The 72089-nt window shown below is 37.9% G+C and overlaps 1 protein-coding gene across 1 annotated transcript; it reads left to right on the top strand.

Annotated features, from left to right (window-relative positions):
• The first annotated feature begins 47385 nt into the window (after positions 1-47385).
• LOC127940715 (neuronal pentraxin-2-like) lies at positions 47386-59299 on the top strand. The gene is made up of 5 exons (XM_052536158.1): positions 47386-48296; positions 49450-49663; positions 51233-51477; positions 55340-55519; positions 57875-59299. Exons 1-5 carry the CDS (start codon positions 47862-47864, stop codon positions 58100-58102), a joined length of 1302 nt encoding a protein of 433 aa, XP_052392118.1. The 5' UTR covers positions 47386-47861; the 3' UTR covers positions 58103-59299.
• The last annotated feature ends 12790 nt before the right edge of the window (positions 59300-72089 follow it).

Below are 72089 nucleotides of genomic sequence, written 5' to 3'. Positions count from 1 at the left end.
TCTTTCAATAATCAAAGATGGAACTTTAATTTCTTTACAATGAAAGTTTATGCTACAAATTTTTTTGGATTAGGATATTTGTCTGATTTGTATATATAAATATCCTAGTATGTCTAACTGCATCAGTACATTGTGCAATAATTATAGGTCTATAAGTATAGCTCTTGACTTGAGACACCTATAAAAAACCCTACAACTCCATAGAAATCATCTCTGCACCATAACATCATGGATGTATAGATAAGCTGTTTTGACTTGGGCTAGTATACAAATACAAACTCCATATGCGCTCAGCATGTTTAGCACCACCAAGCTCCACTGACTTGTTCTTCAAAAAATGTCAACGTCTAGTTTCTAATGTATAATAAAACACGATAACTGTTTTCAGTCACTTCCATGTCATTTTTGTTTTTCTATTCGATCAGGACCGGGTTTCCTGATAACAACTGATCTTAGCGCTTAAGAACCTTTTCTACGAGTAATTTTATGTTTGTTCGTTATTGTTTCACGTGCATTTCCCAACAATGCACGTAAAGCAATCGCACGTATCTGTGCTTTAAATGCTACTCATGGAGTCGCTGTCCGTTTGTCAAGTGCTGAAATGTTGCCTTATAGAATGGCTCTTGATTGTAGTACACGATCGTTTATTGATGTTAACATTGTTGCTTTCCAGACAGACAACTTGGATATAATAACTATAATACAATACAATATTATATTATAGTGTACAATATTATAATTTACATAATAATATATAATATACATTATATACTTTATATACTTATATATAATGTTAGGTAAAACATGTTAGCGTGAATGCACTGTAAGTCACTTTGGATAAAAGCGTCTGGTAAATGCATACATTTATTTAAATTAATTTATTCATATTCAGTATAGAGAGAGAGAGAGTGAGACGTTATTTCTGGGTCCAGCACATATGGTTTTCGTGCACTTCAGCAAATCATTGACACATATTCCTCCCAGTCTTTGAAGCATTTCCTACATCTTCTATTCTTTTTTTTGTTCTTTTTGTTGTTGTTGTTGTTGTTTTCAGCCTTTTAATTCAAATGTGTATTTCCAATTTTTCCTGCCCTTTTTAATTTATTAAAAAATAAAAAATAAAGAAATAAAGAAAACAAGTTATAAAGTGTACAATAAAGCACAATCAAATCCTTATATTATAATCACATTGCACTTGAATCGAGTTAAAGGTGTAATCTGCCGATTGTCCTGCAGGTGACCGCATAAATCTGTCTTCTTACGATGCACTTAGGGCTTTACGATTACTCCAAAGCACCTGTAGATCTAAGATGATTTTCAAGTTACGATGCTTTTTGAGAAACAGACCATAATTTTAAGATCAGTCATACGATCATTTTTACGAACTTCTTAGGCTTACGAAGCTTTTGGGAAACTCAGCCCAGTAAGTTTTTGTAGGTCCATTTGGTTCTCACTCCAGCTTTCATACTTCATCAGTCTAACATACAGCAGCAGTCTGTTCTTGCACAAGCATTCTTCTGATAATCGCTCAAGCCCGTGGCGGCTCGCTGTGAACCACGTGTTTTCTGTATTTCTTCATGGGCAACTGCTACATGCATGTTTTCAAAAATGTTGTGCTGGTTCATCTCATGCCCTTCTTCATGGCTTCTCCACACTCTGACAATGGCCCTAACAGCTTGTAGTTATACAGTGTTGGTGGAGATATTGAGTAACACGGGGTCTGAACCCACACAACACATGTCTGGGCGTTAAGTGTTGGCGGTGCTACAGGCTGGAGGCGTGAGCGTGTGGTCATTATCATATAATCAAATTCATGTGCGGTGTGATATCACTATTTAACGCCACAGACTCACTGCTGCTGTGTAGTAAGTCTTTTCAGTGCCCACATTATATGTAATATACGTTTGAATGCTAGATTATAATGCCACCCACAGTCCATTGACCTACTCATCAATTCAATATGTACTTTTAATGAGCTCTTGCATTAGGAAGCATGAGTGACAATTTTTAATACTCCTAATCTCCCTTTTAAATGAGGAACCACCAAACTTGCTTTGCTTGAATATCTTTTGGAATAATTATGTCACGTCATTGATGATACAAATAAATGTTTATCTCAGGTCTAGACATTGCATTGTACATATGCATATAAGCAGTCAGTGCATTAGATTTGATTTAGTCAAGGTCAAATTTGACAAAACATATTTTTTGTCTTGCACATGACCTTATAAACACATACGTTGATCTAAACATTCATGGTCTGATGCATATTGGACCTGTAAGCACAATGGCATTGCTTAACAAAAATGAACTGTGGTTGGACGCTCTACACGTAGAAGTGGCCAATTCTTGCACAAAATAAACAGCAAAGCGATCCAGAATTTATGCTGATATGCTTTTATGTTGCAGATGCTCATATTTTCTGTCCCTCAGCATTTATATGCAAATCAAACAATACTGGCGATGCACATATATTTATGAAATGAGAATCACATCCAGAAAACAATCCTGTAATGAGAATCCAGTCATGTTTATTGACTCATATTTTACGAGCAGTTAAGCAGAAGGTAAGCACCGAATATCATAATAGAGCAACATGTGATGTGGTTAAATCAAAACATTATGCATTATTAAACATGTATAAACAAGGGCATAATAGTTTGTTTAAGCTGATACGCATTTCAGTTTGTCGACAGACTGATAAAGCAGAGATTTTATAAACTACCCAGGATTATTCAGAGTGGAGCCTCATGTCTGAAGAACAGATTTACAAATCATATTTTTATGAAGGCAAATGGAGCTGATGTTTCCGTTGAAGTGTCTCTTAACATTAACCAGTGAGGCCATCGATTGAAACAAATAGGCTGAGCCACTGTTTCACTTCATTGTTGTGAAAGTGTGCAGTGATTTATGTGTTTATGAGAGGCTGAGCGAAGTAAACTAGAGCTGCCATCAGATCTAAGGCTGTTCTGCGTCTTCACAGATCACGTTGCAAATTTATAATGTTTTCCAAGTAGAAAAATCGAAAAATGCATAGAAGAAGTTCAATTCAGTTTAAAATAAAATAGGATAACAACAGTACTTTTCATAGGATACAAGCCATTTTTGTCAAAATTCTTTTTTTTTCCACCAAATGTAAAAAAAAAAGAAAGAAAAGAAATGTACAAAATAAGACAATAAGACAAAACACCTTCATACTTTCAAGCTACTGTATATTTTGTCTTATTTTCCATAATTTTCAACAAAAGCCCTAACCATGAATATCCAAAGATTAACACTCAAATACTGTGACACTGAAAACGACTCAACGACTCATCAGCAGCTGATTACTACATGGCAAGTTCATACTATTGATCCAATGAGCCCTATTCAGAAGGTAATTGTTTCTCACAGGGACATCTTTACAAATAAATCAGCATTTCTCACATGGTCGGTCGAATGTTCAGTCACATTGCATGGACAATTAATAAATTAATGTTTAATGTGGTCATATGACGCTGCTAAAAAGAACATTATTTTGTGTATTTGGTTTAATGAAATGTGTTTATATGGTTTAAGGTTTAAAAAACACACTATTTTCCACATAATGTACATTACTGTTCCTCCTCTATGCCCTGCCTTCTGAATCACTTCGATTTAAAAAAAGCTCATTGTTCTGAAAAGCGAGGTGTGCTCTGATTGGCCAGCTATCCAGTGCGATGTGATAGGCCAAATACCTCAAGCATGTGATGGAAATGTTATGCCCCTTTCTATACTGTCATGCCTTGTCTCCTGGAGTGCTATGACAAAAACATTAAAACCCATTACAAACTAGGCATTTGTTGCATCCAGTGTGGACATAATTACTGATTATAATGACTTACAGTATACTGTCTTTTTACGCGTTGTGTTGCTTATTGCACCGTGTAAACATAGTACCATGTCTGTATTTGTGATTGGAGAACTGACAAACAACAAGAGCTATTCTACACTCTCAGACTGTCCTTGCAAACTTGGAACTGCCCCCACTTTACAGAAACAGACACTGGCATTGTAGGCTACTGGTTCAGGAAACAGTCCTCATCCTCCATAAAATGGACTTTTGGACTTAGAGATGTGGATTCGGACATGACCATAGTGTTTGTTCAAAAACAGTAGGTAACTGGGCAGATCATTTTTACAGGGGTGGTGGAAGAAAAACACCAACATTCTTGATTCAGATAGATCCTGCAAATGCTGAATTATGTCCCCATGAGAAACAATTCCCAAGAGCTACGGTGGTCAATATAGCATGAACACTATAGATTTTCTGTTCACATATTCCAGTGATAGTCCTTTTTCTCCTTTCACCTATTAAAGGGAAAATTTCCCATAATACTGAAAATACTTTCATCATTTACCCATCCTCCACTTTTTCCAAACCTGTATTAAGTTATTTTGTTGTTTTGAAGAATGTTGGTAACCAAAAAGTTGACAGTAGCCAAATATATATCTATATCTATATTTTTTTTCTTTACTATGGAAAGTCATTGGCTACTGTTTGGTTACAAACATTCTTCTTTTGTGTTCAACAGAAGAAAGACAATTGGAACAGGTCAGGGATGAGTAAATTATGAAAGTATTTATATTTAGGGCGAAATGCCTCTTTAGCTTTTTAAAAGCTATATCTTGTTATTTATTTATTTTTCTGAATATGTTATTATTATTTCATCAATCGAAATACATTTTCCATTTCTTTCAAAGACTGTTCATAAAGAAACTAAAAAATAATAATAATTTATTTGTGTTATTTTTTTAGCTATTATTATTTAGAAAATACCAATGCTTTTTTTAAATGCTTTCAAACCAGTTATTAACTGTGAGATTTTCAATGAGACCAATGAAAACAATAATCACTTAATGAGATGAAATGAATCCCTGCTCTTTAATATAAGATACTATCTGGATTAAATGTGTAAAAAAGCCGTTGGGTTAAATTATCAAACCAGCCTGCCAGCTTAGATTAAACCTGCATTTGTTCTGTCCTACATTTACTCAGCAGTGTGTCTACAAACTATGCAAATCGAAGTGAAAATAAATGATGAAAAAAATGTTGGATGTAATTTCTATTCAGTTTAAATTACCTGAGGTGTGATAACAGGCAGATATGTGCAAGCATAAAGAGCATTAGTTTTGTGACTATTACAATTCGATTACCATAGGTTAAGTTAAGCAAGCACATTTATATTCGTATTAAACATTTTAAAGACCATTTTTTTATATTCATTTAGAGCTTTTACGTAGTATCATGAATTATAAATGTTATAATCCATGAAATATGTTTTTATATAACACATCCGGCTTTTTATTCTATTTATACATACGAAAAAACTGTTGTTTATATTTATATACAGGAGTAGATTATGTAATCCTACTAAAAACCCTTAATCTGTGCGATTTAGACTTGTCCGTGGCTGATGACGAGGCAGGGTAGGCCACATGAACCAGTTTTTCAAACAAGGCTTTTAAATAACCCCTGCTCAGTGTTTAGAGAGCAGTGAACACTTAATAGGGCCCCCTGTGAACCAGAACGCAGCTTGCAGAACGTTGAAAGAAATTATATTAAGTACATGTAATATGTTCCAACATTTTCTCTCATGAACCTACCTTTTATTTTTGATTTAGATATTGACTACCACTCATTAAAAGAGTCTTTTACAATATAACTGTCATGGTGTTGAAAGGCACAGCAAGAGAGATTAAATGTTTAATTTGTTGATTAACAGATGATGAGAAAAAGAGAGAAAAAAATAACAATGGATAGAAAGTTGCCTTATGAATAGAGTTGCCAAATGTTGTCATATAATTCACACGAACACCAACTTCGGAAGATTTCTGGCCTCTTTTAGAAAGCTCAGTTTGATATATTTGTTGTGTAACTAAGCACAGCTCTGAGTCATAAGGCTCCCAAAAAACATGTTGAGTCAAACAATGCCACTCTGAAGTTATTCAACTGGATCATGTTAAATTCCCTGCCCTTGTGAAAAAGAAGTGCACTTAATTATTTTGAATGTCCTAAAAAGTATAACTGTACTAACAAACAGTGTTGGGCAAAGTTATTTTTTTATTTAATGCATATCAATATTGCGATACTCAACTAATTGCGTTACTTAGAGATGACATCACTGAATTAAATTATGAACAGCTGCATCATTGTCACACTGTTTTCCTAATGAATGTTGCTCAGTTGCTTTGACGCAATGTATTTTGTTTAAAGGGCTATATAAATAAAGGTGACTTGACTTAGTTACTTTTTATGGAAAGTAAAAAGTTATGTTACTATTAGAGCGCATCTCAAACAAAATTTTTGGGAAAACAAACTGCCGTTTCAAAAAGTAACTCAGATATTTTTTTGTTAAAAAGTAATGTGTTTCTTTACTAGTCACGTGTAAACACTGATTACATAAGATGCGTTACTTGTAATGTGTTATCCCCAACACTGCATGCAAATAATATAATATTAATTAAATGAAAAGAAAAGCTATTTAGGTGTACTTAAATACTTTCATGGCTATGTTTCTCAACACACTTAACACTTTTAAAAAGCACACTTTGTAATAATGTCAAATTAAAAGTGATCGACTTTAAATCATTATGTTTTAAAAATATATTTATATATTGTCATGCTTTCAATAAATACCCAAGTGTTTGTCCAAAAACAGTAGGGTAACTTTGCTGATCATTTTTATATGGGTGGTGGGAGAAAACACCAACATTCTTGGTTCAGACTGCATATTGAGTCAAGCATGCATCAACTGATTCTCAGCTGATCACATCTACCTATAGGAATACGACACCTATCATGGCATTCCTATATAAGCTCAATTCGGTAGTATTCAGCAGCTTTTCAGCTTGCTCAGGAGCAAATTACTGTCTTCCATCCCCAGCTCCTCCTTTCGCCCCAGTCAGGAGTTGGCTTTCTGATATTCCTTGCAAATCAGACTCCTTTATCTTAAATAGAGAGTTACACTTAAATATCATTAAGTATATTAATGATATCTGCCTTGAACCAACGTATCTATCATTTTGACGATAGTGGTTGTCACAGAATTACATTTAGGTTAATATATTTGAAGTGTACTAAATTATAACCTAATATTGTTACAAATGTGTACTTACAAATATCCTTAAACACATGAAATTTCATTAAAATAGATTTTATTTTATTAAGAATTCGTGTCATTCAGCAGTACACTTTAAACATATTGCAAAGACACCAGAATTAATCATGAAATGACATATAAAGATGCACTTTAGTACTTTAGAGTAAAACAGCACTCTAAAGATCAACTAATTGAATTTCATGTCATATATTTTACCATTACATGTCTAAAGCATTACATTAATTTAATGTCATTTTGTGGAAACTTGAGTATCAAATAGTTGGTGCAGAAAAAAAACACCTTAAGTACTGGTGTCCTGTTTGTGAAAAACTTCAGAAAGGAATTGTGGCAGCCGCCTGGGAAGACTTTAGCACAGAGGAATGACAACCATAGAGCATCAGCACTCCTGTCCCACTGTGTTGCTCTGCAGATTGACTATGACAGATTGGCCGCCCCCGAGGTTGCTGCTGCAATGATGACTATAAAGCACTTTTCGGTTTGATGTGGCACTCACAGCTACATGTAAACAGCACCTGCCAGGCTCCGCAGGAGAAGTAGAACTGATTATGTAATCTGATCATTTGTTTAACAAAAACACAAAGCCTGTCCTTTGGTGGTCACATGAAAAATAAAATAAAAATGCAATGGTTATAGAGAGACAGATTCAGCTTCCGCCCCTGCAGAGTCACACATGGGATGGGCACCTGTGCCACTTTACATCTGCCACTGGCAAATCCATCAGTGCATTATTAGATCCGCTTTAGGGTCTTGTAATACTCTAGCACAGTGTTACTGCATTTGTCTTCAAACTCACCATCAGTAAACTTTTTCGGTACATAAGGTGCACACTGACATTGCGCAAATATATTACAGGATTGTACATATATATATATATGTACGTGCGTGTGTGTGTGTGTGTGTGTGCGCGCGTGTGCGTGCGTGCGTGCGTGCGTGTGTGTGCTGGTCATATAATTAGAATATCATCAAAATGTTGATTTATTTCACTAATTCCATTCAAAAAGTGAAACTTGTATATTATTTTTATTCATTACACACAGACTGATATACGTTAAATGTTTATTTCTTTTAATTTTGATGAACTAGGGAAAATCCCAAATTCAGTATATCAGAAAATTAGAATATTGTGAAAAGGTTCAATATTGAAGACACCTGGTGCCACACTCTAATCAGTTAATTAACTCAAAACACCTGCAAAGCCTTTTAATGGTCTCTCAGTCTAGTTCTGTAGGCTACACAATCATGGGGAAGACTGCTGTCTTGACAGTTGTCCAAAAGACGACCATTGACACCTTTCACAAAGAGGGCAAGACACAAAAGGTCATTGCAAAAGAGGCTGGCTGTTCACAGAGCTCTGTGTCCAAGCACATTAATAGAGAAGCGAAGTTTGTCTGGTCTGAGGAGAACTGGCCCCCCAACTGAGCCTGGTTTCTCCCACAACATGCAAGACATGGGTTTCAGGTGCCACATTCATTGTGTCTATCCACTATTGAACAACGGATAGTGTCAGAAGCATCTCGCATCAAAAAGGACTGGACTGCTGCTGAGTGGTCCAAAGTTCTATTCTCTGATGAAAGTAAATTTAGCATTTCCTTTGGAAATCAGGGTCCCAGAGTCTGGAGGAAGAGAGGAGAGGCACACAGTCCTTGCTTGTCCAGTGTAAAGTTTCCACAGTCAGTGATGGTTTGGGGTGCCATGTCATCTGCTGGTGTTGGTCCACTGTGTTTTCTGAGGTCCAAGGTCAACACAGTTGTATACCAGGAAGTTTTAGAGCCCTTCATGCTTCCTGCTGCTGACCAACTTTATGGAGATGCAGATTTCATTTTCCAGCAGGACTTGGCACCTACACACAGTGCCAAAGCTAAAGACCATGGTATCACTGTTCTTAATTGGCCAGCAAACTCGCCTGATCTTAACCCCATAGTCTATGGGGTATTGTGAAGAGGAAGATGCGACATGTCAGACCCAACAATGCAGAAGAGCTGAAGACCACTGTCAGAGAAACCTGGGTTCACATAACACCTGAGCAGTGCCACAGACTGATCGACTCCATGCCACGCCGCATTGCTGCAGTCATTCAGGCAAAAGAAGCCCTAACTAAGTATTGAGTGCTGTACATGCTCATACTTTTTATTTTCATACATTTTAGTTGGCCAAGATTTCTAAAAATTCTTTCTTTGTATTGGTCTTAAGTTATATTCTAATTTTCTGAGATATTGAAATTTGGGATTTTTCTTAGTTGTCAGTTATAATAGTATGTATATATTATAATAGTGTTACTGTAGCTCAATTGGTAGAGCATTGCGCTATCAAGCTCAAGGTTGGGGGTTCGATTTCCCGGGAACACATGATAAGTAAAAATTGATGCCCTGAGTTCACTGTTAAGTCGCTATGGATAAAAGCTTCTGCTAAATGCATACATTAAATTAAATTAAATTTTAATTTAATTTATAATCATCATAATTAAAAGAAATAAACATTTGAAATGCATCAGTCTGTGTGTAATGAATAAATATAATATACAAGTTTCACTTTTTGAATGGACTTAATGAAATAAATCAACTTTTTGATGATATTCTAATTACTGTATATGACCAGCACCTGTGTGGTTCTGGAGAATTGCATTGCATGGCCAGCTGCTCAGGTTTAGTCCATCACCTGTGGGGACTCCATGGCATACCTACTTTGCTGGGTCCATCTCTGGCCAGATTATTCTGTCACAATAAAAGGACCCAAAAGCAAAGTCAAACAGAGGATTTATTGTCCACAAAGAACAAACTCAGGCAGTCTGCAGTTCACTGACCATATTCAGTGGTTGAAAATAATGTTTGACTTGACTTGACATACATACATATATATATATATGTAATTATGAAAGTAAATATTTCTTAAAATAAACAGATAACTTTTAGACGTTTTATAAAATAATAATAATAATAATAATAATAATAATAATAATAATAATAATAATAATAATAATAATACAATCCTGCATCAATCTTTTGTTTTGAGAAATTGTTTTGAGAATGTAATTTACATATCAGCATCTCAGAAAAAATCCCTCACGGATGATGACATGGCAATATGGTCACTGCCACATAACCATGAAAAAATCTGCATAATAATAAATATTCTCCTTTTGTACTTCTGAAACCATCATAAGGGTTTTAATGGCATGGACATCTGTAAATATTGACAGAATTGTCCTTTTTGACTGAACTATTCAAAGTTGTGAAGTGGCTGGTATGTGATTAAGAGTTTTGTGCTGAAATACAGCATGCTGAAGTACAACAACTGGCAAGTTAATTTACTCTTAGGTTTCATCACATATGAGACCAAAAAGAAGTGTCAAACTATGTTCACTGTGGTTCAGACTAAAAGGCACCAAAAATGGCCAAAGGCAACAACGCCTCCATTGTGGGTCGTCAGGCTTGTGAATATCGCCCCATCGGCGCAATCTGTTTGCCAAGAAACTTCAGAGTTATGCTGTACTGATTGGTTACTGTTTTCCAGTCCTGCTGTGGTGTTGTCAGTGCTCTCTAAATCTACTCATCGCCTTTCATCAGTCAGGCCCAGAGCCGCAGAATGCCTGCAGCGCTTTGCCTTGCAGACAGGGTTCAGACTCTCTCTTTTTTCTGCAGGATGTGTCACTCAAAGGCAGCCGGAATACAGATCCAGCAGCTCAGTGCTGAGGGAGTCTGACTCCAAGATCAATGAGAGGATGAATCTTCTCTACAGGCTCCAATACATTCAACATATTCTTACTGAGCCTAAATAGAATTAACAGTGTATCTGTAATGCCAAATTTGAGTTATAGGGTTCAATAAGGCCTAAACTAAATGGGGCAAATTCTAATGACAGTATAATTTTTACAAGGCTGGTTTACAAAACACAAAACACAAAAAAAAGCTAAAATAATAAAAATAATGTAAAATAAAAATTCAAGCAGCCGCAAAGCACACAATGGCGAATGCTGAAAGATAATAGAGTACTGAAGCTGTGACATCAAAACCCAGAAGATTAATTCTCCATGGGTTCTCTCAAGATTTTTTTCATTGATTTTTATAATGATGTTTTTCAATTCATGAGTAAAACAAGGTCTGTGGTAAACATAACTTAACAATACTTCTTGTTTTGTTGAAAAATGTAAAACTGCACACTCTCATAACCAGAAGTTACACACTTACATTTTTTTAAATAAACATAACTGCTTCAAAATTTTAATTTACAGTGTAGAGCACAATGTCTCATTGCAAATGTATTAGCAATTTGTATTTAACACAGGTCTAGTTTTACTCATTAATCGAAAAACCCCATTATAAAATCCCATCTAAAAAAAATCTTGAGGGAACCCGTGGCTTCTGAGTTTTGACATCACGACTGCAGCACTCTATAACTGAAAGGTTGCTAGTCCCCACCTCACAAGGAGCAAGCCATAACTATCATCAATAGTTTAAAAGGTATTGGTAGTTAAAGAACTGGGCCTGTAACTAAAACGTTGTAGATGAAAACCCAGAAGTTAATTTATTTCAGTAATTCAACTCAAGTTGTGAAACTCGAGTATTAAATTAATTCAATGCACACAGACTGACGTAGTTTAAGTCTTTGGTTCTTTTAATTGTGATGATTTTGGCTCACATTTAACAATAACCCACCAATTCAACAAATGAGAATATAGTGACATGCCAATCAGCTAATGAACTCAAAACATCTGCAAAGGTTTTCTGAGCCTTCAAAATGGTCTCTCAGTTTGGTTCACTAGGCTACACAATCATGGGGAAGACTGCTGATCTGACAGTTGTTCAGATGTTCAGAAGACAATTATTGACAGAAAAAAATGCACAACCAACTGAGAGAACCACAGTCTTATGATTGTCAAGCAAAATCGATTCAAGAATTTGAGTGAGCTTCACAAGGAATGGACTCAGGCTGGGGTCAAGGCATCAAGAGCCACTACAAACAGTTGTGGCAAGGAATTTGCTGAACCACAGATCATGTCAGAGGTGTCTTACCTGGGCTAAGAAGGAGAACTGGACCATTGCCCAGTGGTCAAAAGTCCACTTTTCAGATAAGAGCAAGTTTTGGAAGTTTGGAAACCAAGGTCCTAGAGTCTGGATGAAGGGTGGAGAAGCTCATGGCCCAAGTTGCATGAAGTCCAGTGTTAAGTTTCCACAGTCTGTGATTGATTTGGGGTGCAATGTCATCTGCTGGTGTTGGTCCATTGTGTTTTTCAAAGGCCAAAGTCACTGCACCCGTTTACCAATAAATTTTGCTTCCTTCTGTTGACCAGCTTTTTGAAGATGCTAAATTTGTCTTATGACGTATTCGGTTGGTTCATGGGTTTTTGTTAAATGTGAGCCAAAATCATCACAATTTGAACTACTTGAACTTGAACTACTTCAGTCGGTGTGCATTGAATTTATTAGGGCTCAAGCCTGGAGGGCGAGAGCCCTATTGTTTTCCTTAGGATTATTTTTTATTATTATTAGGGCTCAAGCCCAAAGGGCGAGAGGCCTATTGTTTTCCTTAGGATTATTTTTTATTATTATTATTATTATTTTTTTCCAACGTCTCGGGGGCTTTTGGGGCCCTTAACGTGCTTAAAAAGTCTTGAAAATTGGCACACAGATTGGAACCTGCGGCCATTAGGGCCGGGCAGAGACTGATACACGGGCGTGGCACAGGGGCTCTACAGCGCCCCCTGGAATATGGAGGGCCATATATCATACATTCTTGCTCGTAGACGTATGAAACTCGGTACACATATAAATCTCATCAATCCAAACAACTTTTGTATTGCATATCATGGGCTCCGCCCAACAGGAAGTTGGCTATTTAGGGTTTAGTATTCAAATTTTTCGTCAAAGTTGTGGGGGCTTTTGGGGTCCTTAACATACTCAAAAACTCTTGAAAATTTGCGCACACTTTGGAATCTGTGGCCTTTAGGAGCCTGCAGAGGCTGGGACCCGGGCGTGGCACAGGGGCTCTACGGCGCCCCCTGGAACACAGTCAGAAATGTTGATGTATAGCTCACACATACTTGCACATATTCATATGAAACTCAGTACACATATAGATCTCATCGTGCCGAACAACTTTCGTATTGCATGTCATAGGCTCCACCCAACAGGAAGTCAGCTATTTAGAGTTATGTAAAAAGCGCATGCTCTGGAATTTGAAATACTTGTCATAGGTTTTTTTCTCGATTGCCGCCAAACTCGGTCAACATGATCTCAAGACACTGGGGATGAAAAATTGCCAGGGGATTTTTGATATCTCGAACGGTTTGCTCGTGGCGAGGCGTTGAAATTATGGCGAGAAATTAGAAACAGGAAGTGTCTAATACCATCCACATACATTTCCTGATTTTAATCAAACTTCATCAGATTATTCGTTGTATGATGTCGATCGCATATATGTGACTATTAGGAGTCAAAGTTATAGCGCCACCAACTGGCAGAAGGAAGTGTGTCATTTTCAAAATGATTTGAATTCAGCATCTTATTATTACTCGATTTGCTTCAAACTTCATCAGAATAATGTTAAAACACAGCTGATATAAATCTGCAAGGGGGATATTGATATCTAAAAAATTGTTGCCGTGGCAACATGTCAAACTAGAATACTTCTCAGGTGATTTTGAGGCAAATAACATACTTAGAATTTCACAAAACTCTGAACACACATCAGTATTTCTGATAGGAACTTAAATTGTGAATGGATTTTGGATAGCTTGAATGGTTTTGCCGTGGTGATTTTTTTAAATGACCTTACAAAGGGAATCATTATTGTATTTTTAAATTGCAGCTTCCAAACACGTCAAAGAATTTTTTCATACAGATGAAAAAGTCATTCTGAGGAAATATGCATAGTTTCACGACTTTACAACACTGTATGGATAACAGAAAATTAAAAAAACTGTCAGACATCTCATCTCACTCTGTCCCTCTGTTTGAGTATATGTGCTTCAGACTTCCATTGTCTGAGAGAAATAGCGCCCCTACAGGTTCAATTCCCGAACTTTTACTTTCACTTTTAAATCGGTTAAAAATACAAACAAATACTTAGATTTAATTCACACTGACAAGCTAAACCAACATATCTGATTATTACCGGTTCAGGGCTCATGGATAAATTATTTCTGGCCAGAGATACGTGAGAAATAGGAGAGATGAATCACCGCTGTGATCACGAGCGTCTGGAGTAAAGAGCTCAGAGAAAACGAATTTATTCCTGTTTTAAAGCTTTTAAAAATAAATTATTACAGCGATATCACACAATCAACCAATTAGAACACACCAAGAGCTAAATTAAGATGTTTTTGAACTGTTTGTGTGAAAATGAAATATTTGCAGCTGCCTATCTGAAATCACGCCTCCGATCAGCGCGTACAGTGTCCAGCTCAAAACAAACGAATTTATTCTTGTTTAAGAGCTTTTTTAAATAAAATATTACCACAAATGCACACAATAAACCCATTGTAACACAACAAGAGCTAAATGCAGGTGTTTGTGACCTGTTTAAGTGTGCAAGACTATTTGAAAGCGCGACTGGCAGAATAACATGTATCTCTGGAGCTGCAGGATTCTGGCTTTCGTCGAACACATCACGGACAAGATTATTTCAAAACACATAATAGCTTGGCGACTATAAACGAAAACAGCCACGTGAACATAAACTGGATCTACTGGATTTGAATATTAAAGTGACCACATTTACCACTTGCTTCTGTCTTCAATTTTAATCTATATAAAAAAGGAAACTCATTCGACTTGGCTGCTTTTTTAATGTGTGCGTATTTATTTATTTATCTTTTTATACATTTTGTATAATTTCATAGTTTGTGTATTACAATTATAAAAACAAAAATAAAATTAGCCACTCACATAGAAATAGCTTAGGCCTTAACCTTTTTCTGACAGTTTTAGGGATTTTTAAAAATCCTAAAAAAACCTTATTTGTGCTGCAAATAATAATTTCAAACTCATTTGATACTGACCTATGACATCCTGTGACATTATATTTATTTTAATTTACATAATCTCATGGATGTAACAGTAAATCTGTTCAGCTCACAGATCAATACTAAGCTGTAATACAAGCAGAACTTTCACAAATGCTTATGAGTCATTTAAGGATTTGATAACACTGTAAAATAATGTCTAATTTGTTAACATTAGCAAATTCATTGATAACACTTTATAATAACTGCACTCATTATTAAATAGTCAGTTCATGCTTTATAAAGCCTTGTCCCAATATTAATAGTCAGTAGTAAGCAGTTTATAAATACAGCTATAAATAGCTTGTCCTTGGTTTATAAGCACATTTATTAAAAATGAGAGTAAGTTATCTTCCTATGAAAAATAAAAGATAAAAATAAACAAACAACAACACAGATTGATACAGAACTCAGAAATTTTATTGTGGATTTATGATAAAGCCTGCAAATGAATTCATACTCCTACTCATACTACTCCATACTCCTTTTTCAACATGATGCCAATATACTGAGATGTTAAATTGTGAATGGGTTTAGGATAGCTTAAATGGTGTTGCCATAGAGATTTATTAAAGTAACATAAAAAAATACAATAGTTATTTTACTATATCTTTACAATTTTTCATTCTAAATCTTCATAATTTTTTATATAAGTAGAAGTCCTCATTTGAAGGAAGCACAGTAAGTTTCATAGCTTTATCACTTTCAAGAGCCAGCATAAAATTTAAACTATCATAACTTATAAATCAAGCTTGCAATTCTTAGTACCTATAATGGCCACCAGAGGGAGCTATAGGATTACTTTTAAATAATTATTGTAGAAACGAGTATGATTTAAATCATTTATAGAAATCTTTAAAAAAAAATGAATTGTATATATTTTACTGATAAAATGACCCTCACTTAATTAGAATAACAAGCTGAAGTATTTTGAACTGTATATTAAGAATAATTATTTATAGGCTTTATGGACAGATACGTTTTGAGTGACTCTTGAAGGATCAGCACCACATCCTCTTTTACCACTGTTTAAAGAATTAATCTTACAGAATAGGTGTGAATGAATTTTGGATAGCTTGAATGGTTTTGCCGTGATGTTTTTTGAAATAATAGTAAAAAAGGAACCAGTAAATGTCTTTTTATTTTTTTAAAGTGCAGCTTCTAAACACTTTAAAAAAAAAAAAAATGTACACATAGAAGACCAGTCATTCTGAGGCATATTTCCTCAGAATGACTGGTCTCATGACCATAGTTTCATGACTATACAACACTATATGGATGATAGAAAATTAAAAAAAAACTATCATACATCTGATGTCACTCAGTCCCACTGTCACTGTGGGTAATGTGTGTGTGTGTGTGTGTTAAGTGAATTAGGTGTGAAACTATCAGGGTGCATTTAGTCTCCAGCGCCAACATTTTACAGAACTGCCACTTTCCTGGAGTCTCCAGAATTACTCGGTGTCGGACTCTGAGAGACTTAAGATTCCAAAAAATGATTTAATTAGAATACCATGAAGTATTGTGAAATACTATATATTAAGTCTTTATATATAGGCTTTATGCACAGATTAGAGTGACTCGTGAAGGACCAGCACCACCTCCTCTTGTTCGATGGTTTGAGGAATATATCTTCCAGAATCCAGGATTAAGATTTAGGAGCTCATTTTTATTCCACCTCCTTTCCTGAAAAGTCTGTCTTGCAGAAATGACTAAAAATTAATCTTCACATTAATTACTAATTATTTTGCAATTCTTTTTGTCAGTTCTTCTTGACCTGCTTTTTTCTTCTTCTTTTCTGACCTCATGACCCAGTCAGTATTTTTTGTACAATGGTCAAGTCTTAACTTATCCATTTCTGTATTGCATTTGTGTTTGATATTTCTCATGGGTATTTCATAATTTTCGACCTTACAGTTTGAGTTAAAAGTCTATTTTAGCGCATTTCATCTGTAAAAGAAAACATGCCTAATAATTCTGCACACATGAATATAAGGAGTTTTTCTCTTCCAGCTTTCCTGGACTATTGTATAGCACTCATAAATGATTAAATAAAAAATAATGGTAGTTATTAAGATTTATATGGTTTGGAATTGGTAAAATGTACTTGGAAAAAAATCACAATAAAACAATGTTTTCATGTTTAAGTTTGGAATATTAACTGACATGAATGAATGCTATATAAATATTGTTCATGTTAACATAATGTTTATAAATGAAATCTTATTGTACAGTGTTACTAATATATATATTGTTCTGTGAATGTGATTTTAAAGTCTAGATGATTCGGATTAACCCTTTAACTGCCGTATCCTTTAAAACCTCACTGCCAGAGGGATATTGTGAATGCATGTGCCCGCTGGGCACAGTTTACCTGATGCCACCGGGGTGGCGATGGCATTGGTGGCTTGAGCCCGCCATCGCTGCTTGCAGCTATATTTATTATTATTATTATTATTATTTTTTTTTTCTAACGTTACGGGGGCTTTTGGGGCCCTTAACATGCTTAAAAAGTCTTGAAAATTGGCACACACATTGGACCCTGCGGCCATTAGGGCCGGGCAGAGACTGATACACGGGCGTGGCACAGGGGCTCTACAGCGCCCCCTGGAATATGGAGGGCCATATATCATACATACTTGTACGTAGACATACGAAACTCGGTACACATATAGAACTCATCAATACAAACAACTTTCGTATTGCATATCATAGGCTCCGCCCAACAGGAAGTTGGCTATTTAGGGTTTATTATTCATATTTGTCGTCAAAGTTGTGGGGGCTTTTGGAGTCCTTAACATACTCAAAAACTCTTGAAAATTTGCACACACCTTTGGATCTGTGGCCTTTAGGAGCCTGCAGAGGTTGGGACCCGGGCGTGGCACAGGGGCTCTACGGCGCCCCCTGGAACACAGTCATTAATATTGATGTATAGCTCACACATACTTACACTTATTAATATGAAACTCAGTACACATATAGATCTCATCGTGCCGAACAACTTGCGTATTGCATGTCATAGGCTCCGCCCAACAGGAAGTCAGCTATTTAGAGTTATGTAAAAATCGCATGCTCTGGAATTTGATATACTTGTCATAGGTTTTTTACTCGATTGCCACCAAACTCGGTCAACATGATCTCAAGACATTGGGGATGAAAAATTGCCAGGGGATTTTTGATATCTCGAACGGTTTGCTCGTAGCGAGGCGTTTAATTTATGGCGAGAATTGAGAAACAGGAAGTGTCTAATACCATCCACATACATTTCCTAATTTTAATCAAACTTCATCAGATTATTCATTGTATGATGTCGATCGCATATATGTGACTATTAGGAGTCAAAGTTATAGCGCCACCAACTGGCAGCAGGAAGTGTGTCATTTTCAAAATGCTTTGAATTCAGCATCTTATTTTTACTCGATTTGCTTCAAACTTCATCAGAATAATGTTAAAACACAGCCGATATAAATCTGCTGGGGGGATATTGATATCTAAAAATATTGTTGCCGTGGCAACATGTCAAACTGGAATACTTCTCAGGTGATTTTGAGGCATATAACATGCTTAGAATTTCATCAAACTCAGAACACATATCAGTATTAGTGACAGCTAGACACTGGCAAAAGTTCATAAGAGGGCGTGGAAGAGGCACTCTATAGCGCCACCTTTTGTCAAAAGTGAGGGGGTTAGTTTTAGCTACAGACACCAAACTCAGTACAAAAATTGTTCTTATCAAGACGGACAACTTTCTAATTCACAGTCATCAGCTACGACCAACAGGAAGTCGGCTATTTTGATTTGAATGTGGATTGTTTTTTACATTTAGCTGTGAATTAATGCATACTGCTCAGAGGAGAGTAACACTATACACACCAAACTTGGTGTACATGTTGAAAAAACATTGAGGAACTTAAATTGTGAATGGGTTTTGGATAGCTTGGATGGTTTTGTCATGGTGATTTTTTTAAATGACAATAAAGATGGAATTATTCATTTTCCTGCATTTTTAAATTCCAAACACTTCAAAACCTTTTTTCATACAGAAAAAAAGTTATTCTGAGTAAATATGCATAGTTTCATGACTTTACAACACTGTATGGATAACAGAAAATTTAAAAACTGTCAGACATCTCATATCACTCTGTCCCTCTGTTTGAGTGTGTGTGCTTAGACTTCCATTGTCTGAGAGAAAATGCGCCCCTACAGGTGCAGTTACCGGCAAAAAAAAGGGAGGAGACTGTCTTTTGGTTTCACTTTTAAATCGGTTAAAATACAAATAAATACTTGGATTTAATTCACACTGACAAGCTAAACCAACATATATGATTATTATCAGGTCAGGGCTCATTAATAATTTATGTGTGGTCAGTGATACGTGAGAAACACGAGAGATGAATCACCGCTCTGAGCACCAGCGTGTGGAATGATGAGCTCAGAAAAAAACGAGTTTATTCTTGTTTTATAGCTATTAAAAATAAAGTATTGCAGCGATATCACACAATTCACCAATTAGAGCACACCAAGAGCTAAATTAAGATGTTTTTGAACTGTTTGTGTGAAAATGAAATATTCGCGGCTGCCTATCTGAAATCACTGCCTCCGATCAGCGCGCACAGTGTCACAAGTTCAAAACTGACGAATTTATTCTTGTTTAAGAGCTTTTTAAAATAAATTATTGCCATAAATGCACACAATACACCCATTATAACACAACAAGAGCTAAATACAGGTGTCTGTGACCCGTTTATGTGCGCAAGACTATATGAAAGCGCGACTGGCAGAATAACATATATCTCTGCAGCTGCAGGATTCTGCCTTTCGTCGTAAGAACGAACACATCACGGACAAGATTATTTCAAAATACATAATAGCTTGGCTAATATAAACGAAAACAGCCACGTGAACATAAACTGTTGAGAAATAAATCTGAAGTGGATCTACTGGATTTTAATATTAAGTGACCGCATATACCAGCTGCTTCTGTCTTCAATTTTAATCTATATAAACAATTAAACTCATTCATCTTGGCTGCTTTTTTAATGTGTGTACGTATTTATTTATTAATTTGCTCTAACAAGACTTAATCTATATTTAATTAAATCAATTACATTTTATTTTACATTTGATTTTTCCATTTCTGCATCTAAACGCCTAAAAACCTAAAACATGCTCTATTATACTATTGTTAGCAATTTCTTTATCGTCCAATTCATCTGGTGTACACACTTTTATTTTCATAATAAACTTGTTTGTTAGATTATACACAGTTATAGTGGTCTATAATAAATATTGACAGGTTTTATTCAAGCTGTTTAGAATGATTGCCGTAGGCTAATTTTTTAAAATGTAAATCCAAAAAGAAAAAAAAAATTAAATAAATAAAAAACATTGGAAAAGAATAACTTGTACTTTTTTATACATTTTGTATAGTTTCATAGTTTATGCATTATAGTTATAAAAACAAACAAATTTAGCCACTCACATAGAAATCTTGGGCCTTATCCTTTTCTGACAGTTTTAGGGATTTTTAAAAATCCTAAAAAACCTTATTTGTGCTGCAAATAATAATTTCAAACTAATTTGATACTGACCTCTGACATCCTGTGACATGATATTTATTTGAATTTACATAATCTCATGGATGTAACAGTAAATCAGTTCAGCTCACAGATCAAGACTAAGCTGTAATGCAAGCAGAACTTTCACAAATGCTTGTAGGTCAATAAAATCATTACAAAACACTTACAAATCATTTAAGGGATTTGATAACACTGTAAAATAATGTCTAATTTGTTAACATTAGTAAATGCATTGATAACACTTTATAATAACTGCACTCATTAGTAAATAGTCAGTAGACAGTCATGCTTCATAAAGCCTTGTCCCAATATTAATAGTCAGTAGTAAGCAGTTTATAAATACAGCTATAAATAGCTTGTTCTTGGTTTATAAGCACATTTATTAAAAAGGAGAGTTATCTTCCTATGAAAAATAAAAAAAATAAAAATAAACAAACAACAACACTGATTGATACAGAACTCAGAAATGTTATTGTGGATTTATGATAAACTCAGCATGTAAATGAATTCATTCTCCTCCAAGAAGACACAAGTAGTTCACACCAAACTGTTTTAACATGAAGCCAATATACTGAAGATGTTAAATTTCGAATGGGTTTAGGATACCTTAAATGGTGTGGCCATAGCGATTTATTAAAGTAACATAAAAAAATACAATAGTTATTTTACTATATCTTTAAAATTTTTAATTCCAACACTTCATAATTTTTTATATACGTAGAAGTCATCATTTGAAGGAAGCACAGTAAGTTTCATAGCTTTATCATTTTCAAGAGCCAGCATAAAATTAAAACTATCATAACATATAAATCAAGCTTGCAATTCTTAGTACCAAAAATGGCCACCAGAGGGAGCTATAGGATTACTTTTAAATAATTATTGTAAAAACAAGTATGATTTAAATCATTTATAGATATCTTTCAAAGAAAAATAATATGAATTTTATGTATTTTACTCATAAAATGACCCTCACTTAATTAGAATAACAAGCTGAAGTATTGTGAACTGTATATTAAGAATAATTCTTTATAGGCTTTATGGACAGATACGTTTTGAGTGACTTGAAGGTTCAGCACCACATCCTCTTTTACCACTGTTTAAAGAATGTATCTTACAGTACAGGTGCGGATGAATTTTGAATGGCTTGAATGGTTTTGTCGTGGTGATTTTTTGAAATAACAGTAAAAAAGTAACCAGTAAATGTCTTTTATTTTTTTAAGTGCAGCTTCTAAACACTTCAAAAAAATGTACACATAGAAGACAGGTCATTCTGAGGAAATATGCATGGTTTCATGACTATACAACACTATATGGATGATAGAAAATTCAAAAACTATCATACATCTGATGTCACTCTGTCCCTCTGTCACCGTGGGTAATGTGTGTGTGTGTGTGTGTATGTGTGTGTGTGTGTGTGTTAAGTTAATTAGGTGTGAAACTATCAGGGAGCATTTAGTCTCCAGCGCCAACATTTTACAGAACTGCCACTTTCCTGGAGTCTCAGAATTACAATGTGTCAGGTTCTGAGAAATCAAAGATTCCAAAAAATTATTTAATTAGAATACTATGAAGTATTGTGAAATACTATATATTAAGACTTTATATATATGCTTTATGAACAGATTAGAGTGACTCGTAAAGGACCAGCACCACCTCCTCTTGTCTGATGGTTTGAGGAATATATCTTCCAGAATCCGGGATTAAGATTTAGGAGCTCATTTTTATTCCACCTCCTTTCCTGAAAGTCTGTCTTGCAGAATTGACTAAAAATTAATTTTCACATTAATTCCTAATTATTTTGCAATTATTTTTGTCAGTTCTTCTTGACCTGTTTTTTTTTTCTTCTTCTTTTCTGACCTCATGACCCAGTCAGCATTTTTGTACAATGGTCAAGTCTTAACTTATCCATTTCTGTATTGCATTTGTGTTTGATATTTCTCATGGGTATTTCATAATTTTCGACTTTGAGTTAAAACAGTTTGAGTTAAAACTCTTTTTTAGCGCATTTCATCTGTAAAAGAAAACATGCCTAATAATTCTGCATATGAATATAAGGAGTTTTTCTCTTCCAGCTTTCCTGGACTATTGTATAGCACTCATAAATGATTAAATAAAAAATAATGGTAGTTATTAAGATTGATATGGTTTGGAATTGGTAAAATGTGCTTGGAAAAAAATCACAATAAAACAATGTTTTAATGTTTAAGTTTGGAATATTAACTGACATGAATGAATGCTATATAAATATTGTTCATGTTAACATAATGTTTATAAATGAAATCTTATTGTAAATTGTTACTATCTATATATATATATATATATATTGTTCTGTCAATGTGATTTTAAAGTCTAGATGATTCGGATTAACCCTTTAACCGCCATATCCTTTAAAACCTCACTGCCAGAGGGATATTGTGAATGCATGTGCCCGCTGGGCACAGTTTACCTGATGCCACCGGGGTGGTGATGGCATTGGTGGCTTGAGCCCGCCATCGCTGCTTGCAGCTATATTTTAATATGAGTTTCATAATTTGAGTTGAATTACTGTAATAAACAAATTTCTCCACAACATTCTAATTTGAGAAGCACCTGTAAAACATTTAAACATGTCGCAAGACGAGTGAGAACTGAGCACTGACGTCAAACTAGCCACAAATGGCGTCTTTGAAACTGAACATCAGTTATGCCATTCTTTAGTAAAAGGTACACTTACACTTATCCAGCACACGGGTCGTAGGGCCCTCCTTTGTGGTTGTTTTATTCATTAGAGGTTACCCCCCTTTCAGATTCAAATGGAAATAAAGTTAAGATTGAATGTGAAGTTTTAAGGCTGCAATGAGCACTGTATGAAACTGTGGGATATTTATAATGCATAGGTTTAGGATGGCTTTTTTATGTGCCAGGATCTCACTGTATGCAGTGAATGATAATGGGCCAGGACTGGCAGAACTGGAGCGAGTGTTTAGAGAACAGGTCTGTGGATGAAGCAGCCTTCAAAGGCCTTGAGGCCCAGCTTCCATAATATCTCATTCCTTTTGTCCTCTCTCTCTCTCGCTGGCTCCCACTCTATAAACAGATGACGGTCTTTCCAAGCACTCTCAAAATGACACAATAAAAGGGTGCTTCATCAGGCCTTGCTTTCCCTGAACATCCAGTACACACACAAATGCACACAGCAGACACAGTCGTACACAATTCTATTTTATTTTATTTGTTTTTATTATTTTTTTAATGTGGTTGTATCTTTTTTCTCATCACTCTTTTCAAGTCTATTTTGGTCTTGTCTCAGAGTGAGGGGGAGGGTTGGAGAAATGGTGGGCTGCCCATTATAAGAGAGATTGAATTGATGTCCAGAGGAGATTGGATTGATGCACTGTCGATGGATGACCAGAAAAAAACATGCAAAATCCACATTTATCTGAGGTTTCTTCTGAGGAGCACAACATGCTGAGCAGAGATCAAATTGGGTGACAATCTTTCCTTACAAACTTGTTTCTCATACATTATTTCACTTTAAATTGTCTCACGTCTAAGTTTTACTTCAAATGTTCTGATACTTATTTCAATGTGTAGGGATCCGTCAAAAGAACTTGTGCCTGAAATCCCCTTGAGAGCGTCTGCATTGCTAGTGAAGAGCGTTTCGCCTTCATATACAAACCAGTCAGTGCTTTGGTTTGGTTTGCATCTTTTCTCTCAGGCTTAGTGTGAAATATGAAAAAGCTGCAGTCCTTAATGTTTGCAAAATAGGATGTGTCTGCATGAAATTCTTGTCAAAGAAACATTGTCCTAACTACTTCCTGAACCCCAGGAATTACCACCTACAAATCTGGGGGAAATAGTTGTAGCCCCAATCATAGCTCAGAGCCCTAAAATCTGATTGCTTGAAAGGAATATACAGTGAATAGGTTAACAATTGTATTTTAGATTATAGACCCATTTAACCACATTTTAGCAACCGCTGTAGGCTACCAAGACTCCTTGAAAATACACGCCTCTACCTATATTTCTGCATAACTCAAAAAACATACCTATATGTATGTAAGAATTGAAATGGGAAGTTTTAAATAAATTTAGATTGTACGTGAGATATTGAGAGTGTAAGGGAAAGAAAAACGTGAAAAAATGGGGAGGGGGAGGAGAGAGAGGAGAGGAAGAGAAAAAGCGCATGAGGTAATCTGGTTGAACGATGTCGAGTCATAGTTAAGAGAAATGTTGAAATAAACACTGAGTTCTGAGCACAGAAGACTTGTCCTGACTCCTATCAAGTGACCACAACAGATACAGCACATAGCCAAGAACCCACGCATAATACTCAGTAAGCGTGAATTCCTCAAGACCCGGGAATCCGAGTATTACACTGGTGTCAAAGGTGGTTGGCTATTTTTATTTCTATTTTTTTTTTTTTTTCGTATGGACATTTGCTGTTTGACTCTGAACAACGTAAAATAGCCACATTAGCCTGCAAGCATGTTAATATTACCCATAATATTTTACGTGCTATATTTTTGCAAGTTCGGATTACATGCCATATTTTTTTCTCTCTCTCTCCTCTCGCCGTTGCTCGCACATGCACACAAAATGTCAGATGGTGAGCATGATAACGTGGAACAGCCGCAAGCACCTAACGTGAGGGCTGGTACAAATTCACACATGCCCTTCAGAAATGCCCACCAGAATCGTTGCTTGACCAAAATTTAAGGTTAACCCCTGGATGGCAAGCCACATTAGAGCAATGTCTCCACTGGATAACGTTGGACCTTAATCCCTCCGGCACAAATAAGCAATTTGGTGGGCACCAGGGCGGAGGCGTTACCCCTTCCAAGGCCGCCTTGACCTTCAATTCGATCTCCCATGTGAGTGTGGAGACCACCAATGTCTCAGGAAAAATGGACGGGCGTTCAGAGTGGACGGGCATTCAGACTGGTCAAAAATACGTGACAAAGATTCGGGTTTAATATTTTTGGAACCCGGGCGGTACGAGATAGTAAAATCAGAACATCAGAAAAAAAGTGCCCACCGAGCCTGCCTGGAGTTCAACCTTTTGGCAGTGCTAATGTATTCTAAATTATTGTGGTCTGTCCATACAATAAGAGGAACCCCCGATTCTTCTAACCAGTGGCGCCATTCCTCTAATGCCATCTTAACTGCCAACAATTCTCGGTTACCAATATCGTAATTTCGTTCAGCAGGAGATAAACGATAAGAAAAATAGCCCAGAAACCTCTGTAGGGCCTTACGGGAATCTGTACTTGGCCACTCTACCACAGCCTAAACCTACTCGGTATCCATGCATATTCACTCAGTCGACACGATATACCCCAGAAATGGAATCGACTGTGCATGAAACTTGCATTTCTCCGCCTTGACAAAAAGCCCATTCTCTAGCAATCTCTGAAGCACTCGTCGGATGTGCTGCACATGTTCCTGGAGAGAAGAAGAAAAAAATCAATATGTCGTCCAGGTAGACATATATGAACTGATCAATCATATCTCGCAGCACGTCGTTGATGAGTGCCTGGAAGACCGCTGGGGAGTTGGAAAGCCTGAAGGGCATGACCAAATATTCAAAGTGCCCTCTGGGGGTATAAAAGGTGGTCTTCCGTTCATCCCCTCCCTGATACGGACCAAATGATAAGCATTGCGTAAGTCCAGTTTTGTGAAAATCGACGCTCCCTGCAACCTCTCAAAGGCTGAAGACATCAACGGCAAAGGATAAGTATTCTTTGCCGTGATGTTGTTCAGTCCCCGGTAATCAATACAAGGTAGCAGTGATCCATCGTTCTTCCGCACAAAAAATAACCCCGCCCCCGCTGGAGAAGAGGAAGGGCAAATGAACTTAGACAAATCCACTCTGTCTCCTCCTGTAACACAGACATAGACACAGACGGACATGCAGACACTAAACAAGACTCATGACATATTTTACACCAGGTAAGAATGGAGTTAGAGGACAAGTCTATTTTAGGGTTATGGAGGAGGAGCCAAGGGTGACCAAATTAAATTATTAAATTATATATTGGGCAATAATATTGCCAATATTGCATATACGTTGGGGTGTAATTTACAATGTAAATAGTCACAACAGTTTTATTTATATTACACTATAAACACATTTATGAGCAGGTAACACAACACCTGCCCCTAAACCTACCATTTGTCAATAAGACAATATATGAAAAGTTTGGTTCCAAAATGCAATAAATCCATTTTGATTAAATTATAAAAAAGAGTGGCAAGATGAAAATGTCTCAGGTTACGCATGTAACCATGGTTCCTCGAGGGAACCAGCTGCTGTGTCGGAGGACGCTTTGGGAACGCCCTTCAGCATGACCGGCTCTGAACCACGTGTGTAATCAGTCCAATGGATGATTGAGACGTCATAGGTGGGTGACGTCAGAGACCAGGAAGCTTGAAAGCAGGTGCGGCGAAGCCGGCATTTAGCCTCTAGGAATGAAACAAGTGCCGGTAGGGATGCAGCAAGTATGGCCCAGAGACACAGCATCTCATTCCCTCGAGGAACCATGGTTACATGTGTAACCTGAGACGTTCCTCTTCAGGAACTCTAGCTGTTTCAGAGGACGCTTTGGGAATGAGAATGCCCATGCCACCAGACTTTAAAATCTCTGCATAATGTGGAAGAGCACAGCTAAAGTGAGAGAAGGAGCCAGGAGCCTGACAAGTAATCAGGGACATCCCACCCAATGGCCAAACTTCAGAAGGAGTGAGTCTTGACCCCCAAGAGAGGGGAGATCAGAGGACTCAAGGCTTTAGAATAGTATTTTGATCCACCACTTAGCATAAACTTCTTCTGGCCAGAGGCCTCAGTCTCAGCACACCAATCTTTGATGTGGTTGAGTCATGAAAGTGTGGGGTGAGAGCGCAAGGCCAGGGGAAAAACTGGTATTGGTAGGCTTTGCCCACAAAAGCAAACCTCAGGAACTCCATATGTTGAGGAATGGTGAAGTAGCTTTAGGACCCAGACTCTGCAACACGAGGAGGGTCCACCTCAATGGCTCAGTGTGTCTACTTCTGTTCCATTACCAGAGCCTGCTTGGGGCCCACCAGGGTGGGAAAGACCCTGTTGAATGATGTGGAGGAGAACCAAACTGGATTCTGTGGCTTCTCACTACAGTGTGCAGGACCTATTGAGACACGTTTGGTAGTAGTTTTCACGCTGCCAAATAGTCTACTTAGGGAATCAGCCTCCTGAGACTGATCTGTGGTGTCATCAGAGCAGTTAGCTTGGTGCCCTAAAGTGGCGGACCAGCAGAAGACGGCCAAACTAGCTGATCTGGAAACCTCCATGGAGGTCGCAAGCCTCTTACCACCTCTTTGTTTCCAGGCGGTAACTGAGAAAATTGCTCACCAGAGACTGCTGCATCCTGGAACATCAGCAGGGTTGGCAGAATGATCTCCTGAGGACACTGAGAAGAGACGGGCACCATGTAATGCGCTGTAAACTGCTCTTCTCCAGAGGGGCCTGCACTTCCGAGGTCCTGAGCCACAGCATCAGGACTCTCAAGGCTAAAGTCTCCTTTTAAAAACAATGGTCCTCAGACCTACGTCGTCTGCTAGGAAGACTAGACCAAAGCCTGCTCGGGGCTGGACCCAATGAAGCACACATGGCAGGGGCTCATGGCAGGGGCTCCCACACCCCCTTGTGACCTCCTCAGGGAACCAGTCTTCCGAGGCTGGCATCTGGTGCACCTAGAGCAGTTAGTTCAGTGTCCTGAAGCGGCGGACAGGCAAGGGATGACCGTACTAGCTGCTCTAGAGTCCTCCATAGAGGTAGCGAGCCTCTTAGTACTGCTACGTTTCTGGGCAGCAACTGAGAGAAGTATTCGCTGGACCACATGCACAGACACACTCCTCGGAGCAGTGCTTTATCAGTCATCGCTACCAAAATGAATTCATCGGGTCATCTTTTTAGTGCTATAAATTAATTACGCCAATAAAATAAAATTTAATCTTGAACAAGAACATTAACAACAATATTACATAGACCATATAAATAACAAAATTACATTTCCTTTACATTAACTTCCAAAAGTGCATTCATCTTTGCCATGTTACATTCATTTAGTTGTACATTCACTAGTGTTACGTGCTGTATTAACAAAAGCATAAATGGCATTAATAAAAACACTTACACTGACAAGCTATGCAATATCACAATTCATAATCGAATTTGATTCATCTAATGAATGCGTGATCTACTGTGTATTAAATGTTGCTCCATCTAAAGGCCATGATGGAGAATTACCGGTAGTATTAATCACAGAACTACAGACAAAATTTATTTAAAAACATATTAATATTCCAAGTCTTTTGAGACAAAACTATTAATTTGTCTTAATCTGCTGTGAATCTCTTTCTGTGTGCTGTCTCTGTGAGCAAATTAAAAAAATGCCTTACGTCAGTCATTGGCTCTTGTGTGTCATGTGATCAATTACATCATGCTGTTGTGAAATGATTTTGGCTCTTGCATCATGCTACAGAAGTATCTTTTGTGAGTGTGTTAATGGAACGGGATCATTTTAAGCAATTAAAACCTTATATTTTACTTTCTTCTTTGCACAACGGGTATCGTATGGCTTCAGAAGACTTGGAATGCAATACAAAATATTTGTAATGCTTTCATACTGCTTGTTTATGGTTGGTTTTTGCAATAAATACCTGTGACTGTACTTTTATTTGCCTGTTACGTGTTTTTTATTGTTCAGAAGTGGTTAGGTTAAGGGTAGGGGTGGGGTTATGTGCCCCAATGAAAGTATAAATGTATATTAAATTATTTATAGTTAATACAAATGCATGAAAACCATTAAATGAAGAGAAACAACCCAAAAAAATGGAGGACCATGTGCTTCGAAAAATGATGCTAAAGGGATACCTTGAGTGTCAAAAAGTGTCCCAAGGTGTCTTGATCTAGCATCAATATAGGACGAGTTGGAGTGAGACTGTGTTGCCTAAACACAAGCTAATCTGCTGAGCAGTAATGTGGGTCTTTTCAACATAGTACTAGAAGAATTAAAATTTTTCCAGTGGCCTCAAAACATCACATAAAAGAGTTAACTATGGCTGGCTGCCGCTGGTCAATCTCTTCCAGTCTAAACAGACAGTATGAGCAACACCAAATTTAAAGTCAAAGGCAAGGGTTTGGAATGCTTCACACTGGCAATGTTTGCATCCAGTTTGTTTTTACACAGATCCAGCTGACCAAATCTGAACAAGATCCTTCTCCAAGGAGCACCTCATTATGTATTTTCCCTGTTCATCCCTCAGAGTTTCTGAGAGAGGCAAAAAATTTGAAGTGCGTTTTTAACGCTGTGGATATCTTTGTTTGATGATATGAAGATCCCACTTATGTAAAGAGGAAGCTCTGGAGAGTTCTGGTTTTGGAAAACATGCCCAAGGGTTAAACTGTTGTTTTGATATAAAAATGAAATGGGAGCAGCATCATAATTCACAAATTACAGCAATTGTGATGTTTCATGGATAAAATGCTTGGGGATGCTAAGACCATAGCATAGAAACGCTAAATTTAATAACCTTCATAACCAGGAGGATTCTGGGAAAATGTTTTCCTGTTTTCCTGTTATTGGTGCATCTACATCTACAGCAGGCTGTCCGTGTGAGTGTGCATTTAGCTTCACTGAGAGAAGCCTTGCAGAATAAGTCCATTAAAACAAACATTTGAGCAGCAGCGCTGTGTGCGCCAGCCTTTCACACTCACTTGCCTCTTTGTTGCATTATTAATCTCCATGGAGATCCAGAGACTTGAAAGTTTCCTAATTTCTAGTTGAGTTCATTCTAGCAATTTAGCTATGAAATGTTTGCAAGATGGTTGCCCCTGTGGGTGACTTCTTGCATGCACCGAAATCCATCTAGCTATACCTCTGGTTCACAGCTCAACCATTGAAACAAAACACTGAAAAAAACATTGAAACTCTCTTAGAAGGACAAAAATAAATTTCAACAAACAAATTTTAGTAATTTATCCTTTGGGGTTGGTTCCCATTTTTCACTGTCCTTCTTTTCATCCGCCTCCTGTCTCCCCAGACAAGCATCAATTAACTCCAAATGTGATGTGATGGAAATAAAATAATGTTTGCCTGCTTCTGCTGCTATTTAAATGCAGTATGGAGGAGTAATAAATAAATCACTGGGCCTCTAATCTCTGTGATGCCCACTGAGTAGAGCTATGGTAAGACTGATGAAGAAACCATGTTCGTAAATTCTGTCTTAGTGGAAGGAGAAGGGTGAATGTTGATTTCGGATGATAAAAAAGCGAAGTACATGACTGAGCACTAGAGGAGTCAGCAGCTCCAGAAAACAGTACTTCCACTAATGTCCTCACACCACCTCGTGTTTTATGCAATGCTACCAGCCATTTTGAAGAACTCATATTTAAGAAATATACATGTTTACGCAATCTCTTTGAAATGTGTGAATGTGTAATTCAGTTCATTATGATCTGTCCTTGGTCCTCAAAGGTATTACCTTTATCCGCAAACAGGACTGGGTTAAGTGGGCAAATATTTCCATGAAAAGTAAACTATCTTTATGTATCTTTAAAAAAGCAGTTCTGGAAAGTGCTAGCATCAGATCTCAGCCTGGAGAGAAATAGGACATGCTATTCTTCTAAATGAACATTTTCAGAAATTGGTTCTACTACTTGGGGGATTAAATGGATTGGGACAACAACAACAACAAAAAATTATTCCTCAAGTGGAAGTCAAGATTTCAAGTATATACATGGTCCAAAATTTACTTTTTCATTTCTTTGAATCTCCCATGTGATATGCCTGCAATTTAATCCACACTTAATCATGCAGGGCCTAATAAAGTGGCAAAATTAGAGACACATGAGTAGTCAGTTTATTTTCATGCCCAATTCCATTTTTTATTCCCAGTTGGGTCTTGGCAAGTGCTCAAAAGCGCAAATGCATCACATCTTAAAAGCCGTCCATATGATTCCTGCAAGTCGTATGGTAGTTTTGTGTGTAGAACAGATTTAAATTCAAGTCCTCATTCCCTTAAATTTGAGTTCAAAAGAGTTCATGAGAGAATTACCAACGTCTGCTTTTTTTTTTAGTTGGAGCTTTTCAATATATAGAAAACGTTTCTCCAAAGAATTAGATTTACTTACAAACAGACTCAATTATTAGATCGCAGCAGTTACAGCTCAATGGAGAGGAAGATTTTCAATTAAAAGCTTACATTTTGTTCTGTTCCTCACTTAAAACTATTGTATGACTTTAAATGACGTCATTTGGCTATTTTATAGTTATTTATGGTGCTTTTGCATCCTTTTTTAAGCTTGGAGACGCAAGAAAAAGGGCAAAACAACATTTCTTCTTTTTTGCTCCATAGAAGTAAATCATAAGGTTTTGAAATAAAAAAAGAATAAATAAATGATAGAATGATTGTGGCTGATCCTACTTAATTTTGCATGTAGTCTACTCATTCCTACTCAAATATGATTCAGAATTTAAAACAACAGATCTGCATGTCAACCTCCCACTGTAAACTCACCCCAAAACCACCTGTGGTTTTCACCCACTGCACGATTACAGAATGAGCCAAATCATTAAAAATGGATGAGGTGCGCAAGCTCAGCTTTTAAAGCATCCTCTGGGGGCCATAACAACAACTTCCTCTGTAGAAGAAAGGCTGTGCAATGAGTCCGAAGAAAGCGGTGTGATAACAAGACTGCAAAAAGATGCTATGCTTGCATTCAATACTAATGTATGTTATCTTGATGTTATTCTTTAGTGGATCGTTCAATAAAAAATAAAAAAAGATTTAAAAACTATATTCCAAACCTGTTTGGAATTTTGAACACTTGTCTACTATTCCAAAACAATGCTTATTCTTTTCAGACATTTTTTCCCCTTATAGAACAATGCTGAATCACCATAAGATTAAATCTTACATAAGCAATCTTTAGAAAATATAATAGTGATACATAGGGATGAGTAATCATGAATATAAAAATAATTATTCCACAATGCATAACTATGTCTAATTTCCCCTGCGATGCTAAGAGTTTTGTGTCAGGAAACAAACCCACCATAGCTCGAGGGCAGGCTGTGTTTATTGAAGGGCTGATGTAACGGATGGGTGCTAATGAAGACACTGGCTTTGAGGACCGATTTCAAGGCCAGATGAAAGCTGATGGGATTCCTCCTTTCCAGCCAACGGATGAATTGTTTCTGGGTTGAAGTAAGACACACTTGAGTTCATCTTTCTTCATCCGGGACTACACACCACACAGATGTCAAACCCTGCCACTTCAACTAGATTGAATTTGCACTTGAAACATAAGGTAAGTTAATAAGTCATTTCTTTATATGAAATGACACTTGTAAACTATGTATTTAACACAACAATGTGAATCCAGGACAGGTTGAATATGCTATAAACTACTAGCACATTTAATTACACTTTATGTATTAACAGCTGGGACATATTAATTGGCTGCCCCTTATTTTAAAATCTCTTACAACCTTTAGTTTGCATTTCATCTTGATCATGCTACTTTCAATATATGCTGCTTTTGTCATGATTTATGATGCTTTTGCATTCCTTTTGAAGCTTGAAATTCTTTGTCCCCATGAGGAGACACGTTGCTTAGAAAAGAGCAACTAATACTTTTCCCTTTGTGTTACACAGAAGAAAGAACGGGTTTGGAATGACAAAAGGATTAGTAAGTGCAGAAGTGCAGGTGTCACGCTGTGTTATAAAACACAAAGGCTCCTATTTTGATATTATTTTTGTAATGCAATGTAAATGCCTGTTGATTTATAGCATGTTTTTGGTTTTGAGTTGGGGTCATGTCAGTGAGAAAATATGGCAGATACCATGGATGTAGCATCTGTATTAATGGTAAAACTGTTAAAATTCATAATTTTGTAGATGTAGAGTAGAAAAATAAATCTTGAATTTTAGGTACAAGTAAATAATGATTTGAATGCACTTGACGTCCTTATATAGTCTTAATAAAGTGCTTGCAATTAGATCCACAAACCAACTTCTTCTCCTTGCCTCCAGCAAAACATTACAGTTGCAAGAGTAATCAGTATTTTTGTCATTTTTTTAAGAAAGTTAAATTGTAAAAGACTGTAAATTGTATACATAAAAAATGCAATTTTGGGAACTTCAAAGCTACCCCTCAAATGACCTCAAAACTAAATGACATAAACTAAGTCCACAAAGCTCTTTCAGGACACACAACAAATGTGTGACTATTCGTCCCAAGAAGGAAACTCATCTGCGTGGTGCACTCTGCTTTGGTTTATACATATCCTCATAATTGCTCATTATATACTACATAATCGTTTTGGAAAATGGTTTTCTGTTGTCTTTTAATTGCAGTGATGAGTTGGGCTTCCAGAAAGCTCTTCTCTAGGGATACACCCCCTTCTTTTTCCACCAGCCTCCCTGCCATTTCTTTCTGTCTGCATGATACTGGAACTTAAAGATATTGCACAGCTATAGTTTACCTGTATGAAGGGTTTAGTCGTAATTGGACCATAAAATAAAGTGTGACCATAATAATAATAATAATTAATTTCTCTCTAGCAGCCATAAGATCAGATATCAAATCAGATGAATGTATAATATGACACATTTGCTTTGAATTATTTCTATTATGATATTTGATTATTTTGATGGTACCCTTCAGACAGCTGTTGATAAGTAACTCCATACCAACTACATATCAACTAGCGGTCACTGGATTATTAGTATGTCTGCTACTTTAAATATATGCTAACTGTCACGGACAGAAGAGGGAGACAACAGGGTATGCAGGTAAGTAGATGTTTATTGGAATTATGGAGACAGAAGATGGTATCACACAATCTTGCAGAGGAATAGTTGAGCTGAGTGGGATGTTAAGAGGATGACTTGAGGATACTTGCTGTACAGATGAAGGGTGGACACAGGAGGAACTGACAGGACATGGATGACAGATGGTGGTAGGTAAGCAGGATGATCAGACATTCAGGTATTCAGATGATTCCAAGAGTAGCACAGGGAGTAGAGTCGGTGATTCTCTGACTAGACCAGACAGAGAGTGAAAGGAAGTGTGGGCTTAAGAAGTGGCAGTGATGAGTGGGTGCAGGTGTGGTGACTTCAGTAATCTGGTGATATTGAGCAGATGGGCGGAGTCGGGTGATTGGACTCTGATGGTGTGGCAGGTGTTACTGGTGACTCCATGACAGTACCCTCCCCCCTCTATGGGGGGCTCCTGACGCCCGCGTTACCCGTCGACGGGGTCGGCCTCGATCTCTTGGTGCAGGGTGGTTAGGATGGGAGTTGTGGAACTGGGTGAGGAGGGATGGGTCCAGGATGTCGTCCCTAGGGACCCAAGAGCATTCTTCGGGGCCACATCCCTCCCAGTCTACCAGATACTCCAGGAGACAGCCCCGATGATGGGAATCCAGGATGTCCTGCACACGGTGAATTGACTCTTCCTCTGTGACTTCGGGAGGAGGAGATACGTCAACACCATCAGGTCCTGGGGAAGGAGAAACAAGAGGGTCAGTGAAGGGCTTTAACAGTGAGACATGAAATGATGGTGTGATCCGGTAGTGTGAGGGAAGTTGAAGATGGTAGGTGACCTCGTTGACCTGCCTCTCGATGGTGAAGGGACCTATATAGCGGGGACTCAGCTGTCAACAGGGCAGGCGAAGACGGATGTCTCTGGTGGAGAGCCAGACCTTTTGACCTGGTTGGTACTGGGATGTATCTCCTCTCTTGGTGTCGGCCTGGCTCTGGTGACTTCGCACTGCTCGCTGGAGATGGATGTGTGCTGAGTCCCATACCCTCTCACTCACTTCGAACCAGGTGTTGACCGCTGGGACTTCTGACGGCTCTCCTGACCAGGGGAAGAGAGGAGGCTGGTACCCGAGTATGCACTGAAACGGTGTTAAACTGGTGGTGTCTTGGCGTAGTGAGTTCTGTGCATACTCGGCCCATGGGAGGAAGCGGTTCCAGCTGCCTTGGTTCTGGTGGCAGTAGGTTCGCAGGTATCTTCCGATCTCCTGAATCTTGCGCTCAGTCTGACCGTTGGATTGAGGATGGTACCCCGAAGATAGGCTGACTGAGACTCCGAGTAATCTGAAGAAAGCATGCCAGATTCGGGAGATGAATTGGGGACCTCTATCTGATACAATGTCTTCTGGTAGACCAAAGTGACGGAATACATGTTGGAATAGTAGGTTGACAGTTTCAAAGGCAGTGGGAAGACCTTTTAATGGGATGAGTTTGCATGCCTTGGAGAAGCGGTCGACCAAGACTAGGATACCAGTTCGATGGGACTAACGATAATTGCTGGAGGGAGTATAGCTTCTGGAGGTGATACTTCGGGCTCAGACGCATGAAGACGGGAGAGGGCGTCTGCTTTAAGATTCTTGCCTCCTGGGCGATATATAACTCGGAAGTTGAAACGAGTGAAGAAGAGGGCCCATCGGGCTTGGCGAGGATTTAGACGTTTGGCCTCTTGAAGATATTTGAGGTTACGGTGCTCCGTAATGACTTCGACTTGATGGTGTGCTCCCTCCAGCCAGTGTCTCCATTCTTCGAAAGCCATCTAGATAGCCAGAAGTTCCCAATTACCGAAGTCGTAATTACGCTCCGCCGGGGACAGTTTCTTGGAATAGAAGGCATATGGATGGAGTACTGGAGGCTTCCCCTGCTGCTGTGATAGAATAGCTCCCACCCCGGTCGAAGAGGCGTCCACTTTGACCACGAAGGGAAGGTCCGGATTGGGATGGACCAGGATGGGAGCCGAACAGAAGGTGTTCTTCAGTTGTTGGAAGGCTTGAGTGGCAGCTGGGTTCCAGGACAGGGACTTGGGCCGATCCTTGAGGAGAGTGGTGAGTGGTGAACTGATGATACTGTATTGATGAATAAAACAACGGTAGAAGCTTGCAAATCTTAAGAATCTCTGGAGGTCTTTGACGGTGGTGGGTTGTGACCAGTTCATGATGGTGTCCACTTTCCTCTGGTCCATTTTGATCCCTTGTGGGCTGATGACATAGCCGAGGAAGTGAACAGTGGAACGTTGGAACTCACACTTTTCCAACTTCAGGAACAACTGATGATCTCTGATTCTTTGCAGGACTTGACAGATGTGGTGATGGTGTTCAGTTAAGCTCTTGGAGAAGATTAAGATGACATCAATATAAACGATCACGAATTGATGCAGAAACTCACGGAACACTTCGTTCATTAAGGCCTGAAATACAGATGGAGAGTTGGACAGCCCATAGGGCATTGCATAATTTCCCCAGCGGTCCAGTTGATTTGCGGGGAGTGTTCTGACATCCACGGGCATCCCAGGATGATATCCGCGGTGGTGTGGGAGGCAGAGGGTGCCAGCGGATTGGTCCAGAGCACAGGCGGTGAGACGTTGAGAGATGCGAATGGTGCGCTAAATGAAGTTCTCTAAGCTGATGACATCATCATAAACTGCCACTTGATGGCGGATGGTAGGATTCAATCCTTGACGAAAGCAGGTGATAAGAGCAGTTTCATTCCATCCACAGTTGGCTGCTAGAGTGCAGAAATGTTAATCATATTCACTCACGGTCAACTTTCCTTGACGAAGGCGGTACAACTGATCATGGATGGAGAGAGCGGGGGTGTTGAGGCCAAAAACTTCTTTGAAGTGGGTGGTCGAAAGCCTCCCATGAGCGAGTGAGGGGGCCATTCGCTTCCCAGATTGACTGAGCCCATTGGAGGGCGGGACCAGAGAGGAGGGAGATCAAATAGGCGATCTTAGTACGATCAGTAGGGAAGGCATGTACTTGCATCTCAAAGTAGAAAGAACATTGTAGTAGAAACCCGCTGCAACCCTCCGCCTCACCGGTGTACGTTGCAGGTCGGGCCATGGGACTGTGAGAGGCAGGCATTGAAGGAGAGTGAAGATGAGGTGGATCACCAGCTTGTGCTTGCTCGGGGAGAGAGACCCGTGAAGGGTCCTCTTCCAATCCAACGGCTCTTTGCATACAGTCGGTCTGGTCTTCTGTCATGGACAGAAGAGGGAGACAACAGGGTATGCAGGTAAGTACATGTTTATTGGAATTATGGAGACAGAAGATGGTATCACACAATCTTGCAGTGGAATAGTTGAGCTGAGTGGGATGTTAAGAGGATGACTTGAGGATACATGCTGTACAGACGAAGGGTGGACACAGGAGGAACTGACAGGACACAGATGACAGATGGTGCTAGGTAAGCAGGATGATCAGACCTAATAATCTTCGGACTGAGGCATCTAGAGAGAACCGCAACCCTCCAGGCCTACTAATACACAAACTCTTACACATATACAGATATGCACTCACCTCCCCACCCCCATCCCTCGCCTTCACCACTTTGTACCGCCAGTCTGTCAAGCGGGTCCGTGACCAGCGCTGTCTAGCTGCAGGGTAGGATGGCTGCTGCCTGCACTGGATTACCTCGATCCCCCAATTTCCGTCCCCAGTTACAAAGTCGTGTGTTAATGGTGTATGTGCTTTTGTTGTTGAGGTGTTTTTTCATGTTCCCATACTGTACTCCCAAAAGGAGCATAGTATGGGTGTTGATATTTTTTTCTCCTCACTTTCCTAATGCTATGCTGTATTTCTTCCTCAATGCCCTGTCTTCCTGTTCTGTCTACCCCATTGTATGTATGTTGTGTATCTATGGACAGGTTGATGGCTAATTTCACTGGTACTTGTGACTATTGACATAAAGGACTACTACTACTACTACTACTTAATACAGTATATGAATAAACAGTCAGTGTACTAGTAATAAAAAAGAGCCTCTACCCATGTAATATTATGTTATCAACGTTGGGTGGTTTTTATGGAATTTATAGGTGGTTTGGGGTGTTTTACATGTGCTTACTGTCAAGTGAGCCCTCCCATTCAGCAGCTAGGAGTGGCTCATGTCGGCTCTGGAGAGCCACAGTCCTGCAGAGTTTTACTCCAACCTTGATTAAAACTCACCTGCCTGTATCTTTCTAGCAACCCTTAGACTATGGTTAGCTTGTTCAGATGTGTTTGATTAGGGCTACAGCACTGTGATTCTCAAAGACTGACATTGGCCATGCCTGAGCCAGTGTGTTTTGGGTGTTTCATAAGTGTTTACAGTCATAAGTCAAGAGAGTCCTAATTTATAAAAAAAATACATAAAAAATTAAAAGGTTCTCATACTGTACTTGCTCTGAGTAACCCAAGTATTATTAGTAGTAAATCATGTTCAACTTATCTGACACTACTAATGAATCATTTAAAGAAAGACTATAGGGAGCTGATGTCTGTTTAGTTGACTACAGGTCATGACTTGTGGTGGGCTGACATCAATATTTGATGTAAACCAGAGAGTCAGTCACATAAATGTCAGCAGACATCCCCCTCTGAGGAAGATATTTCACATTTTCAGGCCTCTGTGAGTATATGAAAGGCTGTAGTTTTTGCCTTGTACTCAGAGAAATTGTTAATATTGAAACTTCTTTATTTACGGCACACTTCACATCGAAGCATACTGGATTCTGCATGCTTTTGAAATGTCAATTTGATTTCATCCAAGTATTGCTGCCTCTCATATTATTTTATCTTAGGAATGGAAAACAAGATTCACAGGTGGACCATGATTATACATCATAAAGAAAGAGGATTTATGTTCAAAGTGCTTTTGTCACGTCTGAATCTGCTGTTTTCAACAGAAGAGATATTTAGATAATCTAAGCTGCCTGTGTTCTTAAGAAAAAATATTGCTATGGAGAATGCAGGTGATCTCTTGAAGTGCTTTATTTCTTCAATGTGTTTCATCTGCCTTCCCACTTATTTTCCTTCAGTGATTGACTGTGCACAATCCTCTGATTACACAGCAAAGAAAAATCTCTGCATGACTCCGGTGGCACTGGTGCCTTATAAAATATTCATATACATGTCTGAGTTGCTTTGTTGGCCAGTATTCTGACATTGGGACGCTGTGAAGGGTTAGTTCACCGAAAATGTCAGTTCTGTCATTGTTTATTCACCATCGTGTCATTTTGAACCCACATGGCTTTCTTTCTCCAGAGGAACACATTTCGTTCACAATTCCATACATTCAAATTGCAGTTTGCCTGGTTATGAGACAAATGAAAAATATGAGGGTGAAATAGCAGGGTTCCAACAAAGTTATGATCCTGTTAATTTTCTCCATATGGAATTATGTTTCAACTTTTCAAGACAGACTTACTATGAGCTCAATGATTGTTAAAGGAATAATTCATCCAAAAATGTAAATTCTGATCAAATTCACTCACCCTAATATTTTTCCAAAACTGTATGAGTTTCTTTCTTCTGCTGAACATAGAATATATTTTGAAGAATGTTAGTAACCAAAAAGTTGATGATAGCCATTGATATTCATTGTATTTTTTCATCCAATAGAAGCCAGTGCCTAGAGTCAACTGTTTGGTTACCAACATTCTTCAATATATCTTTTTGTGTTCAACAGTTTAGAAAAACTAGAAGAAATTCATTTTTACAGTCTATAAAATTAGATATAACATGCCACTGTAAAAAATGACTGTGATTTTAACGGTAAAGAACTGTGAAAATGCTATAGTACAAACCTGTTTACTGGTTAACGGTAATTTCCTGTAAACTTTACAGGAAAAAAACGTAAACTTACGTTCCCAGAATTCTCTGCGTTGCGTTTCAAATTTTGTTTGAATTTGATGTTTTTTCTTTGAAATAACTATGTTTCTTCTTAATTTTTTCTCATCTGTTATGTTTATTAGGTTTGTATGTTACATAAAATGTTGTTAAATTAATGTTTATTGCACATTTCAGTTTAATGAGTCTCACCATGATGTTGTTTAGTGCTTGTGTGAATGACACCTTGCACCTTCTATGTATCTTATTATTTAAAAGCTGCTTGTGATGGGCTTTGTTTCACCACGTGACTCTCATCACCACCTGCTTTTGGTGGTTACCAGTGTAATACAAAGGTACAAAACAGATTTCAGTGATTCAATAAGTTTGTATATTATATTATATCACTTATATTATGGTATTAAACTGTAAATATAAAGTAAAACTGTTAAATCTACAACATTGTAACTGTATTTTTTACGGTATAAAACCGCTAAACCAAAAACGGTTTTACCGTATTTTTTACGGTATAATTATGGCAAACACAGTTGCCGGTTTTTTACCGTATATTTTACGGAATATTTTTAACAGTGTGAACAGCAATATAGTACATATGGACTATTTCCTAGGATCTTGACAAGCCTGGTCACTAAATATGTAAGCTGGGAGGAGTTGGATCTGGATCCAACCACACCCCCTGGATCTTGTATTCTGCAGTGAGAACCATCTCAGGCAGAGAGCAGCAGCACACACACGAAAACAGCATGTTTTAGATCCCATCCAAAAATTGGAAATTTACAACATGGAAAAAAAATGATGTTGTGTTTTTAAATCTGAAACTTTAAACCTGAGCTAAGACTTATATTGTATCTTTAAAAAGGGCATAATATGAACTTTTAATGTGTCACTGTTTTAAAAATGTTAATTCATATATCTTTTTTTTTTCTTCTACTTCCTTTCAAAAAAAATTAATAATTAAATCTTACTAACTCCAAACCTTTGAATAATAGTGTATTTGCGGGGCGGCACGGTGACTGGATAATTCATGATAGATTTGATTGTATTTATTTATTTGTTCATTTTTATTAACCAAACAGTTGCTCCTGGGAATGCATACATTTATCAAATATATACTCTGAAACTCTAACCCTAACACAAAATCTACTCACTACTGAAAAAAAAAGTTAGTTAGTTACTTTCCAGCAGTACATACTACATAGTAAGTGGCGTGTGCTGTTAAGAGCACAGCCTTTCTCTCTCTCTCTCTCTCTCTCTCTCTCTCACACACACACACATGCACTCAAACACACCCTCAACCAAGCTTGACACACTGTGCCCAAAAGCATTGCATCATGTCTTTGTTGAGATCTCTGGGTCTCTAATCCAAATCTCAGCATTTGCAGAACAGCAGCACCCTCAGGAACTAAAAGGTTATTTGATCTTGTTCTTTCTCAAATAACCCCAAGCAAATTCATATGTATATTGTAGGAGTTCATCTTAAGAGCCTCTGTCAAAAGCCAAGAATGAATGTTTGAATACAAATAATCTTTTAACAGATGAGATGGTCGTTGAAAATTTACATAATCAAATTGACAGTACAGCCACTGGGGACAGAGATTGGAGGAAAAATTGCAACAAACAGGAGCCCATCCCTGTCTACCTGTCATAGTTTGGATGATTTTGTTCTGCTGTAAATGAGAAGGCATCAGTATGTTGTGTGCATCTGTGAATCTGAGTCACATTTGTGACGCAGAGCGCTGATGATCATAGGTCGTGACAATACACACGCGACACCACAGGGCTGTTATATGACACAGATAAATGTCAACAGATTAATTCCTCAGATGTGAAGTCAGATGGAAGACCCCGGGGCCACTTTTGCAGAGATGCTTCACTAACTTCAGACATTATGTGCTTACATAAAAAACATTATAAATACATGCAGCTAATCTCAAGCAAACATTTAAGTAGCTGACTTAAAATTGCTAAATGATATCCTCAGACTTGACAGTGTGCTGTAATTGAATGTCATGAACATGAATGAAATATAAGAGCTGTTGTGGAGGAGAATATTTTTAGTGAATAATGAGTTACAGTTATGTCTCTTCAAAACACAAATTTATGGTATGTCTACAGAAGACTTGGAGTTTCTCACATACGTTGTCAAATTACTCATTTATGGCATTTTCATGCTGCTTTTTGCCATTTTTAGGCGGTTCTTCAAAATATATTGGTTTGTTCACATGGGAAAACCATATATGGACGTAATATTTGGTGGTGAATTTTGAAGTAGACAGACAAAACATTTTCTTGTAAAACATAGAGGTTTGGACAACATGACAGTGACTGACGTTGTTAGTTTGCCAAGAAACTGATAAGTTGTGTTGAATACTAAGCTTCCAGCAGCACCTGGATCAGAAAGGGAAAACAAGAACCAGAGAGAAACTCAAATGTTTTTGTGTTTGTTTTGTTTTTCAATTTGGGAGGAGTCACAGGAGAGGTCGCAGCCTCCCGCTGCGTGTTTCTCAACGAACATGGAAACTGTCACCAAACCCGTGACCCAACCCGCCCCGCACAGTATTACTGCCGGCAACAGGCCATTAAGACTCTGCCTCTGAAGCCGCAGAGGAGGAAGACAGCAGCCACATATAAAGTAGGTGTGATAAAAAAACATCAACATCAGTTCACACACTGCCCCGAAATATAACTGGAGATTTAAAACAAACTGTTCACCCTACAGGACTCAGCCTTATGACCAGTGTTGGGTATAGTTACTTTGGAAAGTAGTTAGTTAGGTTACAACGTTACCATCAATTAAAAGTAATCAGTTATGATACAGCGTTACCTATTCATAAAAGTAACGCGTTAGAGTACTCATGCGTTACCAAAAATTAAAAGCCGTTTGCAGCGGCTCACACATGACAGACACAGCCCCCGGCCCCTTTAAATGCACCTAGAAGTCGTGACTCCCGACAGTGAATAATGTCAGTCATCCGACTAAATTAACACTGCAGGATAACAATAACAGGAAAGACAGTCAGCAATCGGCTATTCCACATGGCGTTTTATTTATTTATTATCACAGAACATATTATTAATCAAAATTCGCACCTAAGGTTACCCAGCCCGGGTAGCCTAGGCTACTGTATATTATGAGCACCTCAAGATAACTCCTGATTTTTCTTTAACTTTAAATAATGCAGTTATCAAAGTACAAGTATGCTTACTTGTAAACACAACCTTAAACAGGCTTGCAGATTTAAATCCATTTAGAAATGATGAACAACCAGCCAGTCAATGATCTAACAGAAATTAACAGCTGCCTGTCAAACAAAAATGATAACAAACCGAATTAAATCCTTCACTGCCACACAGGCAAATGACAAATCGCTTAATAGCCGAACTCATTATTATTAAAGTGTCACTCACAGTCACAAGCCTAAATTCGCTTTAACACAGTCCTCTTACATTTACTCTTCAAAGTAGTGATTAAAACGTAGCGTTAAATTTGAGGTAGAATTTTTGGCGGTCGACAGAAGCTTTTCACCAAAGCAGAGTGTGCATTTTACCGTTGTGTTCTTTTCTTTTCGTTGACACATTGAAAATAATGTGCGTACTTCCATAAACCAAACGCTGTCCTCTCTGCTATCTTGCCGGGAGTTCGAAAAAAAAAAAAAAAAAAACACACACACACACAGGGTCAGGCGCAGGGCACAGACGTATCACAGCCATTGACTTTACGATCACAAAGCTTCGGCTCCGCTGATACATCCGCAGGTGGCACAGTAGACCTAGGACTACTGTCTGACAAAAAGCAGGCTGCAGTCGGGATTTTCCTTTCCTTAAAATAACGGATTACTTTTTTTAAAAAATAACGAAGTTACTGATTACTTACGCACGAAACTAACGCGTTAAGTTACACATTTCAGGAAAAAAGTAATTAGAGTACTCTACCCACAACACTGCTTATGACATCCTATTTGTATGATTTACTTTCTTCAGTGGAACAAAAAAATTATATTTTGAACAATCTTCAGGTAGAACTGAAAATACACTTTTAAAAAAATCAAATAAAAAAAATAAAAAAATAATATTAATTATCTAATTTGTTCCAGCCATTTTTTTTTCTCACATTATATTATTTAGTTTTATTTATTTTTAATATTAATCAAAAGTACTTATTTTCCCAAAGACAATAGCATTTGTACAAAGTAATGAAAGCTCATCAAGATGCTAAAATGCCCTTTCTTTCCAGTCTACAGTAGGTGATCCGCTAACCCGATACCTTCAGCTTCAATACAAAAGCTTTATTACATTTTTTTTCTCTGACTTAATAAAGAGCAATGTTTTAAAATCTTCACATTGTGATTCATTAATTCATTATTAGATACTGTCAGCCAAACAAGATGTGCATTTCAGTTTGCATACTTTACATATATTTGGGCGGGTCCTTTTTGTCCTGCACGTGTCCTGGCTGGGATTTCTAAATTGTTTAAAATGTCCTGGTTTTATTTGATTTAGTGATAAATAAGCAGATTGTAATTACTAATGTCTCAAAAAAATTACATCACAAGTAGAAAAAGTTGGTAAAAATGTAAACTTACACACAAACTGACCACCAAACGCAACTTTCAGATGCCCTCTTTACTTTCATGAAATCTAATGCACAGGATTGTGGGATATCAAAGGCTGCGAAAGATACATCTGTGCTGCCTTCAAAAATTGTTCCAATAAAGAAATCTCTGTGATCTGATCATTGGATTCGGTAAGGCCTTGTTGCTTTCCTACCTCTGGAGGCAGCATACTTCATACTTCAATGCATCCCATATGTAGGCCTATGTGTATTTGCATTGCTCTTTGACCATTCTCTATAAATCCAACATTCACGCCACGCCACGACTGGTCGATTATGTTCAGTGCCTGCACGCTATTGGGCAAACTGATTTTCAGTTACCTTGAGCAATGAGAAAAATAATAGGTAAACAAAGCCCAAACCCAGACATTTTAGGCAATAAAAAAATATGGAAAAAGAGGACATATTGTAACCATACAGTTTAAACAGTGTGGCAATTGTGTTCACACAAGAAGACCACTTTAAATACCTATGTGATGCAATTTTTTTAAGTGAATAGTACATAATTTAATACATAACATTCCAATTTGTAAAACTAACGGAATGCATAGTCGATATAAAAAACTGGATGACGAGTAATTTCTTACTGCTAAATTCTGAAAAAAAAAAACAGATGTGTTAATTATAGGACCTAAAAACTCTGGATGTAATAACCTAGAACACTGTCTAAGATTAGACGACCTTTGCGCTCAATGGCAAATGCAGAAATGTTAATCCATGCAATTATGACCTCAAGGTTAGACTATTGTAATGCTTTATTGGGTGGTTGTTCTGCACGCTTAGTAAACAAACTACAGCTAGTCCAAAATGCAGCAGCAAGAGTTCTTACTAGAACCAGGAAGTATGACCATATTAGCCCAGTCCGGTCAACACTGCACTGGCTCCCTATCAAACATCGTATAGATTTTAAAATATTGCTTATTACTTATAAAGCCCTGAATGGTTTAGCACCTCAGTATTTGAATGAGCTCCTTTTACATTATACTCCTCTACGTCCGCTACATTCTCAAAACTCAGGCAGTTTGATAATACCTAGAATATCAAAATCAACTGCGGGTGGCAGATCCTTTTCCTATTTGGCGCCTAAACTCTGGAATAACCTACCTAACATTGTTCGGGAGGCAGACACACTCTTGCAGTTTAAATCTAGATCAAAGACCCATCTCTTTAACCTGGCTTACACATAACATACTAATATGCTTTTAATATCCAAATCCGTTAAAGGATTTTTAGGCTGCATTGATTAGGTAAACCGTAATCGGGAACACTTCCCATAACACCCTGTGTACTTGCTACATCATTAGAAGAATGGCATCTATGCTAACATTAGTCTGTTTCTCTCTTATTCTGAGGTCATCGTGGCCACCAGATCCAGTCTGTATCCAGATCAGAGGGTCACTGCAGTCACCCGGATCCAGTACGTATCCAGACCAGATGGTGGATCAGCACCTAGAAAGGACCTCAACAGCCCTGAAAGACAGCGGAGACCAGGACAACTAGAGCCCAGATACAGATCCCCTGTAAAGACCTTGTCTCAGAGGACCACCAGGACAAGACCACAGGAAACAGATGATTCTTCTGCACAATCTGACTTTGCTGCAGCCTGGAATTGAACTGCTTCATCTACAGCGATACTGATGACTTGATTGTAAATAAATGCACAGACACTATTTAACTGAACAGAGATGACATCACTGAATTCAATGATGAACTGCCTTAAACTATCATTTTGCATTATTGACACACTGTTTTCCTAATTAATGTTGTTCAGTTGCTTTGACGCAATGTGTTTTGTTTAAAGCGCTATATAAATAAAGGTGACTTGACTTGACATAATGGTTAATGTAATAATTTACAAAAAGGTTTTAAAAAAGTTTAAGTTTAAAAACACAACTTAGTTATTATTTTTGTTATTTTAGCATATGTACAAGACAAACCATTCTGTGTACAGTGTTTGGGGATATGTATTTTGACTTTGGGGGAACAATTAAAAGGTTGAAATCCATCATACCCAGAATTAACTTTCCTTTACCTTTTTACGTTTAACGTACTGTTGTCAAAGGGGGTTACCGTGGTGTATGAATCATCTTGGACACAACCTAAGGTGAAGTATATGTTATTTCAACAGAACATGAAGGTTAAATTGGCCATGAAGCGGTTATTGGCTGAAATGGCAGTTTATAAAAGAGTTCTCTGCATCTGCTCAGAGCACTGTTTATTCAACGCGACATTCACGGACGGCCAGGAAAAGCCACGGCAATATAATTTACAAGTGTGACAAGCGCGAGTTAAGTGACGTAGATGAAGCTCAGTCAATCCGCGCGCTCCTCCAGCTGAGCCAAACTGCGCGCGCCTGAGTCTATACATTAATCCGTTAAAGCGCCGCTGTCCGTTCAGCACCACCGATTGTGTGCAGAGAGTTAAAGCGCCGACAGACGGCTTTTATCGGCGGAGAGCTCTGGAGATCGCTCGTTTGGACGGCTACTTGTTTTGGAGAGATTTTGTTAAGGTGTCTAGGAGTTAAATGCACCTGGCGCGTCAGTGAGAAGGACTCCAACAGTTTGTTTAACATTCACTGACTCTGAGCGCACTCGGTTTTTACTGGAAAAAGCTTTGGATTTCCAAACCAATTACAGCTAATGTCTGTTTTCTCGGGTTCATGCTTGTTTTGAGTGATTTTTTCTGAGCTTGACCTGTTGCTATACGCATTTTGTTATTTTTATTTTTGAAATAACATATTCAGATGTTTTTTAAGTACTGATTTTATTGTGGAATTTCGCCTGTTCTACGCTAAACGTCTTCTTCAGTCCGACTAACTGAATTCACGCAAGTTTTATGCGTTTTTAAGATAGAAACGTCGTAATGAGAGCTCTTTTTGTGCCACTGCTGCTTGTATACGCGTCAGGGAGCGGAAAAGTGGCTGGCGCGAGTGGCCCGAAAGGAAACCGCTTCGTGTGCACGGCCGTGCCCGCGGGCACCGACCTCAGTTGCCCGGTGGACACGAGCAGCCGAGTCCAAAGCACTAGTCCGCAGGAGGAAGAGTTGCGGAATACTATCATTCAGCTTCGAGAGACCATCCTGCAGCAGAAGGAAACTATCGTCAGTCAGCAGGGCACCATCAAAGAGCTCAACTCCAAACTCGCGCGCTGCGAGGCGGACGCCAAGTCTCGGGGCAGCGCGCGCAGGAAGGATTATAGTAAAAACACGATGGGGGATCTGCCGCGTGACCCCACCGAGACTGTGGAGCAGCTGGGTAAGACCATGCAAAGCCTCAAAGGCCGACTGGAGAACCTGGAGGTGAGAGTTTACGCTTATGAATGATAATGTGCACTTGAGAGCGATACATGATGCTTTTGAGGAAATTAGAGCTCTAATGATCTGTGAAATTTGGTCTTGCTTATTAGTGATGCTTAATTTACGCCTGTCAAAACAAGATCCATGTTACGTGGAGGGAGGGACTTTTCCTATTCAAATTTCCGTTTTTAATAAAATATTAATCATGAGCATATATAGTACAGATGGGAAGTTGTGACACAGATTCAGACACTATTTTCAGTATTAAAGAACTTTGCTCTTCACTTTTAAAAATAAAGGTTATTTTTGATGGTTCCATGCAGAACCTTTAAAATCCACGGAACCGCTAAAAGTTCTTTAAAATGTCCTTCACACTACGAAAAAAAAGTGGTTCTTTTAACTGAAAGTCTCTGTGGGCAAACCAAAATGCTTCTTTTCTAGCATCGATGCAAAAATCCCATTGTATAACCTTAATATAATGGTGCTCAAAGACTTTTGCGGATAGCAGCATACAAAATACAACTATAGCAAATCAAATACAAATTATTTCTTTAATGCAGCAACTGACAAAGCGATTTTGGCGTATTACTCAAATAATATATCACTTCTGTTAATAGCCAAGTAGATATGGATGATTTATCAACTTGACAAATATATTGATCACTATTGACTACCAATGTGAAAAGTTACATACTGGTTCATTGGGTAATAATGAATACTAGTATTCACTCTGGTCCCTCTACATGAGAACAAATTAATTTAACTGAATTACATCCCCTTTTAATGAAAGAAAGTGGACAAATGGTGTCTTTAACTAGTATGTACTGATATTTAATTATTGTGTACACATATTTTTAGTTAGTGTTTATATAGGTAACACTTTATTATAAGGTGTCCTTGTTACACATGTTATATGTACTTACTATTATAGAACAATTAATTAGGCATAATTGCATGCAAGTAACCCTAATTAATCCTAACCAAATAATTTGACGGAAGTACATAGCTGAAGATACCTAATATCAAGTAAGACTCCTGTAAAGCATTCAGTGTTAATTCAGCATCTCTCAAATCCCCAGCAGTTTCATTGAGAACAATTTCTGACTATAGCAGCATGAGACAGATTCATCTTTTGGCGTCTTTTGTCCTCCAGCAGCAGCTGCGTGTCAACACATCAGGTGGGACGTTTCCCAACGAGTTGAAAGACCTGCTGAAGCGCCGTCTGACGGATCTAGAGAGCCAGCTGCTGACCAGAGTGCTCGAACTCGAGGAGGAAAAGAGCCAGCTGTACAACGAGACAGCCACTCACCGTCAGCGCACCGAGAACACCCTCAACTCACTGCTGGAGAGGATCACCGAGCTGGAGAAAAGTACGGCTGCTCTCAGACATGAATTATTCAGTCAGCCATGTCAAATGAGATAGAATCCATCATTTTTTTCTTACTGATGTTGTACCCTACCAGTTCAAACATTTCCTTTTTACCTGCCGTCCTCAGTATGGGATAGGCAGACTAGTCAAAGTCCTTTCACACTCAATGTAAGCGCCGCGCACCGCTTTGAACTCCACATGAATCTGTTGCAGAAAGCGCCACCGAAGGGCAACGAGCTGGGAAAGAAAGCAAGCATGAGGTTTACACATATTCACAGCGAAAATATACATTTGAGCCTAGAAGATTTAAAAAATCCTGCCGATGGTTTTGATATATCACAGAACAAAAGCAGTCCTTGAGGGGAAAGCATTCTAAACAAACATCACATGACAGCAAGAATGGGAAAGTATTGAGCAGGAAACAATAAAATAAACAAACAACAATTAAATATGATAATAATAAATACAGTAAAAACAACTATATATTGTGAAATATTATTTCATTTTAAAATTAGTTTTCAGTTTTTTTCCTGTGATGACCAACCTGAATTTTCTGCATCATTACTCCAGTCTTCAGTGCGACATAATCCTTCAGAAATCGGTATATTATAATTTGATGCTCAAGAAACATTTTATAATCAATTTTGAAAACATTTGTGCTTCATGGATTTTTTTAACGTGATACATTTGTTATAGGATTTTTTAGGATGAATATAGAAAGTTATTCTTTTTTAATGTCTTTACTCTCACTTTTACTTAATTTAATGCTTCCTTAATGAATGAAAGAATTAATTTCTTAAAAAGAAAGCCTTACTGACACCAGAATTATGAATGGTAATGTAAATTAATAAACGACTTAAGTGTAAAGGTGGAGCAGTCATGGCAAAGACTGGCGTTGCATACATCAGGCAGACTGCTTGTAAATCATTGGCTGCACCTTGAAAGGTCATTGTTGAATCTTTAAACGCTTGACCTGCACTCAACACAACATCAGGGGAAACCTTTAGCTAAGGCTACACTGCATAAACTTCAATGCATTGGGCCAATTTTGTATTATTATAATTTTGTTTTAATGAAAATGTTGTAGAGTGAAACAAAGGTATCAGTGTGACAGAATGTGTCGGTTGTGGAAGTTTCAGTCTGGTGTGAGAATGTCTGCATGTAAATGAACTTGCTATTTACAATCATTTGTTTGCCTTTACCACTCCTTTTGCCCTTTTTAGACATGAGGTTTATGCAGGTCCCATCTGTTAGCGCTGGATGGCCACATTGTCCTGCTGTATTCTGAATTCAGAGCAGTGTTAGCACATATAGAACCACTTTTGCAATGGAAATGATTAACACCAATGCATCATCAGCAGCCACATCATTATATCACCGCACCAAGCCCCAGCATGTCATTTCATATTAGGACAATTACATGAGCCAGCATGGATCGCTCATTTCTTTAATTGAACGTGAAAGCCGTACTCAGATTCAATTTGCCAAAATCAAATTAACACAATCTCAGGTCAGCAGTTTACATCTTTCTGTCCTTCAGTGCAAACCTCTCCCTCGATTCTCTTGGCAGGTAACAGTGCATTCAAATCTCCAGAGGACTTTAAGGTGTCTCTGCCTCTGCGCACCAACTACCTGTACGGCCGCATCAAGAAGAGTCTGCCAGAGATGTATGCCTTCACCGTGTGTATGTGGCTTAAATCCAGCGCCAGTCCTGGAATTGGAACCCCGTTCTCCTACGGCGTCCCGGGACAAGCCAATGAGATTGTGCTGATTGAGTGGGGAAACAGCCCCATGGAGCTCCTCGTCAATGATAAGGTGAGCCTTTATGAGATACTGCAAAGCTATCCGTGTTGTTATTGATTGTGTTTCTTTGGAACAATGTCAGCTTTCCCTAGTATTGAATATATAACAATCTCATTTAATGAGTAGTTTTGTTGACAAAGAATAAAAACTTGGCATTATATCATAGGCCGTGCCTCTTGTCTTGAAAAGAAAACTTTTGTCTAAATTTGATTCATAGAAAAGATGGTGTTTTATATTAAATGGCCCCCAAATGTTTCTCAAATAAAAGGTTTTCACAAACTGATTGTTATTTTAATACATATTACATAAAGGGGCTTGAAGATCACATACTAATTGAACTGCCATCAATCTATAACAGCATGTATTGTGTCAAATGTATTATTATTGTGTAGTTTTCTTGAATTTATTTTATAGGCAGAAGATACATTGAAGATGTGTACTAATATTACTTATATACTTATATTTATTTGTCACAGCTCAAGACATTTAAAAAAAAAAAAAAAATTTCGTCTAACAGCTGTGGGGGGACAATAAACATAAAATTTCTCAAAAGCAATTTTTGAAGGGGACACAAATAATCCGGCTAAAATGGCACTTGTAAGGATATGTATACACAGAGGAAAGCTGTGCTAATCTTAGTACAACCCCGTCCTCCCAGGATTTACGCCTGTGCTGTGCCCACGCACAAAGAAGTACACTATTTGTCATGCATATGCAATATAAAATTTAGCTCAGAGACAAATATAAATTTGGAAAATTGCTCATCAGGATTAACTGCATCTCCAGTAGCTGACAGGAGGCACTTCACATGAGCTCCATCATCTTTACTCACCCTGGTAGTCACTGCATGAAATCACTCAGCATTTGATTAATGATCCAATTTCAACATTAAAAAGTGAACAGGGCCTAAGATACAAAAATACAATGTCATAGTTGCAGAATTGTCAACTAAAAAAAAAAAAAGTTTATAACAAATAATATTAAGTACCCAACTTGATTCATGGCACTTATAGTTAGATGTAATGGTAAACAAACTTTTTTTTTTTTGCTTATATAAAACTCATGTTACCTACAGTATTGTCAAAATGATATGAAGTTGCTCATTTGTGCATCTTCAGTGGCAGACAGACTCTAGTGCTCACAGCCAATTTATATGGCTTTGATCATTTGCAAAATAAAAGTCCTAGTTAAGACACTTATAAGCTAAACAGAAAAGCTTATTGGCTGATGTTGATAATTAAAAATGATAAATATCGGCCGGTACATCGGATTTGCCTAAATATATTTTTTGACTTTTAGAAAGTTTTTAAAACATTTTAAAAGTTTTTATTATAAGTAGATTTAATGCCTGGTCAAGTAAAGTCTCCTTTAATTTTACAGTGCTTTATACAATACAGATTGTGTCAAAGCAGTTTTACAGTGTCAAACAGGAAAAACAGTGATGACAGTTCAAGTGTTTTTTTTTTTTTTTAAGGTAAGCATCCATTTTTCTACGTTTATATGTAACCCTTGTGTATTATGACTGTATAATTGCAATCAGACACGAAAGATAACTTAGTCCATTAATCAAGTGCTGTTTGACAGGCTTAACATGCGTACATGCTCAGAAAATGCATGTCGGAACAGCATGCAAATGAAATGTTTAACCGGGAAGACTTTAAAGCTTATACAAATAATGCACTTTTGTGATTGTGAATAAGTGCAGTGTTACATAAATGTTTAATATTTATTTAAAATTTAACACAATACACAATAATTAATATTTAATGTGTTAACATTTGATGTGAATATATGTCGTTTTGTACGGTATATACTGAGACAGAGAGACCACAACTGCAACTAATAGAATATGCGCTGCAGCACAATACCACAATATTTTTCCAAAAGCAGAACATGGAGACATGCATGAGGACTCATTTTGCATGAGAAAAATATTCTTCAGGATCTCTGAATGCATGATGCTTGTAGAGAGACAAACGCCACAAAATGTTTTGGCATGCACTTTTAAATGAAATGAAATGTAGTTGATTAACTTTCAGATGCTGCACGAGACCCTCCATGATTTTAAAGTTTAGTATTAAAGCACACATAAATAAATGAAAATTTTCCTTTGTGGCTCTAAATCAAGAATATGAAACTGAGCTGCTTTTCTTTGGGGAAAATGAGCTTCCAAATATCTCATCCGTAAATGAGGTTAGCGTGTCTCAGCAACCTTGGATGCTGTTTCTTTGGATGATTGTGGAGGAGATTGCACCATCGCTGGTTTTCGTTGAGTGTAACCTGAGGGTCTTGAGAGAGCGAGAGATGGGAAAAGAACGCATGATCTCTGCTGCCCTGCTAATTCCCCTGATACCTCACTCAGGAAGTCTCAGTTTGGCATCTTGCTTATTGAGAGAGGCATCTTGCCCCGCAGCCCTGGAGCATGCATTAGACATGCACGGTGTGTGCGTGTATGCATGAGTGTGTGTGTGTGTGTCTGTCAAGCTGGAAAGAACAAGAAATTGAGAAGGATCGAGAGAGATGCTGCTATGCTGAATATGATTACCTGTCGAATGTGTCTTCAGTGCTTTTTCTCACTCCAGTGAATCACATCTCAGTGCTTCATTACCTCTGTCTGAATGTTGTGTTTTCATGCTTTTTGCATACTGATCAACTTAAGTGCATTTAAGGCCTAGTCTCAAGGTGCAGTAGCTGTCAAACTCAATGTGTGTCTAGCTCAGAGATTAACTATAAACTATTTGAAAGTATGTGGAGAGTTTTTTTTATCCTGCACTTCAAGTATTAACAAGTGTTTTTGGCCACTAGTTTTGTAGATGCGTGTGTCACACATTACATGTACACATTACATGCACGTTCTTGCCTTTGACCACAATGAATTTGAAATAGCGCTTATATCTCCACCTTGAAAATGACAACTTTTCATTGGATTGCTCCCGACTCGCCATTTCTGCTGCTGCTGCGAATCTCTGTGTAGCTGTTGTGTGTGTGTGTGTGTGTGTGTGTGTGTGTGTGTGTGTGTGTGTTTGGCACCGCTGGCACGTGTGCCGACATGTGTGTAAAAACACTGGCTCTGATTGGCTACCATGAAACACATGACTCTGCCTTAGCCAATCATAATCGCTTATCTCGTTATTAACACACCTGCTCTCGCTGTGTGAGCCGGCAGGGGTGCGTTCGGATTGCATAGTTAAATCAATTAAATAAATTAAATCAATGCATAGTAACGCACCACATTAAACGTCCAGTAATGTTAACGGCGTTATAACAACATGAAAAGTAATTAGTTAAATTACCCCGTTACTGAAAAAATTACGTTGTTACCTAACGCCGTTCTTTTAAACGCCGTTATTCCAAACACTGGTGATTGCTGTTGAAATGACTGGATTTGGCCAGTGAGAAAATTGCTGAACACTGTTTATTTCACTTATGGTTACTTGAGCAATAAATTTGGTGCATAGCACCCTGTTGTACTACGGACTTGAATGTCACCCCAAATTGTCGAGCAGAAGTGTCATATTACAGTTCCTACCGATCAAACTCATAGACTTGCATTTAAGGACGATCTGAATATTATGGAGATTTGACGGGGATTTGACTCTTTTGACATAACTAAGCACCCAAAACACCTTAGCATTGTGACATTAACTAGCATACTTACATTTCCTTCAGCAAATTTAGTTATATGTTTTGATGGGGAGTGAGTTGCAGTAGGATATTTTCAGGATCATATCTGTAGGGACACAATGGAGGAAACCGACGTGCGTACATCTAGTGAATAATTACTGTGAGAGACATTACTTCCTTACTTACTATGCACTCTTTAGTTTCAGCTTCCATAGTAATAACCCCCACAGTTTGGTCCTTGCTGTGACAGGTAGCTCAGCTTCCTCTCTCTGTGAGTGACGGCCGCTGGCATCACATCTGCATCACCTGGACAACCAGAGATGGCTTCTGGGAGGCCTATCAGGATGGAGAGAGACTAGGGACCGGAGAGAACTTGGCCCCCTGGCACCCAATTAAACCTGGAGGAGTCATTATCCTGGGCCAAGAACAGGTGAGTGAAAGAGAGGACGTAAAAGAGCTGATCCCTCATGAGGAAGACATGCAATGATAATTATAAGTCTTTGCATGCAATGATGAGAAGACGTCAAACTCTCAGCTGCATTGAGAGCTCAGGGACTTCTTGAGAGAAATGTGACACAAAATCCACGTGTGACACATAATCTGCTGGTCACCTACACTGAGCTGCTCTGTTAATTGAGTGCATTCACGTTGCTTAACAGTGCATGAAAAAGCAATCTGTGACCTAAATTGCCTAAATAATAAATCTCAGCTGGGTCAAGTCAAGTCATATTAATTTATATAGCGCTTTATACAATACAGATTGTTTCAAAGCTGCTTCACATTTATAAGCAGAAAAATATAAAAGGGTTACTGTTGTATAATTCATCGATTATGAACTTCATTGCTCCGAGGAATTGACAGTTGGGTTATATGCAACATTCATTTTGATACTTGTGTGACCATTTTTTTAAATGTTGATTATTATCATGCAGATTTCTGTAATTTTATTAAACAAATGGATTGTTTTAGAACTAAGACCACAAAACATCACAGAATTCATCAACTTCATTAGTAATGATTTTACTGCTTTTGGCAGTGCATACAAAGTTTGAATTTGAATCAGCTCTCTGAGGACTGAACCTACGTCCTTGGCATGATTATTCTTATACTCTACTAAATAAGCTACAAACTCTAATACAGTTATTTTGTATGTTACAAAAATAGACCCACTATGGCCAAAGAATAAGGTGTCGAGTGCCGCCAAGAAACACATAGACTGAAAACCTGTATTTAAATCTGAAATGCATTATAGCAAATCATCAATATCTTATTCTCTGCATTTAAAGTGTTTTTAATCAATCCTCTCAAGAATCAATTTGGCTTTTTCACTTCTTGGTCAACTGATGTTAAAGAGAGAAAAAACACTACAATACAAAACAATACGTTCCTCATTGCAGGCGGTTTCTAAATGCTCTCTTCTCCCTGCTTCAGTAAGTTTTCTTATATTTAACAAATATATTCCTCTCATGAGTGCCACAAAAATGGCTAGACAAAGTGGTCTCGACACTCAAAGAACCGTTTGAACTCGCATGATATGTGTGATCTCATTCATACCGCATTCCCATCCCAGCACCGTTGGGTTACTGATTATGAATGATGATCAACCCAAACTGGGTCATATCAACTTAGCTTCCTTACCCAGAAGGCTCAGCTCATGGATTTGGTTGATGTTATGTTGATGTTTTAGAGTACAGGAAATCCAGAACGCAACTGGCATTAAAGGAATAACAGATGTAGAATTACACTGAATGTGTTTTATTCAGGCGGCTAGCTACAAAGTATGTAGATAAAGTAACTAACTTCAGGTCTCAGCAGAATTTCGTATGCAGAGGATTTTAGTGTAGTCTCCGTGAGGTTCCATCAGTTAACATTAGGAGGTTACATACAGGGTTTGGATCAGAGCAGAGTCCCAGTTTGCTGAATATTTCACTGATTTTAGAAATGTGTCAAAATCAGCTAGAAACCAGTTTGTAGGTTGCCTGAACAATTAGTTGATTAATCAGGTTTCCTGAAAGTGAATGGGAAGATCTTGCTTTCTAAGGATTACACGTAAGATTATGATCAAATTAGAAATGCAACCCTCATGACAGGACACTCAGAAACACAATGTCTTCAGCCTGAATGTGTATTACTTTGAAATGCGGTGCTTTGAAGGAGATATGAAAGAAACAAAATGAAAAGAAAAGAAAAATGAAATAAAAAAAATATATATGTATATATATATATAATATGAAAAATGTTTCACAGATAAAAGACAGTGTGTCGTTCAGCACTACCATTGGTAACACTATTTTTAAGGACCAATTCTAAAGATAAACTAGTTACTTATTAGCATGCATATTTCTAGAATATTGTCTGTTTATTAGTAAATATATATTAATGCCTTATTTTGCATGACCATATTTTAGATCTCTTAACCCTACCCCAAACCTAAACTTATAAACCTCCTTACTAACTGTTAATAAGCAGCAAATTGGGAGTTAATTGAAGGAAATCTCTTAGTTAATAGTGAATATGTGCTCCAAATTCTAAAAAGTTATTTTTCTGTTCAAAAGTTTGGGGTTATTAAGATTTATATATAAATTGTAAAACTCTTTGCAAAATTAATGTTTTTAATACTGTATTTTATTAAATAAATGCAGCCTTGGAATGCAAAAAAAATATATAAATTTTTCAAATGCACAAAAAAAAAATCTGACCTACCACTAAACTTTTGCATGGTTTTATTTCAAGTCAACCGTCATGACCCATCCCAAGTTGAGTGACGTGTGCTGTCATCCCACAGGACATTGTAGGTGGGAGATTCGATGCCACTCAAGCTTTCGTAGGAGAGTTAAGCCACTTCAACATGTGGGACAGAGTCCTGCGTCCTGTAGACATCTCTGCAATGGCCAACTGCTCAGCCTACATGCCTGGCAACGTGGTGCCGTGGGTCGATGCCAACGTGGAGGTATTTGGCGGTGCCACAAAAGCAGCACTGGAGATTTGTGAAGACCGTCTCTTTGATTCCTAAGGACACATCTGTCAGTTTGGAAGCATTCTCATTCTAGAGGTAACCCACATCCCAATACTGCAGTGGGAACTTACAGAGATACAAAGACAGTTCAAAAGAAACACATGTTTTCACATGATGGATTATCTCGTCCTCAATTCTGCTTCATGTTTTTTGAGACTTTGCTGTCAGTCTGACCAATAACTAAAATGACTGTGATTAATTAGAAAAAAAAAAACTAATCTGTCTGCACATTCAAGGTCAGAATAGTTTTGGCGGCTCTGGATAAAGCAAAACTTTCTTGTCGATATTATATATGCTTTTCTCTGTGTTGTGTCCTTCAGAGATTTCTTCTCTCCTCAAACTCATGCGTATTTTAAGAACTGCAGTAAAATATTTTTTTTGCCATTTCCACTTTGAGCTTTTATCATGTTGCGTATAGGCTGATGCCTTTCAAAAAAAAAAAAAAAAATTCAACTGCATAGTTTCAACATGAGCTTTATTAAGCATTATTGAATGAGCTAATTTGTGACGTTGCACATATGGAGAAACACTCAGACGGAAGTGTCTTTATGTCTGTGTCTGTGATCCAGTGATTACTGGGGAGAACATTCACATAAAAAAAAAAAAAATCATCTTTAATATCGCTATCCCTCAGCAGCTGCTGTCTCGAGCTGATCTGACATCCAGAAACCTTAAAGTAGAAAAGCTGCCAAGGACTGACCTGCAGCTGTCAGAAGCCCCCAGGAGAATGTCTGTCTGCAGGACAGGACGGGACGGGACAGGATGGTCTGGCTGAAGTGGTTCATCTTATGAAGCTAGTTTGAGTTCATTCAGTTTGTGAATCACAAATTGTGGTTTCTTTTAAACGTTTACAAATGATTTCGACATGTGCAGAACATGGTGTTATGAGATAAACTGTGAGAACTCGACCCGGAATGTGTGCTATACTTTTTTTTTGCAAAGTTTTACTTAAACAAAAAATATATTTTTCATTGAGATTAGGCACTAATGAGCGCTTGCACTTATTTAAAGTCCAGTGTCAGGAAGTTTGATGTATCTGTCAGTTTGATGCTACAAATCAGTGTACTGTATCTCACGAAATCTGTCAAGAATATGCCCAGGTCATATTTAAGAAAATGAAGCGTATTTTAGCCCCTCTTTTTTATTTTGATTTGTAACATTGTTTTTACAGAGCCCCGCACATGACATGCAGGAAAAAATAGTAGGCTAAATTATGTGCACGATTTATTAATTCATTCCTTCAATGTACTAAATCGTGCACACATTTACTATTGCGTTCCCCTCGATTTACTATTTCGTTCACTCAATTTATAAATTGTGTGTACGATTAAGCAAATCGAGGGAACGCAATAATAATCGTGTGCACGTTTTAGTATATTGAGGGAATTCATAAGTAAATCATGCACACAATTTATTTATTTTTTCTTGCATGTCATCTGCGGGGCTCCGTATTGTTTCAATTCAATTTAAGCTCATTTTCCCCAGATTTGTTTTACCATAATGGAAAAAATATATATTTTATAGAGAAGTGTTAATGGTAGTCCTGGTAGTATGTTATACTGCCTTTGCATAAATTTTATTTTATAAAATAATATACAGTATTACTTTCATTACTTTACATTACTTTTTAAATTAATTTAATACAATATTACTTTCATTACTATAACAAGAATCAAACTTGTCTTAAAATATGAAAAGAAAGAAATTATTTTCAATAATGTTACAAAATAACAGCAACAACAAAAAAAGAGGGGTAAAGGTCCTAAAATCGTTCCCGGTTACTTAACTGTAACCTTGTTCCCTGAGAAAGCGGAACGAGATGCTGTGCTGCTCAGCGCATTGGGAAACGTGTTATTCGTGACCAGCTGTGAATAATGTGTGTAAAACGTCTATAAAATTGATGGTAATATAGCCTCGGTTGATGACGTCATCAGGGAATAGATATAGATATGCCACAGATGCATCCACAGGACATTTTGTCTGAAGAGCAGTCCTTGGACATATACAGTATGGCAATGCAGCGCAGCATCTCGTTACGCTTTCTCAGGGAATAAGGTTACAGTTAAGTAACCGGGGACGTTCCCTTTCAAAAGCTTAATTCTATGCTGCGCTGCTCAGTGCATTGGGAACGAGAATACCCACGCCGCTGTGCTTGAAAATGTCTGCACCCCTAAGGTTGTGCAGGTGTGCTATCAAACCACAAGAAGGCCTCAGACATTAGCTCGTGATGTTGACTCAAGGACATGAGAGCCCGGAGTAGCATGGACATCCAAACTCTAAAATCTTATGAATGTGTGCGGACAGAACCAACCTGCCGCATCACAAACCTGTTGTAAGGGGGCAACCCTTGCTAAAGCACTAGAGGATGCGACCCCCCTTATGGAGTGAGCTCTAACACCTATAGGTGAAGCTTGACCGCGTGTCTCATAAGCCAAAGCAATAGCCTCCCTGACCCAGTGAGACATGGTCTGCCTGTTTGCAGCTGCTCCTCTGTTCCTACCACCATAACAGACGAACAGCTGCTCCGACTTACGCCACTGGCAAGTGCAGTGGACGTAACCCTGAAGAGCAGGTACTGGAAACAGTCTATATCAGGATGAGGATGCAAAATCACTTTTACCCTCCAAAGGGGGGGGGGGTTTAACCAGACCCTCGAGAACTATAGCTAAGTCCCAAGAAGGCAACTCGGTTTTCACTGCAGGCCTCAGTCGCCTGGCCCCACGAAGGAAGCAAGAGAGCAGAGGGTGTCTCCCGAGTGGCATCCCGTCAATCAAGGCGTGGCAAGCCAAAATAGCGGCCACATAAACCTTATACGTAAAGTAGCAGGACATGTGCCTGTTGACAATTTCTCTTGTATGAAGTCCAGAACTGAAGCAATGCGGCAGTTGATTGGATCAACATTGTGTACCACACACCACCTGTCAAATACACCCCATTTACTGGCATAACTCTGTCTGGTGGAGGAAGCCCTAGCACTAAGAATGGTATCAATAACCTGCGGCGAAAGCCCTGTGTTCCTCAGTTGGTATCCTTCAAGGGACAAACATGAAGATTCCACAGGTCGGGCCTGGGATGCAATACCGTGCCCACTGCCTGAGGCAAAAGGTTCCTCCTCTCCGGAATAGCCCACGGCGAGCTGTCGAGGAGAGATATTATCTCCCTTGAGCGCTTTGACTGTACAGTTTAAGCCTCAAAGATCCAAGATTGGGCACACTCCCCCACCCTTCTTGGGAACCAGGAATTATCTGCTGTAATAGCCTGGCTCTCTCCTTGGACCAGGAACATGTTCTATGGCCTCTTTGCCCAGAAGAGTCTGTAGCTCTCGAAACAGTACCTGCATAAGCTCTGGTTTCACGGAAGTGGAGACCATGCCGTTGAAATATGTAGGATGATGAATAAACTGCCCTTAGCCACCAGCTCAGTGCCCTTGTGAGAGAAACACTCATAGATGGGCTGCTCATGGCCCGAAAACCCAAGAGATATACAGTATAATCCTCCTCGTGAACCGAAGAAATACCAGAGCGCGCTTCAAGATCATGAGAGAGGATGCGTGGATCCGGTGAACAGCAAACAAAAGGGACGAGCCCGTCGCTCGCTCGTCATGCAGATCCGCACAAGAGCCCTTCGATGAAAAGATGGGTGCGGTCTGAAAATAGCTGAGACGAGCACGAAGCATCTTCACTGAGAGCAGTTCACAATGCTCGCACTCGCCCGTATCTAAAGCCAGAACCGTGTGCTCTTCCCCCAAACAAACAAAACAGTAATCATGTGTATCCAGCTTATACATAAGACAAGAGTATGGAGGAACACAACACTTACCATTTCGTCGGCTCATCCTACGAAGATCTGAAGCTGATGAAAAGAATCTTACTGACGCACACATGCACAGAATGATCTGAAGACAAAAGACCTGTGGATGCACCTGTGGCATATATATTTATAGCCCCGTGTTGCGGGCGCGCGCCCCGATGACGTCATCAACCGAGACTATATTACCACCGGGTCAATTCTATTGACGTGTTACACACATTATTCACAGCTGGTCGCGAATAAGACGTTTCCCAATGCTGAGCAGCGTCGCATCGACTGAAGTTTTCGAAAGGGAAAAGGCTTTTTTGATCTGTAGATGCATTCATGAGATTCACTTGTGTGCTTTCTGATTTAATTTGTGCTTGATCTATTTAGATGACTTGCTCAAATCGTACATTTGTGATGAAGTAGAACAGTGCAATATACTATATGGGACACTTTATGTAAGTGTGGTTTTTGTCATCATTTCTGTGTTTTCATGTCTAAATGCACCGCTAGGCCTGTCGCTCTCACTCCGTCTCGCTGTGTTACATGGATGTTTCACTTCATATTTCTACTTGTTGTGCACAAAGGCCAGATCAAAGTCTGTGAAATTCACTGTGGTGCAGCATTCGTACACAATAGACACTAATAATGCATTAGTGTGTTTCCCTTGTCGACACATGTTTGTATTTGGGCTACAAGAGCTCTACAGCTCTACTGAAATGCACTGGAATGAGATAAAACTCTTTTGAATACTCAGTTTCTTTCATTTGAATGTAATCTACTGCTATTTTGTGTCATAAATGTACCTAGAGGAACAAAAATCTTGTATGTAAATGCTTCTTGATCTGTTATGCTGCCTTCAGGTTACTGTATTTGTGTTGAAATCATCCTATGTTAAACGGCCAATGGGAACCTCTGAATTTGTAAATTAAAGAATCGCAGAGGATGCTATGTGTCCATGTTATTATGACCAAATCATAATTATTACTCATGTAGGACTTGAAGGCAGCATTAGGGCAAAATGTTTACTTGTTTATAATCTGACTTGATTTTGTTTCCGAATGTAATATGATATTTTTGTCCAAAACGAATGGCCTTTTTCTGAGCACCGACTGTGCTTTCTGAGTTTTTCAAGGATTCGACCCCAAATGTAAGACCACAGTGTGAAATGGAAAGAGCGAGTGAAATTAAGACCAAAAAATCTCTCTTTCCTCGTACACAGATCAACCTGAGGATGTTGTTTCAGCGTGGAGGAATGGTTGAATGTCCTTCTTCACCCAATAAATAATTCTGAAAACCACACATCAGAGCTCTGCTTCAGGACATATTTGAGTCTTCTGCAGTTGCAACACACTTGAGTCTGTTTCTTTATTCACTTTCTCCACGCTTTCTGTGGCTTAGCCAGAAATGGACAAATCTAATGAGTTATTGGTCTCATAATGTCCTTAAATAAATAAAAATGTCTTTGTTTCAGAAATGGGACAAAAAATCCAGCTCTACATGATTGCTCCTAACCTGTCACTCAGCAAGTATTAAGTTAAAAAAAATTGTTGTCTTCCTGTTTGATTTGTGTTGGGTTATAAGGTGACAGGGTTGAACTCTGTTACAAGATCGAATATATTCAATTAGATTCAACTTTATTGTCACTGCACATGTAAGGTACAAGGCAACGAAATGCAGTTAGCATCTAACCAGAAGTGCAATAAGCAGTAAGTACAGAATAAAGGTCTATAATATGTACAATAACTATACAGATAAGTATTATGGACATAATGTACAGATTTTAAATACTATCAGCATGATATACAGATAGGTGTACTATGAACATACTATACAGATGGATTATGTAAAAGTGTATGTAGTACACTATAGGCAGAACTATTAACATATTAACATAATTACACTATTGCAATGGACAGTAAACTGCATAGAGAATATTTCAGTGTGCAAATTGATTATTTAGTGTTTCTGGACGAACAGACAGTAGTGCAAGTAATAACAAGTTGGCAGTTTTTTGCTTGTTGTAAATAAATAAATAAATAAATCAGTCAGATGTAGTGACGAAGAGGGGGAGGAGTCTGTGTGTGTGGTGTGTGGGGGGGGGGGGGGTGTGGGGGGTATCAGAGGTCAGAGTTCAGCAAGGAGACAGCTGTAGGGAAAAAGCTGTTCCTGGATCTGCTGGTCCTGGTCCTGAGACTCTTGAAGCGCCTCCCGGAGGGCAGGAGGTTAAACAGTCTGTGGTCAGGGTGAGAGGAGTCCTTGAGAACACTGCGAGCTCCACGTAGACAGCGTTTCCTCTGGATGTCCTCAATAGCAGGAAGTGAATAGACATGTTCATGCAATATTCTATTCAATTCATTATAATAGAAATATCAGTGTCTATTCAAAGCTGTAGATGCTGCGCTGCTGTGTCTTCTTTTTCCTCTGTTGTCTTTCCTCTGCGGTGGGAGCCTTTGAAAGCCCTGCAAACATTTTAGGGAGAGCTGATTTGATTTCAGTTTTGTCCATTCATCTTTAGAAAAAATAAATAAATGATAAAGTCATGTGCCTGGTCTCAAACTGCCATGTCTCTTTGACATTTAGCACAGCTGTAGACATTGTGGGTTCAAACCCTTTCTATGTTGCACCTCTGATGTCCATGGACTCTTAGAGATTGAGTCTCTGACAGAGTGAATTACTAGTGGAGCTCAGGAATGACCTGTAATGAAATTGTCTTGTAGACCGTGTTCAAGTCTCTATGGAGGAAGACAGAAGATGCGTTTTCTGGGAAGACTTTTTGTTGATTTTCTTCTCATAATGGACGTGAGGATGCTTTGTGTGCGTCCACAGAAGTCCCCCAGTTTTCTGTTTTGGATCAAATTGTTTCCAACAGCTGCAAAATCCTCATCTTGGAGAGATGCCAGGTGGAAATGAAAAAAATCTGCAGATTATGAGCAGAGCAATTTAGGTCGAGTTTTTCCAGGGCTCTCTGTTTTAATTTGCACTCTCGGGGTTGTCACTGGCGTTAATTCATGGTTTCCTTTTCCCAAGGCGACACTGTGTAATTGCTATGGCAGAATTACACATACAATGAAAAAATAAAAATGACAGGAGGAAGATACTGATGAAGCATCATGGGTATCTGACAGCACTATTGTTGGGTTCAGCTGCAGCCGTCCCGTAGGAAAGAAACATCACAAATGAGATGCTTTATATTATCTCAGTTTTTCTCCTATAAATGATGTTAAATGGAGAATCTAATTAATGCTTGCATCTCATTAATCTCAGAGATTTCTCCTGAGTAAACAACCCCATTAATCACACATTACTGAGGACAGTGTCTTCTAGGGCTTCAGAAGAGATCCTGACAGTTTCTCATAGTGTGCAAATACTGGCCAGAGAATTATTAGAGAAAAATTAGGTTTATACTTACTGAAACTGCATCTCACATCTCCCAATGTGAAAAAGAAGTGTGCTTAATTGTGTTGAATGTGCACTTGTAGTGTACTTCAAATCTTAAAAGTATATTTTTATACTATAGATAATAATGAAATAAAAGGTCACATTAAGTGTACTTAAAGAGAGATTTTTTACGACTTTCTTAACACACTTAAAAATACTTGATTATAACTTAACTGTAGTGTTATTTGATATTGTATTTAAAGTTAATATTTTAATGTCACTTTATTTTAATAGAAGTGGTATTAAAAATGGTGTATTAAAATTTTCACATTTAGAAATTGCTAGTACATTTCACAATTAATTTCAAAGAAATACATTTTACAGCTTCAATTTCATATTTTAAGTCCTACTTAAGTGTCCCAAAAGAACTTTCAAATTTGTATATTTTAAGTGTGTGTGTGTGTGTTGGCATGTTTTTGTGACATATCAGGACACAACTCTGTATAATGAGATGGGTATGACACAGGTATTACAAGGAGAGGGTGACTTATGAAGACATAACCCATGTGCCCATTTTTCAAAACGCTTATAAATCATCCAGAATTAGTTTTTTTTTTTTAGAAAGTAAAAATGCACAAAGTTTCCTGTGAGGGTTAGGGTTAGGGGTAGGGTTGGTGAAGGGAGATAGAATATACAGTTTCTACAGTATGAAAACCATTACGCCTATGGGATGTCCCCACTTTTCACAAAAACAAACGTGTGTGTATGTGTGTGCAAAAGTATCGTTCTTTTTCACAAGGGTCTTTTAAATAAATACCATTGATCAATTTTATATCTGCTGTTATCTAAACCACACATTTGGTAATTGATCTGTTATTAAAATAATGCTAAATAAAATATGATACGCACTCTGCATTGGGCACATATGGTGAGGTTAAAGATATAAAACAACAGTCTTATTTCAAATTCTGTAAAACTCATGGCCACAGTTTTATTAATAGTTTCCCTTTATTATGTATTCTGTAAGTGGGACTTTACAGAACAGAGAAGGAGCATACGTTCTCGCTTTTGCCTAGAGGTTGTGTTGAAACTGAGAGCAGCCAAGTATGAACTAGTAATTAGCACACACAGTTTCTGTATCCATTAGGAAAAGGGCAAGTTTCACAGTTGTGGTGGCAAATTAAAATGCCACGGTTTGGGTTCTGCCCTCACACAAAGATCTGCGAGTGAAATCTGGCCAGCTAACATGTGTTTCTCTGTAATTACAGTCAGAGAGAATGTGGAGCAGGAGGATGACCTCTTCCAGCCGCACCAAGTCTCCGCTCAACAATCCTGCTCCATGTAAAACTACTCACAAAAGCCCTTTCAGCTCAAGAACTCTCATTAAATTATGAAACCTGAATGTCATATATCCCCCTTCTTCACAGCTCACGAAACGCTCTTGCTCATCCCTTCTCCAGTAACTAGCTTCTCCAAAAACGTAATCTCTGCTTTTTTTAACTTTTCTTCATTAAATAATGTATTTGGGAGTTTGTTGCTTACCCTAGGTGTTCTCTTTAAAAACAGCTTGTGTGGTTACTATTCTATTTCATGTTCAATTCGCCCCAGTTTAGATTGAGATTGGATATATAACAGCTCAGGTCTCACAAACACATGACAAGGTCAGCTTTAATGCTAGAATCAAGACCAATTAATGCAAATGGATATGGAAAATGGGGAAATGAAGCCTGTTTTAGGAACAGTAAAATGATTTGCATTATTTTCATACAAATCCTCCTAAATTCTCATTACTGTACTGCGCCCGTATGTTTTAATTCTATTTTATTGTATAATGTAATTGCAAGAGGTTATTATCAAGAAGATTCTCATTTTAAAACAATTCTAATAAATAAATAATTGAATAAATAAATACATCTCTCTCTCTCTCTCTCTCTCTCTCTCTCTTTCTCTATCATATTAAATCACATAATATATATATATATATATATATATATATATATATATATATATATATATATATATATGTGTGTGTGTGTGTGTGTGTGTGTGTGTGTGTGATTTTAGATTTATGTAGTTGAATTGCATGTATAAAAAATTTCATATAAAATCCCATTTTATTTGGATCACAAAGTTTAAATATCTATATATATATATTAGGGGTGTAACAATAAACTCATAATACATATTGTTGTTCATGAAATGGTAAAGGAACAGGTAAGATGCATCTATTTGCATCTATTTACTATTTGCATCTATTTGATTTTGTTTAAATACTCATATTTTCTAAATGCATTTATAGCCTAGAATAAACATATTTTATTTTTATTTGTTTTGTGAAAATAATGTAATCTGGTGAGAAGTATAAACATGGTAAAAATACGGCTGACGAACCAGCAATATTCAGTTATTTAAAAGCTATGAGACTGAAACGAATTGGATTAACTGATGATAAATGTAGAAACCTAGTTATTGTGTATTTAAATCACACTCATTTACTTTTACAGAAATCATACTTGTTTCATTTATATGACTGACAAATATGCATCACATTCAGTTTATTCATTTTGTTTATGCTAAACCTGAGTGTGAAATAACAATGTATGAATACATTTTTTTGAACATTTTAGTAATGAGAATGAGATTGCATAACTGAAGAAAAGCGTGTAATTGCCATTGAAATAAATGTAAAACAATGCAAAACATATTTTATTATTATTATATAAATAAAATAATCACCTGTAGATTAGGTGACAAAAAAAAAACAGCAGTTGTGTCATGCTGTACAGTCAGATGTCACAAGAGCTCATCTCCACAAATAGCACACAGCTAAAAGTATCATAGTCCATTCTGATATTCTGACTGACATTAATCCTGACGGTCGCTATGTGAGATCCCAGATGAGAACTAATCAGGAATGGTTGGGGACAGATGAGGACTTTACCTGGATTACGGATCCCTGTAAGGATTGAGGTTCTCATGATCAGATGAAGAGCTTCTGCATTTGACCTGTGCCCTCCATCTGTTTAAAGCCTCTCCGTCATGACATTTCACAAGACTCTCATTAAAGACACAAAGCCTGCAAAAGTGTTTGTTGTTAATGTCAACACTGTCAAAGCTGCTCAAACGAGTGTGATCTGCCCTAAAATGAGCTTGTCATTGTCACACTGCCAACAGTTACTGATTTGATGATAAAATAAATGGCACTATAATGTGGGAATTTTACTGTGCACCACCTAGAAACAGTATTCTATAGTGCTCTGAGTTGCAAACTTCACATTTTGTCCTCCAAATTTTCAGTGCATATAAAAATAGGCATACTGCACTTCATACTAAGCATGGTGAATTATTACATCATTCTGAAAGTAGCTGTCAAGAGTTCTCATCAAATGAAGGCTGCACGATGTGGCCTTGGTGACTGAAAGACATGTATTTCACAACTTCACTGAAAAAGCATCTTTATAAAGCCACTCCTTTCTGGCATAAGATCGATTAGAATTAGACTTCTATGTCTCTATTGATGAGAAAAATGAGAAGATGTACTCTAAAATGAACTATTAATGCTTATTGATTCCAACAAAGGCAAAATAAAAGCAATTCCTCATTATCAGTGCGTTCTGGCCTCAGGCTCAACCCGAAAACAAAGCTCTGGCTATGTGTCATGGCCAATGGGAGCTCAAATGAATTGAAATTGAGCTCAGACATTGTAAATATTTAACGCATTATGCTGTTGTTACTACAGTAACAAAGAAAAGCCTGCTGAAGGTGACTTTGTGTCTGTGTAGAGATGAATATCAATACCTACAGAGCCACACATCTTCCAAGTGCTTCCCAGAGGGTCATTCAGGTTTACTTTATGAATATCAACCTAACGTGAATGCTTTATACAGCATAAAGTTTTTGCTGTGATCATAATGCAACAGCTCTTTCAGAACATACAGTAGATGGGCTAAACTACTCAACACTGGCCGTTGTTTGATGCCTCTGTTCCTCCAGCTGCAGGTCACCATGTCATATACTGTTTATGATCAAAAGCCAGGCCTCTCAAAAGACTGGACACAAGCCAGTTCCAACCAGCAGCCTTGGGCATTATGTTTGACACCCCTGATCTAATGCATCATTATTCCAACTAAAATTTAACTTTTAATTTGACGCAATGTTCACTTTTTAAAAGAGTACTTAAGTTTAAGAAAAATAGTCATGAAAGTATTTCTGTTTAAGTTCACTAAAGTGTCATTTTATCTCATTAATATATTTTCTGCAAGTAATTTACATATATATATATATATATATATATATATATATATATATATATATATATATATATATATATATATATATATATATTCGTATAAAAGTTCATACGAGTGCACTTCTCTTCAGGGGTTCTAGGCATGAACATACACACAGGGTGTGCTCAAAATATTAAAATATTGTTTATTTTTCTAGATTTCCATTTTACAGTGTGGACTCAGATTTCAGAGTTCACTGTATATATTAATATATTGCAGCTCTTTTGTCAGTTGCACTATGAATGAGGCTTTCTTGGCTTCTTAAGCTGAGTCTCTGATCAAAACCAAAGCCATTTCAGTAGCTAAGTGAATGTATTTGTCCATACAGTCCTCTATAGAAGCAACAGTCAGCCAGTATGTTCCAGTTAGACAGCTCCAGGTCAGCAGGATTGATGGTGCTATGTGTTCTTCATACGAGGGCTCAGGGGGGAGTCAGTGACAGGTGCTGTTGTCTTCTGACACTCAATGATCTATCCCACTTGATCAGTGTGTCAGAAACCCAAGATAACATTAAGTTTCAAGGTCACCTTGGGAAAAAGGTGTTTCTCAACTTTGCTTGTCTATAATCCATTGAGAGACTCCACTGATGCTGTTGTTGTGAACATGAACCATGGTCTCAACAAATTCCCATGTCAAAAAAAAATCCTCAAGAAATACTGAGGAAATGCTGATCAGATTTTTGGAAGGGCTTAAATGAGAAAAGAGCATCACTTGAATTTATTTCTGACAAAAACCTGCATACACTAAAAAAATATGTTTTGTAAAATAATATACGATAACTATATAGTTTATAAATTGTATAAATTGTATAACTGGATATGGAAGCTTATTTCCTCCACAGAATACAAATATAAAAAAGTCAAAATGTGCAAATGTCCAACTTCCTAGACAAAGGCGAGAATAAAGACAATTTATTCTTAATTAATTAACATAAACATTGCAATTAATTTGCAAAAATAATGCAATTAATCTTCAACAAATAATTTTTTTCTTTAATTTATTAATTTATTTATTCATATATTTTTTTGTATTTTCCATGTTAAACTGGTTTGTTGCTTAATAAAAATGGCATCCAATTGCATTAAATGAAACAAAACATAATGAATTTTTAAAAATCATTTTTCTGTGTGTATGTGTGTGTGTGTGTGTGTGTGCGTGCGTGCGTGTGTGTGTGCGTGTGTGGTTATCCATCCATGTGTATTTGATTCAAAGGAGGATTCTTGTTAAATCCTGTAATGACAGGTTCCAATTTATGGGAGAAATCTTAATAGTTTTTTGTTATTGTTGTGACAAGAACATCATTCATTGAGGTTTGTTAGTCTAGAGTTCAAGGCAGTAATTGCCAGTCAATGCTTGTTAAGTGCAAATCTGACCTCACAAGCCCATGGTGTATCCTGTTAGCCTGGCTCACGAATCAATCAACTGGCACCGGGAAAGAAGATCAGTTAGTCTGAGATGCAAAGCCCTTCAGTTCTGGAAAATATATTTATAAACAGAACTTTTCAGCACAGGTGAAGTTATTCCTCCAGCTACATGCTTCTGTAGCCCTGTGACTATATATCCAGACATGAAACATCAATCCAAATCCTTTGCCTTCCTCACTTTGGCATTCTGTTGTACCCCTCTGCTCTCCCCTGTGGCGGCGTGTTTGTAGATTGAGAATCAGGCAAGAACTGGCTTTGCAACCGGCCGTTGTCTCGGTAGCCAATCTGCACGCAGACCAATGATCTCATTTTGTCTTGTATTTCTGCTCTAGTTGCAGCATTTCCTCCAGAGAATCCCGGGAAACACACTCAAATACAATTCACATACACACGCACAGACACACACACACACATGGATGTGGACAGAGAAATCAAAAGGGAAAAAGTGAACGGGTATGGTGTGAGGCTGCGCATGCAAAAGCAGTCTATGGGTTAATTTAGTCAAACTGTGATTTGAGTTTATGGATGAGGTTTGCAAGCAGAAACACCTGCAGTTTCATCCGCTCCCTTCTGCTCGGCACACCTGCACTTCAGTCATTTCACCTCAGACTGAATGACATCTTCTGTGCTACAAGGAGAATATTTCATAACACATCAAAATCAAACATTAAAGGCAAGAATTATTTTACAATTCTGACATTCTCACATCACTTTTATAACAAAGCCATGTGTATTTCATCTCGATGTCTTTTAGAAGCACAAAAAAAATAATTTGGGGATGATAAATATGGGTAGTTAAAGCACTAATTTTTTCTAGCTATATTACAAATACAGTTTACCCACAAATTTATATTCAGTCATCATTCCAGGTGTGCAGAGAGTACCTGAAAATCATACCTGAGAAGCTTAAATGTACACTGTGAAAATTACTCCAGGTTACAAGTCACCAGTTCCAACACAATTTGAGTAAATCCAAATCCGAATTCCTTAGCATACCCAAAACCTCAGAACAACTTGATGATGTAACAAAAACTATGGACTCTCTCTTTTCTAGCATTTTAAATACAGTTGCTCCTTTACACTTAAGGAAGGTTA

Source organism: Carassius gibelio, chromosome A3 (genome assembly GCF_023724105.1).
Source record: "Carassius gibelio isolate Cgi1373 ecotype wild population from Czech Republic chromosome A3, carGib1.2-hapl.c, whole genome shotgun sequence".
Taxonomy (NCBI): Eukaryota; Metazoa; Chordata; class Actinopteri; order Cypriniformes; family Cyprinidae; genus Carassius; species Carassius gibelio.
Note: the sequence above shows the minus strand (reverse complement) of the source record. Positions and strands in the feature narration are given on the sequence as shown.

Coding starts and splice junctions, on each gene's coding strand:
- LOC127940715 (XM_052536158.1), top strand. CDS start 47,862: ATGAGAGCTCTTTTTGTGCCACTGCTGCTTGTATACGCGTCAGGGAGC. Junction 48,297..49,449: donor GCCGACTGGAGAACCTGGAG/GTGAGAGTTTAC, acceptor GTCCTCCAGCAG/CAGCTGCGTGTCAACACATC. Junction 49,664..51,232: donor GATCACCGAGCTGGAGAAAA/GTACGGCTGCTC, acceptor TTCTCTTGGCAG/GTAACAGTGCATTCAAATCT.